This window comes from Prionailurus bengalensis, chromosome X (assembly GCF_016509475.1).
Source record: "Prionailurus bengalensis isolate Pbe53 chromosome X, Fcat_Pben_1.1_paternal_pri, whole genome shotgun sequence".
In the NCBI taxonomy this organism is placed as follows: Eukaryota; Metazoa; Chordata; class Mammalia; order Carnivora; family Felidae; genus Prionailurus; species Prionailurus bengalensis.
Genome location: NC_057361.1, coordinates 20,276,720 through 20,348,808, shown reverse-complemented (window position 1 = coordinate 20,348,808; position 72,089 = coordinate 20,276,720). Strand labels below are relative to the sequence as shown.

The following is a 72,089-nucleotide window of genomic DNA, read 5'->3' as shown; positions in this document are numbered from 1 at the left end:
ATTTAGGGTCTGCCCTTAGCTTTTGTTCAAGGGTAAGTCATAGCCCTCTGGCTCTATTCAGTCTTAGAGATGTTTTGGCCCAGTCCAGCTCCTGAGGGGCAGAGAGTAATTCAGAAGGGAAGACGCTTATTACATTCTGTGAATTTCAACTACCATCAAAGGGTACTCTCTAACAAAGGGAGGGAAGAACACTAAACATGAAGATAACCAACAGTGTATCACATAGAAATGAGCACGTTTTGTTGTGCACTCCACTGATCATTTTCCCTAAGCAGTGATGTTCAGGTGTCCTGTACTGTATATACATGGCATGCTTTTAAAAATTATGTTCCATATCAATGAAATCTCTTAAGAGCTCACATAAGAAACCCTAGCTTTGAAAACCCCAATGAGGTCTACACTTTAGCACTTATTAGGAGATCTGCATCTAAATAAAACCACTATGTGTCAATATTGCAGTGGACGACACACAGACCAAAAAAAAAAAAAAAAAAAAAGCACATTTATAACTAAATTTAAAACTAAAATAAGAAATCATTTCATGTGATCTAGACAGGAAAAATGCACTATCGACTTTTTCAAAATATATACTACTGTAAGGATTCACCTGTCAGCCCCAGATCTTGTTTACTATCGTGTGACAGCTGGTAGGCAGGGATGGCATCCTAGCTGACATGTTACCTCCTGTCAGGTGTCACCCTTAGGTAATGGAAATGGCCCTTAATGGCCTTGGTTCTCATTTCAATATCCCACCCTGGATTCGTTCCACACTGATCTGTCCAAGGCAGCTTTGATGTATTTACCTATCAGCAGAAGGGCTGCATCCATCACTGCTGCACCGTTCAGCATAGTCGCCATCAAAATATCATGGCCGGGGCAATCAACAAAGGACACGTGTCTAATAATTAAGAAGTAACAATAAGTCCTAAGATCAATCCGTATTTCCGCAGACAGAAATTCCCAAATCCAATCAAAAGGAATAGGGTATAGAGTATGGCACAGAGTATATGCTGGAAATGTCATTGATTTGAAAGCTAAAACAGTGTTAACAGAACAGGCACTGCCATCTGAAAGAATAACTTGCCAAAAATTCCTCTAGCACCTTGAAAAGCTGGAACTGCCAATGTGAAGTAGAGACAGCAGTACTATTTTAATAAAACTATACTACTCATTCAGAATCACTATTTCCAAAAAGTGTATGCTCACGATGACATGATCTCAGAGGTTAGCCGACTAAGGCCCTTAGGCCAAACCTGCCCCATACCCACTCAAGCACATATTATTTGTATTTGCTTTCATAACACAAGAGCAGAGATGAGCAGCCTCTTCACAGAGAACCTATGGTCTGCAAAGCTGTAAATATTTACAATTTGGCCATTTATAAAAAAACGTGATCTCTGATCAAGGACCAGAACTAGGGTTAGGCCAAGGGAGGAATCTGCCTCAGGTGCAAAGTTTAAGACGGTGCCAAAAAAACTCACTAATCAAAATAAATAATATTTAAATTTAAGATTGTTAAAACAAAATTAATGCAAAAAAATCCATGATGAGCAAAGTATCAAAATTAACTAATAATGCCACAATGAGCCAAAAACAGTGATAATGAAGAGAAAAAAATCTGTAATTGTCTAATTTAAACAAACAACATTCTATTAAGATTTCTTTGCATTCATTTCAAAAAGCACTGTCCCAAAATACTATTTACCCTGATTACTGAGGTGTTTGGGGGGATATTCCCCTTATATTTGGGGCCCAAAGCAAGAGCCTCACTCTCATCTCTCCTTAGTTCCAGCTTTGCCCCAATCTAAAATTTCCTTGTGGGCCATTCCCAATCCCACATTAACACCACTAGGCAAAAGTCTGTATCCTCTGATAAAAAACTAGGATATGAATCATATTCAGAAAACAGATGGGTAACAAGACCATGTATTTAAGAGAGGTAATTAAATATTGCTTTGTTCATCCACTATCTAAAAAACAGAAACAACATTGTTTAAAAGAAATTTAGGAAGCCTGGCAAAAAGCATCCCCTAAATCCAAACAGCTGTGTTTCCACCTGCTTGCGTGATACCTTTCCTTTGAAGAATTTGCACTCAAGTATCTAAATGGAGGTTGAAATACTTGACTTTTCAAATTACTGTCATTATAGACAACAGAAACAATAAAAAATATAAAAACAAAAACATTCAGCAGTTTCATTATTTAATATCTCAGTTAAATACTTCAAAAAGGATAATCAGAAGACAACAGAATATGACATATAAAGTGTTTTTAGCATGAAAGAGCTCACCTGACTAATTTGAAGTTCCCTTTGGTCCCTGGAATGTCTGTAGGAAACTCATCGGGCGTACTACTGCCACAGGATCTATAACATTCTGGCCGAGGACAACTTGGGTCATCAAGTTTATAAATCTAAAAGTTCCAACAAAAAAAAGATTCAAATTTGTTGCGTACACATTCAACAAAGTTATTTCTAGTTCCACAGTATACATAGCTCACCTTAGCATTAGCATATCCAAGCTTGATCGTAATATTTCTTTCTAGTTCATTTTTGAACCTGACAGTGTGAACTCCAGAAATAGCTTTTACAACTGTGGATTTCCCATGAGCTACATGACCAATTGTACCTACAGACAAAGTACAAGAAATTAATTCATATGCATTCAATTATACCAAATACTTTTTCAAAATAGCATCAGAGGAGAAAACCCAAAGCTGTAACTCCCTATAAATATCAATGTAAAACCAACTGTGACTTCAGTTTTTCCTCCTTCATATTCTTTTCTACCCAAACCTTATGCTGATACAGGTCTGAAATGAACCTTCCATGTAAAGACAATCTTGTTCAAAAACTACAGTCAGTATAGTAAAAGCTATTCATCTTATGTTTCTAATCACATGAAAGACTGCCTTCATCTGAAATAAACACTCTGGGAATGCAAGCTGGTGCAGCCACTGTGGAAAACAGTATGAAAGTTCCTCAAAAAACTAAAAATAGCACTACCCTATGACCCAGCAATTGCACTACTAGGCATTTATCCACGGGATACAGGTGTGCTGTTTCAAAGGGACACTTGCACCCCCGTGTTTATAGCAGCACTATCAATAATAGCCAAAGTACGGAAAGAGCTTTGAGCAAATGTCCATCTATGGATGAATGGATAAAGATGTGCTATATATACACAATGGAGTATTAGTTGGCAATCAAAAAGAATGAAATTTTGCCATTTGCAACTACGTGGATAGAACTGGAGGGTATTACGCTAAGTGAAATTAGTCAGAGAAAGACAAAAATCATATGACTTCACTCATATGAGGACTTTAAGAGACAAAACAGATGAACATAAGGGAAGGGAAACAAAAATAATATAAAAACAGGGAGGGGGACAAAAGAGAAGAGACTCATAAATATGGAGAACAAACTGAGGGTTATGGGAGGGATTGTGGGAGGGGGGATAGGATATGGGTAAGGGGCACTAAGGAATCTACTCCTGAAATCATTGTTTCACTACATGCTAACTAATTTGGATATAAATTTTAAAAATAAATAAATAAAATTAACACTTAAAAAAAATTAGGTTAAATACAAAAATAAACACTCAACAAGAACATAAAATTCTATATACTAAGAAACTTTCCAGTATATCCAGAGTGAAGTAAACAGGTATGAAACAACCTGAAACAACCAAAAAGAATCCATGAAAACAAGCAAACCACCCAGGTTTAATTATGGTAATGCTAGTAAGGGTAACATATATCTTATAACTTTTTAATAACCTGATGGTAGAGCTTTACTTTCAACTAGATTTAATTGTGCTGTTTGTACAGGCTGTCAGATACTCTAACTTGACAGTCAACATACCTTCTCCTCTAAAGTTCTAGATGGCAATGGGCAGGGAGAGAAACTACTTAATAACAGCTTATATACCAAATAAAATTTTTAAAAATTCTGCCCTTGCAATAACCCTGTGTGGCAAATACCACCACATTTTCAATTCCTCTGATACATACGACTACATATTGCCTTATGCTACTAAACTTTTTATATGTATCTTCTCACCTAGTCTGTAAACTAGGCAGGAACAATATGTGCTTCCCACAAAATCTGACAGGTGCTTTGCTCATAAGGGCTCAAAGTCTATTTCTTGAAAGTCTGTATCCTCATATAATTCAGGTAATCACACAAAGGAAGAGGTTAAAAAATTACTTGTCGAGATCAAACAAGTCAGGTCAGAAGAGACTAAGGCTTTGTTTATTTATTCTGAGAAAGAGAGCACGTGCGAGTGGGGGAGGGGCAGAGAGAGCTAGAGCGAGAGAGAATAAGAAGGAGAAGGAGGAGGAGGAGGAGGAGGGGGAGGAGGGGAGAGAATCCCAGGCAGGCTCTGCACTGTCAGCACAGAGCCTGATGCGGGGCTGGAACCCACAAACTGCTAGATCATGACCTGAGCCAAAGTCAAGAGTCGGATGCTTAACCACAGAGCCACCCAAGCACCCCACCAAGTTACTCTTATCTTACCTATATTAATCGTGGCTTGTCTGCTGATAACTTCGTGTGAAAGTGGCGTCAACTTGCTAACATCCTACAACCAAACATTTTTATTTTAAGTCGCTGTACATAAGACCAATCACAACTTTCCTTTGATTTTACATTTGCTCCACAGAGCTTCCAAAGCGCTTTTCCTGAAAAAGCAATCTTCTGTCCTGATGGCTGGGATGCCCTAAGAGTCCTTCATCGTTAGAGAAGACAACTCAACTCTGGGAGATGTGAAGGCCCGAGGCCCCCCCAACTTGACAGTATTAGGGCTAAGGACTATGTAGATACTCCCTCCCCAGACCTTCAGAAACAAAAGCCTTAGTGACATTTAACACCATCACTTTCCAGCCGAATCCTTCGGGGGGCTCGAAATCCCACAATCTTACACCCCCATGCACAGCTCGCAGACTTGCCGGGGTACAGCCGGCGGCGCGAGCTCAGCTCAGGGCGCCGGACTCCAAGGCTCCCTCCTAATGCATGCTCCCGACATCCCGGCACTGCCTGATCTCAACGCCTCCCGGGAGGCTCTGTCACTCACTTCTGAGCTCCCTCCGTATCCCTGCAGCACGAAACCTTACCAAAGTGGCGAGATCCTGGCGAGAAAGATGCGGCTGCCCCAGAGTCACGCCAGCCTCGCCCCCCGCCATCTTGCTCCGAGAGGAAGGAAGTCGCACCAGTGGCTGCCTGACCAAGCGCAGGTCCCCTTGTAAGGGGCGGGGAAGCGGAGGCGGGAAGGCCGACTAGAGCCCACGCCTGGGAAAGGAGGCTGGCCAGTGCCGCCGGGGCCTCGCTGCTTGGACTTCTCTCCGCTTGGGTTTACACAGTGCCTGCCGGCCGACTGACTATAAACCAGGAGGCAAAGTTTCGGAATCTATTCGTCGCAGACCTGATACATATTTGTGCAGGCAACGCTGAGGGCAGCCCCATAATAAGACACCCCCCGCCTCCCTTGCTAGGCGGGTGATGTAACCGCCGCGCGCGCTGGCGAGGGAGAAGCCATTTCCGGTTCCAGGGGGGGAGGGCCGGAAGAGTTTCCCGGAGCCTGGGAATGTTCTTTGGGGTGTGGGGACAGACAGTGGGGCTGTCCTTCTTTACCGATTTCCATAATTTAATAAGGCGAGATCGGCTGGGGGTGCGGCTCTCCTGTGACGGCCACGCTGGCCACATTTACGGCCCCACGCGTCACCTGGTGGGTGGGGGGGAGGGCGCCCTCGCGCGGAGGTTTGGTGAAATGGTCATGGCACAGGGATGGCAAGAGCAAAGTCCCTAACTTGTTCTCACAGGTTTCTAGGGCCTGGGAGGCGGTCCGTGGTGGCTGTAAACTGCACAGCATTGTAAGGGCGCCCAAAGAGGTTATTTTTTTAAGCTCATACAGGAAAACCCACTTGCTTAATGGAAAGATTACCACTAAATCGGTGTTTTGAAATTTAAAGACTTTTGGGAGTTTCCTTTTTTTTTTTATGGTGTATCAAAAAGTCGAGTAATTGTTTACCTCCATTCATGTCTACACTTTACAAGTTTTCCGTCATGAACAGGTGTTCATGTTTAGCCAGCAAAAAATTTAAGGAGAGGTGAATAAGAATCTAGATTACCTGTGTTCATTGAATACTTACGATGAAAAGGAATATATGCATTCTATCACATACGTTTTAGGTACAACAGTTTACCTAAAATGGGAAGTTCTATTTCAATAAATGTATTGATTGGTTAAGTGATGGTAGAGACTACAATGTATTATGTTTGAATGGAGGAATTTGGTTCCTACATTTAGGAACTCACACATTTGTAAGTTTATAAATTTAGAATTTCTCTTACATTCTGAATAGTTACATCAGCCAATTAAGAAAACCCATTGAGGTGATAAAAATGTAGAAATATTGAATCACTATGTTGTACACCTAAACTCATTATTATATGCCAACTATACTTCAATAAAAAACGTTGAACTAGGGGTGATGGTTGCACAATTTTGTGAATATACTAAAAACCAGTGAATTGTATGGCTTAAAAGGGGTGAATCTTATGGTATGTGAATGAAAAATAAAATTCATTGATAATAAATATAATATGCTTCATTGTCAGAAACTTGCACTGGAAGTAGAAATGTCACAAAAAATAATCATAAAAAATTACAGTACAGTTAAATATTGGCAATGACTCAACAAGTATTAACTTTATTTAACCTTCACAACAATCTGACGACGTAGATGGTATTATTCCCACTTTACAAGTGAGCAAACTGAGTCCACAAAAGATTAGATAACGGGCCCACAATCCCACAGTTTATAACTAACAGAGCTGGAATTCATAGGCAATTACGAGTATACTCTTTTTAAAAAATCACCTTTGAGGGGTGCCTGGGTGGCTTAGTCCGTTGAGCATCCAACTTCAGCTCATGTCGTGATCTCATGGTTCGTGGGTTCGAGCCCCACGTTGGACTCTATGCTGACAGCTCGGAGCATGGAGTCTCCTTCAGATTCTGTGTCTCCCGCCCTCTGCCCCACCCCCGTTCGACTCTCTCTGTCTCTTTCTCTCTCTCTCTCAAAAATAAAAGAATCAGCTTTGAGATAAAATTTGCATACTATGAAATTCACTCATCTGAAGTATACAATTCAATGGTTTTTAGTAAATTTACAGAGCTGTGCAACCACAACCCAGATTTTTGAATTTTCCGCCACCCCAAAGAAATCCCTTGTATCTATTTACAGTCAATCCCCATTTCCATCTCTGGCTGCCGGCAGCCACTAATGGGCTTTGTCTCTACAGACAACTTCTGGACATTTCATATAAATGAAATCATACAATATGCAGTCTTTCGCATCTGGCTTGTTCGCTGAGCATAGTGGTTTTGAGGTTCTTCCACGTTGTTCATTCCTTTTTATTCCTGAGTAAATGCCATGGTATGGACATAGCACATTTTGTCAATCCCTTCACCAGGTGATGGATATTTGGGTTGTTTGCATTTGGGGCTATTTTGAATAATACCATGAACATATGTGTACAAGTTTTTGTTGGGAATAATGCTCATATGAACGTTTCTGTACACGTTTTTATGAAAACATGTTTTCATTTCTCTTGGCAAAGATCTAGTTGTGCAATTGCTGAGTCCTACGGTAAATCTATGTTCAACATTTTGTGGAGCAGCCAAACTTTCTTCTAAGATAGCTGCACCATTTTATGTTCTTATCAGCAGTGTGTGAGGGCTCCAGTTTCTCCACATCCTCAACAATACTTGATACTGTCTCTTGTTTTTAGACATTCTAGTAGATGCGGTTTTCATTTGTATTTCTCTAATAACTAATGAGGCTGAGCATCTTTTCATGTACTTATTAGCCATTCATATTTCTTCTTTGGTAAAATAGCTATTCCCGTCCATTCTTAAGTTGGGTTGCTTATTTTATTATTGAATTGCGAGAGTTCTTTATATATTCTGGATACAAGTGTGTCTCAGATACATGATTTGCAAACGTTTTCTTCCAGTCTGTTGCTTGTCTTTTCATTTTCTTAATGGTAACTCTGCAGAGCAAAAGTTTTTAACTTTAAGTCCAATTTGTTTCTTCTTCCATGAATCATTCAGTGGGTATCATTATTTAAGAACACTTTACCTAACTCAAGTTCACAAAGATTTACTCCTAGGTTTTCTTCTTGAAGGTTAACAGTTTTAGCTCTTATATTTAGCTTATGATATATTTTTAATTAACTTTTGTGTATAGTGTGAGGGAAGGCTTTAACTCCATCTTTTTACACGTGGATATGCAATTGTCCCAGCACTATTTCCCTTCCCTATTGAATTGCCTTAGCATCTTTGTAGAAAATCAATTGGCCACCAATTGACCATATTTTTGGACTCTCAACACCTTTCCATTGATCTACATGTCCAAACTTAAGCCAGTACCACACTGTCTTGATTTCTGTAGTTTCATAGTACATTTTGAAATTGGAAAGTATTAAGACTTCGAACTATGTTATTTTTCAAAACTGTTTTGGCCCTTCTAGAGCTTTTGCACTTCCATATAAATTTCAGAAACAGCCTGTCAATTTCTGCCAAGAAGAAGAAGAAGAAGAGAAAAAGAAAAAAGAAAAACAAAGAGCCTGCTGGGTTTTCGATATGGATTGCTTTGAATATGTAGACCAATTTAGGGAGACTCACCATCTTGACGATATTGAGACTTCAATATCACAGGGCTATCCTGCCTCACCTATACTTAGCATTAAATTAATGCCCCTCACCCAAACAGTGCTGCTCTCTTCTCAAGTCCCTGGGAAGCATGAAGCTCAGCCGTGCTTCGGCCTGAGCCCTGTTGCTCACGTAATGCTTTCCCAGCTTCTCCTTCAGCTCCCACCGCCCTGCACTGTGGCGGCCCGAACTGACTTACCTAAAGTCCCTCTCTGCCCTGTATCGACAAAGACAGTTTGTCCGGAGAGAGCTGTGCGATTACTGGTTTTTTTTTTTTCTTTTTTTAAGAACTTCGTTTTAGAACCAATAAATAACCTCAGAGCCTGGCTTCAATCCCGTCTCTATCCTTAACCACACTCAAACCCTAAAGCTGTGCTTCTGGCAACAGTAATTACTGAAGGCGGGTTTTTTTCACTTCTTTCATTGCGCAAACACCATGTAGCAGCTCTTCATGGCTCCCGCTCACCTCAACTCTGGCGCTCACACTTAGGATGTGTGTGTGTGTATGTGTGTGTGCGCACATCTACTGAAATGCTGTGCTTATGAATATGTGGCTTGTACCTTGAGGCTTCTATAGTATTGCTTTTCATTGGCTCATAAAGAACATAAAAATGATTAACTTTGAAGGGAATTTGTTCTTTCTAGCATTTTCATTTACAAGGAGGCATTGTCTACATTGTGTTCCCAAGTAGATAAATTTCATTAAAATGATGACATTCATTTAATCTTTTATAGATAGTGGAATTAAAACAACTTACAATAAATACTTTTCTATCTGGCTTGCCATACCACACTCTTTTACCCTTATCTCGCTCGCTACTCCTCAGGCTCCTTGACAGTTCTCCATCTTTTCCTGGATGACTCCCTACTATTGGTATGCCCCAGGGCCCAGTCCTAGTTCTACTTCTTTCAGCCCCTTGGTAATCCCATAAACACTTCATGAAAATGTGGCTTGCAATGTTGAGGCTTCCGAAGCATAGGGTTATTTTTCATTATTTCAGAAGGAGCACAAAAATGATGAACTTTTTAAACACTTGTTCTTTTTGACATTTTCATTTAAAAATTTTTTAAAGTTTATTTAGAGAGAGAGAGCGAACGAGCAGGGGAGGGGCAGAGAGAGAGAGGGAGAGAGCATCCCAAGCTGGCTCCGCGCTGTCAGTGCAGAACCCGACTCTGGGCTTGACCTCTTGAACCCTGAGGTCCTGACCTGAGCCAAAACCAAGAGTCGGAAGCTTAACGGACTGAACCATCCAGGCACCCCTGACATTTTCATTTTCAAGGGGACATTGTCTACACTGTATTTCAAGGTAAATGTATTCAGTTAAAACAGCAACATTCGGGCCACCTGCGTGGTTCAGTTGGTTAGGCGTCTGACTTCAGCTCAGGTCATGATATCACAGGTCATGAGTTCGAGTCCCACATCACATGGGACTCTCTGCTGTCAGCACAGAGCCCGCTTCAGATCCTCTCTCTCTCTCTCTCTCTCTCTCTCTCTCTCTCTCTGCCCCTCCCACACTCACGGTCTCTCTCAAAAATAAACATTAAAAAAATTAAAAAGAAAACAAAATGGCAATGTTCACTGCACCTTTTATTGATGGTGAACATTGAGCAACTTCTACTAGTCTCTCCAGCTTGTAGCATACCATACTCCGGTCTCCTACACCTGCTCCCTGTTCTCTGGACGGCTCCCAGCCCTTGGTGTGCCCCCTTCTCTTTTCACGCCCACTCATTTCAAACCTGCTCCTCTTGAGGTCTTCCCCATGTCAGGAAATGCCAATTCCATCCTTCCAGTCACTCGGGATGGAAACCTAGGCGACTTCCTCATCTCCTCTCTTTCCTTTATCGCTACATCCAGGAAATCCAGTTGGCTCTACCTTCAGAATATTTGCTGAGTCTTGCCACTTCCCACAGTGTCTCCTTTAGCTTCTATTTCATTGTTAGATGAGTCTCCTTACCCCAGGTCCCTGCTTACATGTTCATCCACTTTAATTGTTTAATAGCCTAACTTTTTATTTATTTGTGCGTGCATATTATATTTCCAGTGGTTTTCTTTTCTTCCAATGTTACTGACACAGCACTGTAGAAGTTTCAGGCATACAGCGTAATGACTTGACTTAAATATATTGTGAAACGATTACAATAAGTTAACATCCATCATCTCATACAGATAGAAGAGGAAAAAAACGTTTTTCCTTGTGATGAGAACTTTTAGGATTTTAATCTCTTAGCAACTTTCAAATATCCCATACAGTAGTGTTAACTATAGTTACCATGTTGTCCGTTACATTTAGGCCTGAATTCTATCATTTACACGAGCAGCCTTAGTGTTAGTGGTAGTGCTCCTCTTCTCAAGAGCTGCCAATGGTTCCCAATTTCTCAAAGGCCAAGGCCTTACAATGGTCTAAAAAGCTTTACACAGTCTGGTCCTTCACCTCCTTCAAGTCAAAGCTCAAAAGCAACCTCCTGCGTTGATTATCCCAGTTAAAACTGGAACACTCTTACTAATCTTTTACCCTGCTCTGTTATTTCCCATAGCGCTCATCACATTCTAATAGGCCACAAAATTTGCTTATTTATTTTGTTTACTATCTGATTTATGTAATCTTTGAGATGGCAAGGCTTTTTATATGTTTTGGTCTCTGACAGATTCCCCAATGCTTAGAACAGAACGTGACACACAGTAGGTGTTCATACATACCGACGGCATGAATAAGTAAATTAGCATAGTAGATTAGGATAAATTAGATTACTATTAGATTACTATAGCAAATAATTTACGGAATTAAGTAGGAGTAAAAATGCAAGATCATTTAATATGTTCATCAGTATGACAGCATGGTACAGTGGAAAAAGCATGGCGTGAGAGGCCACACAGGAGGGGAGAAGCCTTTACTGCCTCGGTCTATACGCAGCAGCCTTGGTGGTTCTTCTTTTCCCTCTCCCCTTCTTGTGTACTATGCTGTCATCCTACAGAATTATCAGCGGTTCTCTAAATAAAGCTGCCTTGCTGTCTCTTCTAGGCCTGGAACGCCCTGCACTGTGGGGGATCCTTTACTCTCTTCCCTTTCCCCTCTATTCTTCCCTTTGCCCTGAATTTAGAAATTACTGCCTCGGGGCACCTGGGTGGCTCAGTCGGTTAAGCGTCTGACTTCAGTTCAGGTCATGATCTCATGGTTCGTGGGTTCGAGCCTCATGTCAGGTTCTGTGCTGACAGCTCGGAGCCTGGAGCCTGCTTCTGATTCTGTGTCTCCCTCTCTCTCTGCCCCTCCCCCAGTCACACTCTGTCTGTCTCTCTCTCTCTAAAAAATAAACATTTAAAAAATTTTTTTAAAGAAAGAAATTACTGCCTCTGAGACTTGTTAGACTTTCTCAAGCCCGAATTACACCCCCCTACCTTTGTGCTGACTCACATAGCACCCCATGTTGTCTAAACCTGTCACCATGTACTGGGGACTCTGAGACCAAACCTGAATGTTTTTAAACACTTGTTAGCTGGCCACAAGCACAAAACAGTTATTCTCACAACTGCCAGCAGAGAATTGCTTGCTAGGGCTTTAAGGATGGAAGTGAAATATGAAGAAGCATTTGGTTCCAGAATCACATTGTTGAGTCCTCTTGGCCATACAGAGATAAGCCAGGTTATCAATTCATTTTCATTGAGGTAACTCCCCCACATTGGTGAAATAACAAAACATAAATACAGTAAAACCTTAGTTTGCAACCATAACCCGTTCCGGAAACATGCTTATAATCCAAAGCACTTGTATATCAAAGCAAATTTCCTCCTAACAAATAATGGAAATTCAGATGATTCATTCCACAACCCAAAAATATTCATTTAAAATGATTACAATCCTGTAATACAATACAAAATAATAAAGAAAATGCAAAATAAAGAATTTTTTAATGTTTACTTATTTTTTAGAGAGAGACACACAGACTGCGAGCAGGGGAGGGGCAGAGAGCAAGGGAGACACAGAATCTGAAGCAGGCTCCAGGCTCTGAGCTATCAGAGCCTGACGCAGGGGTTGAACTCACAAACCGTGAGATCATGACCTGAGTCGAAGTCAGATGCTTAACCAACTGAGTCACCCAGGCGCCCCAAGAAAACACAAAATATAAAGAAAAACAAATTAACCTGCACTTATCTTTGAAAACTTTCGTGGCTGGTGTGAGGGCAACAAGAGAGAGGAGGGTTATTGTGTAGGATGACTTTCACTGTCACTAACAGATGTTGAGTACAGTACAATGTGAATTAACTTGTCATAGACTGTATTTAATGCAACTGGTGATAAGGCAGCAGAGGAAAGGGTCCCTCTCTGCAGGAAGCCTGACCTAGAATGAAGCAAAGCATTCTTAGGCTTACTCTTGTCTGGAAAAGCAAAGGACTGTCCATCAGTGCTTTGAAGTGACAGAAAACACCTAGTGCCAGTTGTGGGCACCTTCCAACGTTCTGAAAAATTACTGATTTCTGCCAGACACCGTGGCCAAACACCAAACACTGCATCCGAGCATGGGAGATGATCATCCACAATCCCGCAGTGAGAAAGAGAGAGAGAGAGAGAGAGAGAGAGAGAGAGAGAGAACATTGGCTCAGTTGTGATCTTGTGACATTTGGCATCATGTACTACTTGTATTGCAAGACATTGCTCGTTTATCAAGTTAAAATTTATTAGAAATGTTTGCTTGTGGGAGCGCCTGGGTGGCTCAGTCGGTTGAGCATCCGACAACTCAGGTCATGATCTCACCGCTCCTGAGTTCGAGCCCCGCGTGGGGCTCTGTGCTGACAGCTCAGAGCCTGGAACCTGTTTCGGATTCTGTGTCTCCATCGCTCTCTGCCCCTCCCCCACTCACGCTCTGTCTTTCTCTCTCTCTCTCAAAAATAAATACATATTAAAAAATTTTTAAATAAATAAAAACTATTAAAAAGAGAAATGTTTGCTCATCCTGTGGAACACTCGCAAAACAAGTTACTTACAAGGAGTGATGTCTTGCAATATGAGTAGTACGTGATGCCAAACGTCACATAATCACAACTGAGCCAATGGTTCTTGAAATTCACTTTGATACACAAGTGCTTTGGATTATAAGCATGTTTCCCAGAAGGATTATGCTCACAAACCAAGGTTTTACTGTATTTTTTTTTCTAAAATTTTTTAATGTTTATTTTTGAGAGAGAGATACAGAGTATGAGCAAAGGAGGGGCAGAGAGAGAGAGGGAGACACAGAATCCGAAGCAGGCTCCAGGATCTGAGCTGTCAGCACAGAGCCCGATGCGGGGCTGGAACTCGGGAACGCAAGATCATGACCTAGGCTGAAGTCAGACGCTTAATCAATTGGACCACCCAGGCACCCCGGTTTTACTATATTTCAGATACACTGTCTCATGGGGGAAGTGCCCTTTTGAGGGGTTTTTTGTGTGTGTGCCCACATTCCTTTTGGATGTTTAGGGACCTGGTACTCTCCTAGCTGAGCCCAAGGCGTGGATTTAAGGACTCATGAGATTGGGGAAGAGAGGAGATGGGACAAGCCCTTTTTTTTTTCTTTTTTTAAAGTCGATTATAATCAATTTACACTTTTTTCAAATGCTTATTTATTTTTGAGAGACAGAGCACGAGCAGGAGAGGGGCAGAGAGAGAGGGAGACACGGAACCCAAAGCAGGCTTCAGGCTCTGAGCTGTCAGCACAAAACCCAATGTGGGGCTCGAACCCACGGACTGTGAGATCATGACCTGAACTGAAGTCAGACACTTAGCCAAATGAGCCATCCAGGGGCTCCTCTTTTTTTTTTTTTTTTTTAATGTTTATTTATTTTTGACAGAGAAACAGAGCATGAGCAGGGGAGGGGCAGAGAGAGAGGGAGACACAGAATACGAAGCAGGCTCCTGGCTCCGAGCTGTCAGCACAGAGCCAGACATGGGGCTCGAAACCACATGCCGTGAGTTCATGACCTTAGCTGAAGTCGGACCAACTGAGCTACCCAGGCGCCCCAGGACAAACCCTTTGATATGCTTAGGAGAGGGTTCTCACCTAATGATTACAATTCTGACTTACAGATGGCGAGAGAAGACATCCCTGTTTAGGGATCTCTAGAAGTCATGTCCTATTTAAAGCGACTGAAGTTTCCTTGTGATGGCTTTAGGTTTTTGCTTTGCTAGAGAATTGGAGGGAGAGTCAAGTTTGTGAGGCAGGAAGTACACAGAAAGAGCTGGAGAAACGTGGAGATGTGATGACAGACCAGAAAGCTAGAGATAGATAATAGGACAGAACCTATGAGGAGCCATTCCAAGCAACAGGTGACCAGCAACAACCAAGGTATGTAGGCATTAGCAAGGAAGCCTCCAACATTCACGAAGACACGGATTTCCTGTCACTCATGCAACATAAAGTCTCAAGTTATTCTACTGGGTTGTAAAAACAAAGTTGAAAGGCTGGAAAATTTGGGGACTCTCAGATTGCATTAAAAAAAAAAAAAAGCTTAGGAGCACCTGGGTGGCTCAGTCAGTTAAGTGTCTGACTCTTGATTTTGGCTCAGGTTGCGATCTCTCAGATGGTGAGATCGAGCCCGGAGTTGGGCTTGGGATTCTCTCTCTCTGCCCCTCCCTGGCTTGCATGTGCACGCTCTCTTTCTCAAAAGAAATAAACTTTAGAGAAATATTATTATTGTAGTAATCTCTATACCCAATATGAGGCTCGAACCCACAACCCCAAGATCAAGAGTAGCATGCTTTTCCGACCGAATCACCCAGGCACTGCTCAGATTGCATTTTGAAGGTTCTGTCTGCAATAGGGACCAGAAAAAAAATATTTAGGACAACAGCTACCAACCTGTTGGAATGTGTCAGTGTACAGGTCTTGGTGTGTACCAGCGGAAGTTGGTACTGATTTGGGAGGATGCTGGTGCATCCTGAGGGACTGAGATGGACTGGACCCCAACAAGATGCCTTAAAAACCATCAACAGCTATAAAGCGCCTGCTCAAACAGTTTTCAAGAGGAAAGGGAATGCATATGTAACTTTATTAGAGTTCACTGAAAATACAATTCTTTGATTCCCAGAGATTAAAGTGGGAGCTAGTTACATGAAAAGTGACTACCTTATCACAGACGCTAGGCTTCTGAAAAGCCAAAAACAAAAACAAAACAAACAAACAAAAAAAAGCGGGCAAGGAAAGGTTATAGAGTATCCTAAATCCTCACAACCCCCTTCCTTGGAACTTCCTTCCAACTCTACCACCATTCTTAGACCGAAGCCTCTAACATGCCTCGGGACATTTCAGACTGGAAGGTAGCAGATTTGAGGAGTATCCTGTAATACTTATGTTAGAGGGCTAGGAAAAGACAGCCTCCCTTTCCCCAGTGGGACTCTACCAGTGTGAAAAGATGCCCTCAAGGTATTTGGGAGCTCCCATTACTTTCCAGTAATTGGTGGGAAAAGTAATTGAATACAGGAATTACCTAGAGGAGTTAGTATAAATGATGTGGTTTTACTTTGCTTGGTGTCAGAGAAGCAGAATGCTCCTTACAGCACTAGACCCATCTATACCCTTTTTTTTCTTAAATGAAAGTGAGGGAGGTATCATAGATCACATATAACTTTTTTTTTTTGAGGAATGGACTCTACATAGTAAATATAAAGATTGGTGAAAAGACACAGCACACAGAAACAGTATTTTTAAAAAAGACGTTTTGGATGTAACGGAATGTCATATATGAGGCCACGTCATGCCATAAGGGGTGTAATGATCACAGTGGTTCATGACATTACTCACTGTAGGTATATATACCAGCTACACACAACACAGACACATTTCAATTCCTGCTTGAATCAAGAACGTAAGTCTCTCTCTGTACAGGTCAGTGCTACACTATGTATACCTCAAAATGTATGTTTGTTGGCTAATACACAAGAATCAAAATTCACCCATTTTAAACGTTCAAGAATAATGTATGAAAACGCAAATGTTCAAAGTTGAATGTATGTCATTTTAAAGTATATTTTATGGCTTACAGTTTTTTAAAGCTTGTTTTATAGTTTAAATCAGAAAAAGTAAGCTTATTTCCCTATTTCCTTAGGATTCAGGTGATTCTCTATTTTTTCCCACGAACTAGTCTACTTCAGCAAAAAAGTACACCGTGTGCTATCTTGGCCTCTTGGGAAACATGACATGTTCAAGTTTGCTAGAAAGAGATAATGATCGCTTTTAGCCACACACCTCACTGTAAATTCATGGGGATATTGGTGTAGAGAGAAAATGGCGGCGGGGGGTGGAGGGGGGTTAGGGTAGGAGATCCTCAGTTTTAGACTAGAAATGGGCACTGGATGACTTAATTTAAGGTTAGTTGTAGAACCACTGGCCTCCAGCTGTGTATTTCTGTCATTTACATTTTTCTCACAAAGAGGTTTCACAATCATAAATTTACAAAACAGGCTTTAGTATGGTTCTACATTCTTAAATCAAGTAAGGCGATATATTTAAAAAACATTAGCTCAAATTCTACAGCTGATTTATTTAAAAAGAACAACCACCCCAAAAATCACTGCTCTCTGAATGTTCGTTCTTGCCATCTTATTTTGACGCAAATAGAACAGCGTTTTTAGATCCGACATTTCTGTGGGGCAGACATGCCGTTTTCTATGAATTTTCCCACCTCTGGGAAATGCATTCCCGAAAGAGTAATTGCTGTGCAATAAGCCAAGTGGAACTATGACGCAATAATCCCCTGCAAGTTGCTTTACAAAAATGATGTCATTTGGCGCAGAAGTAGTCAATTTTATAAAACAGGTAGGTAGGGCAAGGCTTCCTCCACGTCGTCGCAGACGCCCCCACCCCCACCGTGGTATTCAAGATGCAAAAAGACATTTTTCGGGCGCCCCAACCCTCAACTTTGTCGAGGGTGGGCGCACCCGCAGTAGCTTGAGACCACCGCTCATGCAGACTAAGCGAGACCGCTGCGAGGGGATAAGCACCACCCGGCGTTCCCAGCCCCGACGGCGACGCCACGAGGGAAACCGCGTCGAGCCGAGGCCGCAGTGCAGCGCCCGGCCTCCTTATTCTCTCGATGGGGCCCGCCGGCGTGGCCGGCTTGAACGTGGGGCCCCGCGGGCGTGGGACAGCCCTGCCCCCACCCCGCTCCCACACCCGCTCCCGCTCCCCCGGCGCCGGAAGTGACGCGCGCTGGCTGAAAGATGGCGGCATTGGCGCTCGACCAGGGGGAAGGTAAACACCCTCCGGGCCGTGGCCCGCGCGCGGGCCCCCTCGAGGCGCCGATGGGGGACGAGGGCGCCTCCGAGGCCTGCTTTCCAACTGTTGCCTTCCCACCCTTCGACCTCCCTACCCGCGTGGCAGGCTTCCGCGTTGCGACGACGGCGCATGGAGCCCCCTGCCGGCGGGCCCCGCCTCCCTGGGCCGGCCCCGGGCGGCTCCCGCGGCCCGCAGGGGGCGCGCGGCCCGGAGCGGCCCCTGGCTCGTGGCCCCGCACGCTCCGCCCCTTGCCCGCCCCTTTCCCGCCTTCCTCCACCCCCGGCGTGGGTGATCCTGAGGCTCGGCGGGCTTCGGGGCAGAAGCCCGGAGACGCCGTCGTCGACGCCGCTGCCACCCGTGCTTCTGCCGCTGCCACCCGTGCTTCTGCCGCTGCCCGCAGCCCCCCAGCCCCTTTCCCCGCCCGTGGCCCCGAGTCGACCCTCCAGCCGAGCCCCGCCGGGCGCCGCGAGGCCCCTGGCGTTGGCAAGGCCGGGCCCGGCCCCGACGCCGCGCCGCCTTGCGCCTTGTGCCGAGCCCGACTGTCTCGACTCGCGACTCAGCGCTGTCTTCTTTCCCAGGACTGGTTCCGAGGGGGCCGCAGGCGCGCAGACTCGCCCCCCGCCGGAGCGCCCCGGCCCGGCCCGGGAGCGGCCCCTTGTAGAGGTTCGAGGAGCCTGCCGAGTGCCATCCCGGGGCCCGACCGCCCACCGCCTGGCCCTCCGGCCCGCTTCTTCCTGATGCAGACTGCCGTCCACTAGAGGCTGGACAGACCCCCGAGGTGCGTAGCCGCCCCTGGCCCTCCGGCCTGCAGGAGCCCGGGCTTCGTCCGCGTCCCCGCGCTCGGCACCGATTTGGTAGCCTTTTCTGCACAGACCCGAGTCAAACATTTGGTAGACGCCGGGAACTAATTTGTCTTTGAGTTTACTTAAATTGTTTGAAATCTAATTTTTTTCAGGGAGGGGGGGAGAAGGAAGAAGCATAATTCAGCCATTTTTTGCAGCACACAGCTGCAGGTACCATGATTATTTTCTCCCTAACCCGTTCCTTCCCTTTAAAAATTCTGTTTATGCCTGGAATAGAAGTATGCGAAATGCGAGGCATAAAACGTGGAATCAGAAGGTCTGGGTTCGACTGGGTGACGCTGAGAAAATCGCTTACCGATCCTCGGTTTCTTATCTATGAAATCTAGTCGGTAATAGCCACATCACAGGGTAGTGAGGACTATATGAGGTCATATATATGAAAATAACCTATAGCTGTAAAGTGTTGTAAAAATGCAAAGCAATTTTTTAAGTAACCCTTGCCAGAGTGGTTAACGTTGTAGTGGCTAACTGTTGCTGCCTCTTTTTTTTTTTTTTCTGTATTATAAGAGTAAGCAATAAGTACGGAATAGCAAAGCAGTGCTGTGAATCGACCAGATATATAATAGTCACGTTGCTTGGCCTTCTTCCTACGAAATGCTAACTGCTTATTTAAATAACGGTATTCTTTAATTCAAATTTAACGTTACTGTAGTGCTTTGCTTTTCATTTTTCTAGGCCGCTTATGCCCGTTTTCTTACTCGGAATATTTATTTAACACTTTGTGTTTAGTCTTCTGTGTTTTCCGAATTTACATTTATTTTTGTTGATCTGATTAAATTGTAACTTAGAAAATGCTTTTAAGGTATATTCTTTAATTTTAATGCTGTTTTTCATATCTAGGGAACAGGATGCCTGGATATCTCTACTAATTTGAAAATTATTTTTGAAGAGCTCACAAATGCATTCAGATTTCTGTAATTCTTAACAGATCTAGAAATGTGTAGAAATTTTCAACTTTTTGGCAATGTACTAGTATTTGTGTAATTTAATTTTCTTTTTAAGTCATCACAACACTTAGTAGGTGCTTAAAACCAGTTTTTCAGTGGTAAAGGGTGTTAATTTGTGCTCTATTGCTGATTTAACTTGGGAGAAATAATAGAATAGTAAATACTTGTGGTTTGGACTTATTTGTCAGATTTTATAATACATATGTGTAAAAACAGATCAGTATGGAATAATTCTTACTGGGTACATCAAAAATGTACCATGTAGTATGTTTTGGCTTAAAAATGGTCCACAAAAAGTGAAAGAGAAGCATTTTTCTTAGTATATTGTTATTTTTAGCCAACAAATGGTTTTCTGAGACTTTTTATTTTATAATCTAATCCCGGTTGTTTTTTAGAGTATGCTTTTGTGTTTTGTAAAAAGATTGAGTAATATAAGTGGGTAGGATTAAATTAGGTGGTAGAGCCTCTTGTAATGTGCTAGGCTTTTATACATCGGACTTCTCGTTTGTCCTAAAGAAAAAATTTTGGTAAATCATTGCTTTATTGGGAATTTCAAGGTTTGACCTTCTCTCTGCCTTGATTTGGGTTATCTGGGGCAAAAATCTTGGAACCAGGGCTGGCTTGGCCTTCATGGGTGTTCAGAAGGGCCCCGAAGTTGGTGTAATAATCTGCACATAAAACTGGCATTGTACAATATAAAGGTGAATGATGAAACTCATGCTAATTTAAATTTTTAATTTTTCTTTACTTAGAACGCGTTAAACAGCAAATAAAAAAACACCAATAAGTCGAGAGATACCTCAGAAGAAAGGAGAAAACTTTTTATTTTAGTACCTTTAACGACACTTTTTTCCAGCTTTTGGATAAGGGGGCCCGAATTTTCATTTCACTTGCGTCCCAAAAATTAGCTGGTCTGCTGTCAGCTTGCCCTTCACTTTGTAAATATTTTAAGAGTAAATAACGTTAACTGTAAGGAGAATTAATATTTAGTTTGAGAGGTTGGATTAATTTATTAGCGTATATTTTCTCTGAACTGGCATGCAGTAGTTTGTGTGGGGTTTTTTATTGAAAAGAAATTAAGAGTCACTGGTGAAGCCTTGTAGGATACTGATTAAACATAGAGGCTCTGAAGTGGGACGGACCCCAACTCCACCGCTTAAGGATCAGGGCCTCGGGCAGGTTTCTTAACCTCTGTGAGCTTTGATTTTTCTCATTTTTAAATCAGGGGTGGTTACAGAACATGGATTGTTATGTGGTAAATGAACGGATAAATTTATCTGTTCATCCAACAGATATTTATTAAGCACTTATTATGTGCCAAGCGCTGTTATTTCTAGGTTGTGAGGGATACAACAGTCAAAGCAAAACCAGAAAAAAGAAAAACAACCCAAACAGTAAACTAAACAAGGAAGAGAGGCTCTATCGCAATTTTAATATACTATAGAGAAAAATTAAGCAGAAAAGTAAAGTGAGGATTTCTGGCAGTGGGTTTTGTTTTTTTGTTTGTTTGTCTTTAATTTTAAAGATGGGGTTTGGGGAAGGCCTCGTTGAGATGACACTGGAATAAAGGCCTGAAGGGAGCCCTATATATCTGGAGATACAGTGATCCAGGTAGAGGGAACAGCAAGTGTAGAAGTCTTAGGATGGGTGTATGGCTGGTTTTCAGGAAATAGCAAAGGAGGCCAGTGTATCTGGGGCAAGGGGTACAAGGGGGAGAATAATAGGAGATAATACTATTATTGCTATTTTAAGAATCATTGGAGGGGCTCTTGTGGTTCATTTTTGCTGTGGGTATATGTTGTATTGCCGCTGGTAGAAAAGTGGAAGGCCTTTTCAGAATTAGAAATTTTAACTTTGGAAGAAATTAGAAAAGGGGGGGTATTTCCTCAGATACTCTGTTTTTAATATAAGGCCTTTAAAGCTCATCTGGCTGAATCATTGAAGCAAATAAGAACAGATAGAAAATTTATTCTTTGTCTCTGATAAAATCATTGAATTTAGTTAATGATTCTACATCATTTAAAGATTTGCAGGAAATCTGTATCAGGACATCAAGATCCCTTCCAAAAGATTGAGTTTGTTTGTATAATTCTTGTAGAGAACTAAAATGTTAACACTATAATATTGATGTTTTCTTGTTAGGATATAACTTAGAAGATTTGGAGTTTTATTCCCCAGTAGAGGCTTTTCCTAGAATTCTCACTGGATCCAATCTCTAAAGGCTAGGGAAGCTGTTTTCCATGACATCACTCTTGGACTACTACTGCTTGTAGTGAGAAATAGGCAGAGCATTAAATGAAAATCTTCTGATGAAAAAATAGCATTGAAGCAGGAGTGGTTTTTTTTTTTTTTCTTATAAGTTTTCTTGTGGTATAGAATGATTAAATGCTAAACATACCTGAAAAGTGAAGTAATTTGGATAATAGGTGCCAACCTGGCTGGAGGACCCAGAGCCTTCCTAAAAGCTCAGTTAAATGGTCATTTGCAGTTTGGTACTGAGTTGTAAGAACATTTAGATAGATAAGAAAGAATTTCCAGTATTAAGTAAATTAAAGTTATGTTGCCTTGCCTCCCATATTAAACCGAGTTGTCTCTCAATTTGAATAGTGTATCCAAGAATAAAATGACTGCTAATATAGGATGTTTTTACATTTTTCTTGCCTTTTAGATTGAGAAGTTAACCACTTTGAGATTGCTGAACTTAAAATTTCTTTTTTATAAGTTAACAGAAATTGTGAGAAACTCCATGATTCTATTTTTGTCTGTAGTAAGCCTTGCATTTTCTTTTCAGTGTGCGAGTATGGGATTTTCTGCATTAGGCATCAGCTTTGGTAAGCCACCAGTTTGAGGAAGAAGGTAGTATGAAATAATTTAAATTTTTCGTTGAAAACAAGTGTATCAAGCTTTGAGAATCTAGCTTTTGTTCCGAATGACTTAAGATTTTGTATGAATTTTCAAGGAGCTTTGGGAGGAACGTGAAAGCAGTAAATTATTGCTTAAGGCATAAACATGGAGGTTGATTTTGAAATACCTTCTATTTAATTGCCTAAAATTTTGCCTTGAGATTGGAATGGCAGCCTTCTAACTGAGAAGGAAGCATTTAATTTCTTTGCGTTTAATTTCCTGTCCAATTTTACCCCCATCAGACTTCTTTCTTTACTGGTCACTAGAGAGTTTGAACTGTTAAAAATTTCTGTGATATAAATAGCAGTAATAGTCTTCCAGGGCAGAGGTAGGAAGAATATGTTTTGTGCATGTGTGTGTTGTCATCGATCTCTTATACCATCAGGAGCACTCAAACCTTTTGGTCTCAGGACCTCATTATTCTCTTAAATATTTGGAGGACCCTTAAGAGCTTCTGTTAATGTGGGTTGTATCTATTTATATTTACCAAAATAGAAATTAAAACAGGGAAATTTAAAAAAATATTTGTACATACAGTTTATTTAAAAAACCCATTACAGGTTAATCTGAATAACATTTTTTTAATGAAAATTAACTGTCTTCCAAAACCATACTAAACTTGGTGAGAAGAGTGGCATCATTTTGCAGATCTGATTAATGTCTGACTTAATGAAAGACAGTGGGCTTCCTATCGGCTTCTGCATTCAGTCTGTTACCATATCACACGTGTAGCCTCTGGAAAACAGAGAATGAAAGTTCTGGAAAAGACAAACAACTTTTAAAATTATGACTCTGAAAATAGTTTTGACTTGGTGGATTTCTTTTAGGGCACTAGGACCTCATTTATCCCTGGACTGTACTTTGAAAATCACTATACTAATCATTCTTAGGTGTAGAAAATACGAAGGTTTCTCTTTAATCAGTGCCAAGTTTATGAAACAAGACAAACTCTTCAGTATTTTTTTCCTAGTGAAGTAATTATGTCTTGTCATTTAGTTTTAAGTTGGTTCCCCTTTTGAAAAAAAAAAAAACCTGCCATTTGAAATTCTGAAGGCCAAGTGTAGAACATATATATATATATATATATATATATATATATACATATATACACATGTGAGTTTATAAACCATGATTTCCTTTAATCTGATGATCTGTTTTGAAAAGTGAGGATACAGAGTTTCTGTGCATGGAACATCTTGTAAGTCAGTAAATACCTCTTCTCAAAGCCCCTTAATGGATTTTTTTCGCCAGACCTCATTGATTTATAGTCCTTATTTGAGTTTAGTTTTACAGAGATTCATTCTTAAAACTATTTATTCCATGAATTGCTATAATTTTAAAGCACATTCTTATGCATAAGATTTTGTGTGGTTTTTTTTGTATCCTTATAATTTTCTCTTTGTAGGTATTATTTTTTTTATTTGCTTACATGGGTGTTTTGTGTTTTTATCTTAAGCCTCACTTTTTTTTCTTTTCTTTGTAGCTTCCAGGGTATGGATTGTGAACAAGTTGGTTTTGTTTCACATGTTCCTTTGTAAGTTTGGTTGTTTGATGCCTTAAACATGGATGTTGTAGCTCTGTGCTGCCCAATAGAATATAACACAAGACACATGTAATTTAAAATTTTTTACAGCCACAGTTTTTTTTAAAAGTAAAAAACAGGTGAGGTTACTTTTAGTGTATTTTATTTAACCCATTATATCTAAAGTATTATTTCAACGTGATTAGTACAAAAAATTGTGTAAAGAGATAATTTACAGGGTTTTCTTGTACTAAATCTTCAAAAATCTGGCATTCATTTTATACTGAGAGCACATCTCAATTTGGATGAGCCACATTTCAAGTGCTCTATAGCCCCATGGCTAGTGGCTTATATATTGAACAGCACAGATATAGAGAGTAGCTACCCTGGTTAGGACAGAAAAACTTGAAAAGCCCATAAAAGCTAGAAAATTATACTTGTGTGTTGAGAAAAAGTAGAAAATAATGCCATTGTAAAATGAAGTCCAGTGTTTTGACTACCAGTAAGAGATCTCCTGATCTCTTAGGAATTTTCATTTTAATAAACTTTAGGGAGATGTGGGGTCTGTAGAGGTGATTTTGAGAGGTACCAAGTTCCTATGGTTTTTTTGTTTGTTTGTTTGTTTGTTTTTTGGATGGTAAAGGAGCATTAGGCAACAGCTGAACAGTGGAAGCCATCATTGATTGACCTCTGATGGATGCCTTGCTCTGGGCTAGGCATTGAAGTGACTTTATTTAATCACTACCCCAATTCAATAATAAGGTGGTGGTGATGATAATTCCTAATGTATGAATGGAAACTGAGGTCAGGAAGTTAACTACATTTCGCCAGGTCCTGCAGGTGGTGAGTACTAGAAAGCACTCTAATTTCAAAAGTTTTGCTCTAACAAAACACATTTTTTTTGTAAATTAAATTCTAGTTTTAACCCTATTTCTAACTAGTTGTATGACCTTGAAAAATTTCACCCATAGACCTTAGTTTCTTTATCAAGTTAGAGTTGGCCTGGCTCCTAAGAGACTTCACTGATAAGACAGGTTGGGGTTCTAAGGAAGTGCTGTTACTAGGGAGAAGGGTTCTCTAGAGACAGCTGGACTTGTTTGTTTGTTTGTTTGTTTGTGATCTCTAGGTGCTCTGTGGGACTTGAACTCACAACCCAGAGATCCAGTCGCATGCTCTACTGAGTGAGCCACCTAGGCTCCCTGAGGCAACTGGACTTTTAAAGTGGCCGTTTGACTCTCTTGGTTCCACTAGCACCAACTGAAGGGGCCTAATAATGAGCCCTAACATTATGGTGTACTTCAGGGCCATATACTGTCTTTACATGTATTAACTAAGTCTGTACGTGTATTAACTCATGCAGTCCTCACAGCAACCTGTGAGGAAGGTTCTGTTGATACTGGTGCCTGCTTTTTACAAGTGAGGACATTAGAGCACAGAGAGGCTCAATATCTTGCCCCAAGGTCTCAAAGCTAGGAAGAAGTTAGAACCAGGATTCAAAACAGGCATATGACTCCGCACCTGTGCTTTTAACTCAACTATTTCCATTTAGAGATTAAATGTTGGTCAGTTAATCACAGAGTATTTTATTGTTTTCTCCTTATAAAAATACAAAATACTGCTGTTGCTCTAAAGCTATTAGTTATTAGTCTTATTGATAGATGCACCAAACTTTTTCATGTAGAAGTTACTGATAAGTCCCAGCTATCACAAATTAGTTTTAGAAATCAATTTAGATCAAGTAAACTTCACAAATGCATTGCTAAGGCTTGAAAAATAGCTACAGGTTATTTAGCCTGCACACCTACGTAAGTGCATTATACCTCTGTAAAGTCTTATAAAAAGTAGGAGAATAAATGAGAAATTTTCTGATTAAAAATTTTGAGGTCATCATGGTGAATGTTCTCAATTTTACAGATGCAGAGATAAGACCAAGAAGGTTTGAGTAACTTAAAGTATAGCAGTTTCTGTTCTAAAACCATATTAGTTAGGGACCATGGTTATGTGAAGGGAAAACACACCTATAGTAGTAAAATAGGAATTTGTTCCAAGCATGGAAGGATTTCTCTTAGAACCCAAGGGCAGGAATAGAGCTGAGCCTAGAAACTGGAAAAATGAAGGTGTTAGGGAGCACTCCCTGTCCTCTTGTCTTGGCTTTATCCTTCTTTCTCAGTTCACTGGCTTTCTCTGATATTCGGCCCACATGGCAGGCAGAAGTTGGTGCCTACAGCTGCTCTTTGACATGTTCCAGTTCCAGTCATACACAGTCAGTGCACGTCTCTCTCTTTTTCCTTTTTCTAAATTCTTGACAACAGAGTGTTCCTCTTGATTCATATTTCCCACCCCAGTCTGACCGTATGTGACTGGACAGGATCACAGAGTGAAGCCTGCCTGCTTGGAGTCCCCCTTGGTGTGCTGGATCCCAGAGGAGTATGGGTGCTGTCCTTACATTTTTTAGGGTCTTTTGACTCACAGTTTACCAATCATTCTCCTTTTTTTTTTTTTCTTCTTTGCCCTATGATGTTTCTACCATAGTAAGTATCTGGAACCTAGATTGCTTTTTTTTTTTTTTTTTTGAGAAATCATAGTTTCTCCTTTTATTTTTATTTTAAAAAACTGTACTTTTTAAGGGCGCCTGGGTGGCTCAGTCGGTTAAGCATCCAACTTCAGCTCAGGTCATGATCCCGGGGTTTGTGAGTTCGAGCCCTGCGTCGGGCTCTGTGCTGATAGCTTGGAGCCTGGAACCTGCTTCAGATTCTGTGTCTCCTTCTGCCCCCCCCCGCCCCCCGCTCACGCTCTGTCTCTGTCTCTCAATAATAAATGTTAAAAAACTTTTTCAATTGTACTTAAAAAAAATTTTTTTTTTTAACGTTTATTTATTTTTGGGACAGAGAGAGACAGAGCACGAACAGGGGAGGGGCAGAGAGAGAGGGAGACACAGAATCGGAAACAGGCTCCAGGCTCTGAGCCACCAGCCCAGAGCCTGACGCGGGGCTCGAACTCCCGGACCGCGAGATCGTGACCTGGCTGAAGTCGGACGCTCAACCGACTGCGCCACCCAGGCGCCCCTCAATTGTACTTTTTAAAATTCAAGTATAATTAACAGTCTTATGTTTCATGTGTACAGTATAATGATTCAACAATTTTATGCATTTCTCAGTGCTCATCAGGAGAAGTGTACTCTTAATTCTCTTTATTTTCACCCATTCCCCCTGCCACCTTCCCTTCTGGCAATCACCAGTTTGTTCTCTGTATTAAGAGTCTGTTTTTTGTCTTTTTTTTCCTTGTTCATTTGTTTTTTAAGTTCTACATATGCGTGAAATCATATGGTATTTGTCTTTGACTTATTTCACTTAGCAGTATACCCTCTAGGCCCGTCCCATGTTGTTGCAGATGGCAAGATCTCATTCTTTTTTTAATGGCTGAGTAATGTTCTATAGTATGTGTATGTATGTACATACACATACACGTGTTCTTTATCCGCTTATCGATCAGTGGACACTTGGGTTGCTTCCATATCTTGGTTACTACAGATTAGTACAGTCATTGTGGAAAGCAGTATGGAGGTTCCTCAAATAATTAAAAATAGAATTACCATATGACCCAGTTATTCCACTTCTTGGTATTTACTCAAAGACGAAAACATGAATTCAAAAAGATATATGCCCCTCTATGTTTATTGCAGCATAGTATCTCCTTTTAAAAATTTCCTTCAGATGAAACCTTTTCCAGAAAGGTGAATAATAGTTGTTGGAGACCTTATCAGATAGTGATAACTGTTGAATAGAGAGTGTTACTTTGACAGGAAGTGAAATATATGGTATTCTAGGCATTGTCAAAATAATAGATGAATAAAACACAAAGCAGTCTACTCTCACGTATACAAACCCTGAGGTCGAGTCTTCTATTACTAAATCTCCATTAAATGTGACCAGTATCTTGACAAGTCACAGTGATAATTGGTGTCCATAATGATCCTGAGAAAGATAATGAAATATCAGACATTTCATCTCATCTAATTTATTGTATTTTTAAGTTCCACTTATTTTGAAAACTGGTCATTAGTGTGATGTGGGTAGTCCGCTATTAAGCATGTTTGATTATTCAGATACCACGCCGTGTGATGTTCCTTTTGTTCCCAGTGCGCATTTGTGTATGTATGCCTCATATCACTTGGAAGATTCTAAGCTCATTAATTTTACCTTTAAAAATAATTCAGGAAAAAACCCCTCATATCTTACTTTAATCTTGAATGTGTTAGTAAAGTTGTTTTGCGAAGAATTACTTGTAGCATCTAAATTATTTTATATCTGTTTTCCACATGATAGACAAACCTCTTGTGTTCTGCCTTCAAAGTGAAAATATAGCTTTTGGAACAATGGAATACTAATAAAAAACTTGATAGTAATTTCACTGTGTGCATACTTTGCTGTCTTAGGTAAGTGATTGTATATATATAATTTAATCAGTAAGACTTGCAGGTAAGTTAGGGACAAATTGAGTGAGAGAGTCACCTAGACTGCCTCTTGGTAAGATGAGGAATATGGAAGAAAGAACTGGTTGGGAGAAGGTCATATTATGATTACTTTTAGACATGATGTTTTTGAGATCCCAGTGGGACACAAGAAGAAATGTTTAGCATCCATTCACTATTTGGACAGAGATAGTCAAGGTTTTGGTAAAGGTAGGTGTTAGAAGAAACCATGGGTTTAGATGAGATCTTTGAAGGAGATACGGTGTTAAGATGAAAAGAGAAAAGGTCCGAGAACAGAATTCTGGGGAACACCAGTGTTTAAGGAACAGCTCAAGAAAAATGAGGCCAGGGAGGAGATTGAGAAATAAACAGCCCAGGAATAGGAAGAGAATCAGGGAAGTAATTTCATGAAACTGAGCCAAGGGAGTAAGTCATGTTGCGGAAGGATTCTGCAAAATAGGGACTAGTCTATAACCATTGGACTTGGCAATTAGTTTTTCTTAATATTTTTAAAAATGAATTTTCAAAACAATCATATACTTTTGCTGCAGATAGATTAGAAAACACAGGTCAGCAAAAGGGAAAAAATTAGAACTTCTTGATACTCTGCCATCCCGAGATAACATTTTGGCATATTATTCTTTCAGACTTTTGTCTTGCTGATTAACAAAGGTGTTTTTTTTTTTTTTAAGATGACTTCAGACGGAGGTAACTACTGAATCAATGGGTTAATACATCAAGAAGTTAAATATGGGGTGTCACAGATAACATTGATGAAACAAAAATACGGTGATAGTCTGCTCACAAGATTGGATAGGTAGAGCTGTTAGCATGTCCACAGAAGATGCCTTTCACTCTCAGTATCAGAGGCTTCTTCCGAATCCAGGGTGCAGAGGGGATTCCTGAAAGGCACATTCCCCCATGCCTAACATAATGCCTGGCACACAGAAGTACTCTTTTAGCAAGTAAAGGAGGAGGTTTTGGTAATAGAGTGGGGAGATTGGAAAGGAAAGAACTTGGGAGATTGTGTCCAACACCAGAAGATCTAAGCTGGAGAAGGATACAGGTAAAGTTTGGAAACGATAGACCAAGTGAAAAGGGAGGCGAAGATTAAGCAGAGTGAAGAGTTGACAGTTAAGATTTTAGATGGGGACCAGCTATGGATTGTGTTGACATCTAGCAGGTACAGGAATAAGATTTTAAAATGGAGTAAAGAGGGAGGCCGAAGCAGTTGAGGTGGTCAGGGAAATTTGACTCTTCAGGTTTTGGATGAGTGGTCTTGTAAAATTTTTTTTTTCAACGTTTATTTATTTTTGGGACAGAGAGAGACAGAGCATGAACGGGGGAGGGGCAGAGAGAGAAGGAGACACAGAATCGGAAACAGGCTCCAGGCTCTGAGCCATCAGCCCAGAGCCTGACGCGGGGCTCGAACTCACAGAGTGCGAGATCGTGACCTGGCTGAAGTCGGACGCTTAACCGACTGCGCCACCCAGGCGCCCCTGGATGAGTGGTCTTATGTGAACATCGAAGAGGTGGAGAACATGAGTCTTAGCCAGGTGCCAAAGTTGTTGGCAAACGTGCATGAGAGAGTGATCGATCTGGATGTGTGTATGTGACAAGTGACAAGAAGCAATAGAAGATGAATTTTTATCTGAGCAAAAGGCCGTGTTTTAGAAAAAGGACAGTAGAAAGCTAAAAAGGAGCCTTAGAAAGTAGGTTTATAAGCTATAGAGGAGTATGTTTTCATATTTAAATCAGACTGCGGGGGGGGGGGGGGGGGGGGGGGGGGGGGGGGGGGGGGGGGGGGGGGGGGGGGGGGGGGGGGGGGGGGGGGGGGGGGGGGGGGGGGGGGGGGGGGGGGGGGGGGGGGCGGAAACTTTGTGACCAGCAGGAGGCTGTAGGGGAGTTTGTTTTCACTGAAGCAAGATTCCACAGGGCACAGTGGAAAGGGTAGGGAGGGAATTCGGGAACGGAGGAGGCCCCAAGCTGTGTGAGGTGGAGAGGAGAGGATAGATGGCTGGCGGGCAGGGTATGAGGGAGGGTGCTTGTGTGAAAAGGAGAAAATTGCTTTGCTTCATAAACAGTCTAATAGACTGAATTAGTTGATTCTGCTTTGGAGATCTAATTATCAGTCCACTGTCTCGGCTTCATTTCTCGGATATGCAAAAATGTGGTTTAATTCCCTTTAAAAATTATATATTTATATTTAAATATATAAGCAATGTGTGATCATTGTTTTTTTAGGATAAGGTTAATGAGGTAAGTAAAAAAGAAAAGGTAAACTTCAACATTTCTTGAAATCCCATTACCCAGGGACATCGTTTTGGTATATATTCCTCCAGATTTTTTCTCATCTAAACATACATGTGTGTATTTAATTTTGAAAAATGCACCAAGTAAACTGTAGTTGTGCGCTTTTTTGTTTTTTCACATAACAGTACCTAATAAATATCCTTTGTCAGAGTAGGTATATTGCTGCCATCATTTTTAGTTGTTAAAGCTATCCATTATAGAACTGCATGCACCATATTTATTTAATAATCTCTTGTTGGGCTTTTGAATACTTTCCAGTTTTTTTTTTTTTAATTTTTTTTTTCAACGTTTATTTATTTTGGGGACAGAGAGAGACAGAGCATGAACGGGGGAGGGGCAGAGAGAGAGGGAGACACAGAATCGGAAACAGGCTCCAGGCTCTGAGCCATCAGCCCAGAGCCTGACGCGGGGCTCGAACTCACGGACCGCGAGATCGTGACCTGGCTGAAGTCGGACGCTTAACCGACTGCGCCACCCAGGCACCCCCTTTCCAGTTTTTTTTTATTGTAAGTAAGGCTAGAAAGAAAATCTTGTGTGTGTACAGTTTGGCGTATTTCTCTCATTATTTCATTTGGGTAAGTTTCTAAGAGTGTTCAAGGTCAACTGTGGTACTTTTTGGTTTGGTTTCTTTCTTGTTTTTTCTCATAATTTAGCGTTTGGCTGAGAAATTCTTTTTTGTGTTGAAAATCTGGGAACATATTGAAATATATTTGGTGAACGGTGTAAAATCAGTGGGATAGGCATATATTGTTTGTAAGTTAACAATTTACCATTGTTTGATAGATATGTGATCATTTAGATATATTTTTCCCCAGGTAGGGAAGCCAAAACATTATCCTGCAAACCTTTAGGTTGTCTTCTCCCAAAGGGCTTGTACATTTATGATTTAGGCAGTGGAATTGAGATGATTATGAAAAATTGTTTAAGCTCTTAAGTTAATAATGTCTTCAGAATGCATGGAAATGATTAACACAGTTTTCTTTGATTACCTTTCTTCCAGGTGATTCATGGCAGGGGACGTGGAAGGATTCTGTTCCTCCATCCATGACACCAGTGTCTCTGCTGGGTTCAGAGCACTGTATGAGGAGGGATTGCTTCTTGATGTCACTCTGGTTATTGAAGATCATCAGTTCCAGGCCCATAAAGCACTCTTGGCCACCCAGAGTGATTACTTCAGAATTATGTTTACTGCAGACATGAGGGAGCGAGATCAGGACAAAATTCATTTAAAAGGTTTAACTGCTACTGGTTTCAGCCACGTGCTTCAATTTATGTACTATGGAACTATAGAACTGAGTATGAATACTGTTCATGAGATCCTTCAGGCTGCCATGTATGTTCAACTTATAGAAGTGGTGAAGTTCTGCTGCTCTTTTCTGTTAGCCAAAATCTGCTTAGAAAATTGTGCAGAAATTATGAGACTCTTAGATGATTTTGGTGTTAACATCGAGGGAGTCAGGGAGAAGTTGGACGCCTTTCTGCTAGACAACTTTGTGCCACTCATGTCCAGGCCTGACTTCCTGTCTTATCTTAGCTTTGAGAAGCTCATGTCTTATTTGGATAATGATCATCTGAGCAGGTTCCCAGAGATAGAGCTGTACGAGGCTGTGCAGTCTTGGCTGCGGCATGATAGAAGACGCTGGAGACATACCGATACCATCATACAGAACATCAGGTTTTGTTTGATGACCCCATCCAGTGTTTTTGAGAAGGTTAGTGCATTTGAAAGCAATAGATAGGACTCATATAGGTGACATTCCCAGGCTTGGTCAGGAGCTAAAAAGAGAATGAATAGTTTATAAGAATAGTTTATGTGTAAGAAGTCTGATTTGTTGTAGCTTGTGCATTTAGGTTTTTAAAAACACATATTGTGGGTGAAAGATGAACCAGGTAGGTAGTAGAGTAGTTTGTTTTAAGTTGAAGCATAATTACGTAATGCAAAATATTTCAGGTTTGCTTTAGCTCTTCTTTCTTTTCACAAAGTAATTACATCTGAACTGCATCAGGCTAGCTCTGTTTTTAAAAATTAATTTAAGTGATACATGCTGAAATTAGAGTTGAGAGGAGTTTTGTAGTTCTGAATGACGCGCATTAGTGCACTTTGGTATTCCTCTAAAACGTAGTGGGTAAACATAAAATAGCTCTTGAAAACCAGTAGGCCCTAGTGGTGATTCTTCCCTACCCATACCTAGTTGATTTTCTTCCCTGCTCTTCAGTAGTTCTGTTTTTCCCATTTCACTGTGAATACTAACTAAATTTAACCATGAAAACATGTTTATGTCTAAAACCATTGTTTTGGCATTTCTAACTAAATAGGCCATCAGTCATCTATCTACATTGATCAAACATCCCTGTGCACATTTTACCATGTAACAGTTCTCTCTTAAAAATAGTCTTTCTTCAAAACAGCCTTGCCCTTTTTGCATGTAAGCATATTTCATTTTTATGTCAGAGTCTCACTTGTGATCCTTTCTTGCGGAAAGGAGAGAAAGCGGTTTCAGTAATTGCTGAACTTAATTGGTTTCTAATCACATGGTTACCTCTGGGGGTCTGTTTACCCTCTTGCATCTTCTTTCTAGAAAGCGCACTTAAAGCTTTGGTCGACACCCTTCATGTTAAATAGTTACTCAGATTTAGTTACCAGGCCTGACAATAAAAACATAATATTTGCAAAGGAGGGTTGTTTGCACCATTTGAAAAATAAACAAATTTGCGCCTTCAAATAACACTCAGCAGCCTGGCATGTTTCCCCCCCCCACCCCGAAATGTTGTGAAATGTCATTAACTTACACTTTTAATAGAGAATTCAATTTTGTGGGATTTTATCTTTATTCTCAAAATGTACTGATCTAACAGAAATAATTGAAGCTAAGAATACATTTCTTAATCACTTTTTGTTGGGTAATAACCAGTCCCAACATCAACTATATAAATCATTTGTGTCTGATTCGATTTTTTTTTCCTTACTGTTGTTTTTATTGCTCTCTTTCCCTGGGGGAATCCTGTTTTGTCTTTATACATTAAATGCAAATGCTTTCCCACTACTAAAAGAAACAAAAACCCTCCCAACTTCAGTCCAGATGGAAGTACTGGTGAACAAGAAAATAAAATTTTCCTCTCGTGGTGCAATATGATGGATAATTTTTAGCAGTAAGTGATTTTTAAGTGCTAGAGCAGAGCCTTTTTATATTCTAATCACCAGCTCAAGATGGTCAATAGTGATTGGCTGAAATGAAAGTTAATACCGTCAGGTAGTTTTGTAAACTATATGAAACATTACTTGTACCTTCTGATGGATGTTGTTTGCTTATGTAGTATAAGAGGTGGTTATTAACCATTGGCCAGGTATGGAGCATCTCATCAGAATAAAAATGTTAGGGCTTCCTACTTGAGTTAATTTCTTAGGAAAACTTCATAAAGCCCTGGCCACAAAGAAATCTTACAGTTCTTTGTTATATAGTGTAAGTCTTTCACTTTTATTTTAACAATATTGGTGAGATAATTAGAAGGTAGGTGTCCGTGATTCTTACCTTTGCGATATGAGAGTTAATGTTTATCAAAGGAATCTGTGGCTTTCTATTTTATTTTAATTCCAGTAGAGTTAACATACAGTGTTATATTTGTTTCAGTAGGCCTGTATGGCTATCTAGATTTTGAGAACCACTAAGTTAGGCAATTTTTTTTTTAAGTTAGGCAAATTTTTGAGAGCTTATCTCTAGAAATAAAACTTTATAAACCAAACTAAAATGGAAAATTGGGTTGGGAAATAAGAATTTGAACTATTTTATACCATACTATTTTGAGCTCCCTTGAAAATAGGGCCCATCTATTTTTCCATAGTATGCTGCAGGTCTCACACAAAGCCATTTTAATATCCATTATATATGCATGGTGCCAGAAAGGGCACAGAAATAAAGACATGTTACATCTGCGCTGGTCCTTTTTTAGTATGAGAATCTACATGGGGAAAAGCGTAGGCAGTTTTGATTTGTGGTTTTATCCTATTTGCCGAAATTTAGAAAAGTGGAATATTGATACGCACTTCTTATTTTTAGCTTTAAATTTTTAAACACTTATTATGAGACTTTCTAAACATAAAAAAAAAGTCTGAGGGGCACCTGGGTGACTTTGTCATTTGAGCATCTGATTCTTGATTTTGGCTCAAGTCATGATCCCAGGGTTATGGGATCCAGCCCTGAACTGAGTGTGGAGCCTGCTTAAAATCCCCCCACCCCTCCCTTTGTCTCCCTCTGTCTCTGCCTGTCTGTCTGTGTCTCTCCCTCTGCCTCTCTCCTCCACTAGCTCCCTCTCTCTCTTTCTCTAAAAAATAAAAAGGGCCGAAAGAATAGTGAAATGATCACCCATAAACATCCTGTAGGTCAATATTTTTATCATCTTGCCACATTGGCTTTAGGTATGTGAAACCATTTCAAAGAAAGTTGTAGATACTATGACACTTCATCCCTAACTACTGGAGCAAGCAGCTGATCTCCCAAGAGTAAGGAAATTCTCCTACATAATCATAATACATACCATTATTGAAGTTAACAATCATTCCTTAATGTCATGTAATATCCACTTCGTTTTCTGGTTTTCTCACTTCTCCCCCAAATGTCTTTTTTAGCTACTTTTTAAGGATTTAATCAAGGTTCATACAGCATATTTGATTATGTCTCTGTTTTCATCTAGAATTTCTCCTTATGATGAGGATGTTCAAACACAGAAAAAGTTGGAAGAATAGTATAATGGATGTCTAGCTGTCATCTAGATTCAAGAACTGTTAACATTTTACCATATTTGTCTAGGTTTTTTCTTTGCTGAACCTTCAAAAATAAGTTGCAAACATCATAATGCCTTATCCCTAAAAACTTACATGCCTCTTGTACGAATAAGGACTTTATCCTACCCAAGTTCATTGCCATTCCATCTAGGTAAATTAACAATAAGACCTTAATATCATCTAATAGCTAGTCCATATTCAAATCTTCCCTTTTCTCAAAATGCCCTAGAATCCAGTCATTATTTATGCATTGCTTTTGGTTTTCATGTATGTCTAATCTTAACCTAAAACAGTCCCCCACTTTTTTTTTTTTACATTTATTTATTTTTGAGAGAGAGAGAGAGAGAGAGAGAGACAGAGCACAAGTGGGGGAAGGGCAGAGAGAGGAGAGACAGAATCCGAAGCAGGCTCCAGACTCTGAGCTGTCAGCACAGAGCCTGATGCGGGGCTTGAACTCACAAACTGAGATCATGACCCGAGCCGAAGTTGGATGCTTCACTGACTGAGCCACCCAGGCGCCCCAGTCCCCTACTTTTTAAAAAGAAAGATCAGGGGCGCCCGGGTGGCGCAGTCGGTTAAGCGTCCGACTTCAGCCAGGTCACGATCTCGCGGTCTGTGAGTTCCAGCCCCGCGTCGGGCTCTGGGCTGATGGCTCGGAGCCTGGAGCCTGTTTCCGATTCTGTGTCTCCCTCTCTCTCTGCCCCTCCCCCGTTCATGCTCTGTCTCTCTCTGTCCCAAAAATAAATAAACGTTGAAAAAAAAAATTAAAAAAAAAAAAAAAAAAGAAAGATCAGATCACTGATTGCCTTAGTGTATCCCACATTGTGGATTTATCATCTTATTTCTTTGTGTTAGTGTTAACTTATATTTCCTCTTTTCTTTATGTGTCCCTGTTAACACATCTCCTTTTCAGTGTTGTGATTTTTCAGTAACGGTTGCAGGAAAATCTTGTTGTAATGCTGAAGAAGTCTTGGAAAAACTACTTAGTAACTCTGATCAAACTTAGAATTTACCTTTCTTTTTTTTTATATATATATATTAGGAGGTCAGGTAGCCCAATCCTCTGACTAAAATAGTCACAAATTTTATTCACACTATTCCATTAGATTTCTTTTAGATTGATGAAATTTCCTTCCTTTTAAAAAAATTTAAATCTAAGTTAACATAGTGTAATAACGATTTCGGGAATAGAATTTAGTGATTGATCACTTACACATAACACCCAGTGCTGATTCCATCATGTGTCCTCCTTAATGCCCATCACCCATTTAGCCCATTCCCCCTACCCAACACCCTGCCAGCAAAATTGTTCTTTGTATTTAAGAGTCTCTTATGGTTTTTCTCCCTCTCTGTTTTGATCTTATTTTTGCTTCCCTTACGTTCATCTGTTTTGTACCTTAAATTCCACATGAGTGAAATCATCTGTCTCTGACTTAATTCACTTAGCATAATACACTCTAGTTCCATCCATATCGTTGCAAATGGCAAGATTTCATTCTTTTTGATCACTGAGTTATATTCCATTGTATATGTATACCACATCTTTATCCATTCATTCGTCGATGGACATTTGGACTCTTTCCATACTTTGGCTTTTGTCAGTAGTGCTGCTATAAAATCTCCCTTTAAAAAAAATTTAAAACCTTTCCATTCAATTTACTGGGATTAAAACTAGCTGAAGTGTCAAAAGATTACTCTTACTGATAAAAATTTTAGTGTATACCTATGACTCTAGAACTGCGCTGTTCAATATGGCCACTGCTTGCGGCTATTGAATACTTGAAATGTGGCAAATCTGAATGGAGATTTCAAAAATTAAGATGACATAGGATGTAAATGACCCGTTACTAATTTTTATATTGATTACAATTTGAAATGATATTTTGGATATATTGGGCTAAATAAAATACATTATTAAATGTTTTTTACTTTTTTGTTTGTTTGTTTATTTTTGAGAGAGAGAGCAGGGAAGGGGCAGAGAGAGACGGAGACACAGAATCTGAAGCAGGTTCCAGGCTCTGAGCTGTCAGTACACAGCCTGATGCGGGGCTTGAACCCACAAGCTGTGAGATCCTGACCTGAACCGAAGTCAGATGCTTAACTGACTGAGCCACCCAGGTGCCCCAATGTTTTTTACTTTTTTAAATGTACAGAAAATGTAAAATTAATCATTGGCTCACATTTGTGGCTCTTTCTGTTGCACAGCGCTGCTCTAGAAGTCCAGGGAGTGAGTTGTTCATTAGAAACCCTGAATCTGCATCCAATAAGCAGCTTTTCTCACATATTAAACCCTTCTCCTGGTTTCTCAGCCATTAGAAATGTTCTGTACAGTTTAGTATTAAATGAACTTACCTACCGAACTATTCTGTAGAGTGGCTGATGAAGACAACTTGAGTATAGCATCTTTTTGTCAGGATCCTTACCCTGGCCTCACGAAAATTAAAAGCTAGTGAGCAAAGCTTGGTGAAAGGAACCTGTGGAGATTTTAAGTCTTCCTTTGGAAGTAACAAACAGATCTGAGCAGAGGCTTCCTAGTGTGGAAAGGGGATGTTCTGCCTCTCCCCAAGGAATAGCCCTCCTTCATTCCAGGGACCTGAATCATGCTCCGTAGCTATGCTGAAATCTTTAGGTTTATTCTTCTACAATATCTTTCCCCTTAGTCCTCTACTGGATTTTCTCCCCAGCTGAAAACTTTTGTACTGTGTACTCTGTGGGAGCATCACCAAAGAGATCAAGACTTCCAAATTTCGTCCTGGAATTCCTTAGAAGCAGTGATTCTCCTTATTTGAACACCTTATGTGTGTCAGGTCGCGCGTGCGCTAAGCGCTCTCCGCGTGGGTAGAATCTATAGGTTATCTCCATTTTATAGATAAGAAAACAGGCTCAGAAAGGTTAGGAATCTTATCCCATGATGAATGACTGAGTGAAACCCAGGTCTGCTTGCTTCCCACTCCAAGGGCTTCCTATTACAGCTGCTGGAGCAGGGAGGGAGAGGCCCCTGAGGTGCAGAAGCATGCACTTGTCTCTGTGGCCCAGCTGGGGTCATTTAGAAGTTGCTGTCTAGAGTCATGAAAATTCCAACGTGTTTGCATCAACAAAATAACAGCCTGAGAAGTGTAATGGCACTGAAAAAAGTACAGGGTGTGGGAAAACCTTCAGATGTGAAAGCACAATTCTGGGGATGGCAGTGTATAAGAAAGCTGAAAATAAATATCAGAATCTTGTCCTTTTAACATAGTTGTTGAAGAGTTCTTATGATCCCTTTTATCTGTAGTGGATTCTCAATTTTAAAACTAGACTTCAGTTTCAGTTTTTACTCCTACAAATGTCTGCGGCATGTTCTTTTTACTAGCTCTGAGGGTCTTTGCATCTTTAACAGAGATAAGACTTAGCATTTGTCATTTGGAATTTCAGTGATGTAAAGATTTAAATAGTTTACACTTTGCTTTCTTTGGTCCTTTGGTTTTTAAAAAACAATTACTGCCTTACTGAAAACATTGTATGAGGCAAATCTATATTTAGCAAAGTGCATATTATACTTGACTTTTTTGTATGGGAAAGATCTTTTCAGCAAAATTGTTAAATTATTCATTAAAACACCCATATGTTGGTTGATTCTTCAGTACAGTGATATTTTAACATTTTGAACCCAGGGTCAGTATGATAAATATGTATATGGTAAGAGCTTACCAATGATCCCCTTAGAAATTGTATCAATCATAAAATCTTCCAATTTTTCACAAGGAAAGAAAATATTTTAAATCTTATAAAGATTTACAAAGCAAATTTGTTTGGCTTATAATTAGGCTTTTACAGTTGATTTTTCATTGGCTGTTTACTACGGAAGCAGACTATATACATATATTCTGCTTTATTCCAAATGTTTTTATAAACTAGCTCATGATATTCAGACTCCCTACTGTGCTTTTTTCCTGATCTATTAAATGTAATTCATCATCTTCCCCCCAAATTTGGATGTATGTAACTTTTAAAGAGCAAAGTTTATGTTTTAATGAGAAAAAAGCTCTTTTACTGAGAATATATTTCGATTTAACAAATCATATCTGCATTTTATGAAAGCTTGTTATAAGAATAAAACTTTGAGGTAATTTTGATAGTCTGCTGAAAAAAGACAACTTCATTACTAGTGAAAAGTAATCCTAGGATCAGAATAAAAAATGCTTCAGAAGAGCTTTCCAATACTTTTTTTAAAAAATATCTTTTACTTAAAGTACAGAATTTGTGGCTTTAAAAGCTACATCTTAAAATGGGGATAAGTGATCTTGTACTCACCTTGAAACGGATAGAATTCAAGGATCACAAATTAAGCGTCCAAGTATACCTTGGACACTTAAGAATACTAGTAGCTCTCAGAATTGGTCTTCACAAAGTGTTCCAAATATTTGCGCTATTAGCATAGTTGATTTAGATAGCATTAACAGTGGACTATATGACACATGAGGAAATCACTTGCTCTTAATGTCCTGTTTGGATGGTGTGATATTTTGGTTAATTGAGGTACAGACCACTTGTAATGACGTTGTATGGATAAGGACGCATCTGTTTAAAGTGCAGGTGCTGTATACCCTTTAGAATTCCTTTACTTAGGAGCTGTGACACGTTTTGACTGATCTAGCACTTGAGCAATCCAAAATTTCTGTCTAGCAACAAGACCATTAACTGTAGTGTTAATTACAGTTTAGCGGAAAACTCAAAAAAAGTTTAATTATTTCTAATGACTTCAGCTATAGCCAGACAAATCTAGAGGAAAGAACAGAAGTTTCCTTCTGACCCTCACGGAAGTACATGAGAAACACAAGCAGTGCTGTATTTGACAGTACAAATATTTTTTACAAAGACAGTAACCTAGATTTCAAATGTGAAATTTGGTTACAGTTTTTAATGGGTTTGAGTTGTTTTTGAAAAAGTTTAAAACCCCCTTGATACATTAAATAGTCCTTATACAGCTATAAACTTGAAATTGCTTAACAATCAACTCACTTGCCCCTTGGAGTGAAAGCACGGAGATGACCAGGTTTTCTGTTGGAAATTAGGTCAATAGGTTAAGCGGACTTTAACCGTTCACTTAATGTCTTTTTTACATCCATCTCTTTTACCAGCCCCTCCTCCCCCAGCCCTGTGGACTTGGATGATTGTAATTAACACATGCACAGTTCTTTCAAAATCACCCAAGGTGTTTTTCTTCTCTCAACTCTTCTGCCTTTTATATATAGAAGTAGAGTGCTCTTGTTTTCTATCTTTGACTTGGATTCATCCCAGGTTTACAGGTTCGTGGAGGGTACAGTAATCCAGGGTGTTGACTGCTGTTAGATCCCCTGGGAGAGAGACTGTCCGTAGAGGGTGTATTAAGCAGGCCAGAACCTACTGAAAATGGTAGTTCACAAATTTAGTCTTACTTGCTGATTTTCCTTTTAAGTAAAATAAATGGGAGATGAAAACAAAAGTCTAGAATTGGAAATTAACTGTGGAGTGAAAGGGAAGGAGGACATGGAGTGGAGACAGCTGTTTTCTTATAAAAGGAGAAAAATGTTTTAATGAACGAGGGAACAAGGAGGGAGAGAAACCAAATGAGAAGCCGAAATCAAAAAACATCAGAGAAGTCAGAAAATGGAGACAAGGTTAGAAGCAGGAAAGGAACAAGAGCAAATACTAAGATTGTGGGCTTTAAAGTTTTAATTCTCTAATATTTACTCAAAATGTTACATGAGTCATAGGTAAGCCTTGCTCATTTAGAAGTTAATTGTAGGATTAAACCTTTTATTTGGCTTTCCTTCTCTTTTAGCATATTTTTCAATAAAATTAAAACATTTACACAGTTGAGAATATTTCATAAGTAGGAAAAAGTCCTCCTAAGTTGTGAATTGTAGAATACAGTTGTACTATCTAAATATTAGTATAACCAGATAATAAGATGGTCCTAAGGCTTTCTAGAAATTACATAAATTTTTACCTTTTAGGCTTGTGCACGCTTATTTAATTTCTAGTGATGTTCAATGACTACTGCACTGGAATTGGAAGCAAATTAGACTTTCTGAGCATATTTATTTTTTGAGTTACATATTTTTCATCCTAGGAAAGTTGAAGGGATAGAGGACTAACCAAATTGTGCTGAATCTCTTATTAGATTATTGTCTTGAGGAGGGTCTTCTCCCTCACCCCCATTTATGCTGGTCACTTGGCTTTTGAAGTTCTATTCGATAATTTAGATTGTTGCCTGCTTGAAGAAGAGAGGATAGGTAAATCCTTACTAAAATTTGTCTTTACTGTTTGGTGTTTGACTGCAATTACAGTATTACTGAGAGGATTTGTACTTAGCAGGAACTGGTTTTTGTTTCTTCTAGCTTTATCCTTGGTCATTAACTCAGTTTTTCAGGACAAAGGGATTAATTAAAGGTATCTTGCACCTAGCTTTTTGTAATTTTAACATAAATAAGTATGAGCTTCAGTTCTGAGCATGAATTTATAAATAGACTTCTCATACCAAGGTGGATGCTTTTGTAATATGGCACATAAAGACTGCTCCACATTTTGCTGAATATCAAAAATAATACTAGATGTAGCTGTGGTTCCCAAAGGTATAATTCGTTTTAGTAACTGCTTTATTTCTGGATATTTCTTTTGAGCAGATTGGATCATAGAGAAGGGATGATAAAACTGATAGCTAGGACTCTGTCTTCCTTCCACATGATCCCTTATACTCATCATTCTGAAAATTAGGGTATCATTTTTGGATGTAGGAAGGGCCAGAGGTGTCTTCATGCAACTGACTCCTATCGTAAGGAGAAAATGTCTAAACTAGAGGCTTGTCCATAGTCACACAGTGACTTAGGGACGGCATCAAGCCCAAGACCTAGGATCTTTAGTTCAGGGATTATTTCAGTCCCCAGTGGCACCTCCAGCCCCCACTGATGGATAAGCTAATAAAAGACGGGGTTTTTTTGTTTTTTGTGGGGGTTTTTGTGTGTGTGTGGTTTTTTTTGTTTGGTTTTGGTTTAGTAGAAGTATATTGGGCATTTAAAAACATTTTGAAAGATTAAATAGCTGTTAATATCTTAAATTGGCTAAAGTCCTAAAATAATTTTAGATTGTAGCCAGTTTTTTTTAAAGTGACCTCTACACCCAGTGTAGTGCTCAGACTTAAAACCCCAAGATCAAGAGTCACATGCTCTACCAGCTGAGCCAGTCAGGCACCCCAGACTAGCCAGTTTTAGTAGATTTTTTTAAATTGCAGATTTTTAATCACGTGAAGTTATGTAGTAATAAGCTCTGTAGAAATGCTTGTTTTAGTTATATTGCCAGTTTCACTTTAATTCCTTAAAAAAATTTTTTTTAGTGTTTATTTATTTTTGAGAGAGACAGAGTGCAAGCTGGGGAGGGGTAGAGAGAGGGAGACACAGAATCTGAAGCAGGCTCCAGGCTCTGAGCTGTCAGGACAGAGCCCAACGTGGGGCTCGAACTCCCAAACCATGAGATCGTGACCTGAGCTGAAGTCGGACGTTTAACCAACTGAGCCACCCAGGTGCCCCAGTTTCACTTTAATTCTTAAAATTAAGAATGATCTATACGAATTACCTTCAAAATTAAAAAATTGAATGAATGGATTATGTAACGTTTTGACAGCAACGGGAGAAACCTGGAATATTTGCCCAGTGGTAATGGCTAGCTCCTGTGTGTTCCACTTAACACACATTTCCAGGAGCCTCATTCAGAATTAATAGTACCTCACATTTTCTCCTGTACATGCATGTGTGTACACAGTTACATGAAACTAAAGATCAGAGGAAATGGCCAATTTAAATTTTCAGATCACTGTTTTTAGGAGGTATCATACTTTTATTTTTTATGCAGCATAAGACAAAATGTTTTTCATAATAAAATTTTTAAGTATCAAGAAAAGCGATAATGAATATATTCTTTCTAAGTGTTAAAACAAGACCGCTTTTTTAATCCTGTGAAAGGGTAAGGAAAGTAGTTCTTCAGAACATGAAAGAAATGTCATTTTTTTCCCATATCTTTCTTTTGGAAGTAACTGATCTAGAGATAAACTGTTATGTGAGCGAATGATGGGAGAAATGCTTTCTCTATGAAAAGATGAGCCACATGTTTCTTTTTTGATAGCTTTCTTCATTAATGTATTTAAATGATTCCATTCACATAGAAGGTTTTAGCCCTATGCTTTTTGTTTTAAAGCAGAGTATATCTGTAATTACTTTGTCCAGGATTATCAGAGAGGCATTAATTCCCCATTTCTATAATGAAAGAAGAAACTAATTATGCTTATTGATATTGTGTAGTTGTAGAGGAAAATTGTAGTTCTGGGAAAAGAGCAAGGTAGATCTAGAACTTCTAGCTGTGGCAGAGAGTAGGAGCTAAATTTCTTAGGTTAGAAGACATTTTATGGTATAACCAACTATCTCAGAGGCACAACTTCCATTGTTGGGGGCTTACGGTTAGAACAAGCTGGATAAAGGTATGTGGCTATGATAAGGACTTTTAACATAGAGTTGAAGTAACTGTTTAAACTCTTTGGAACCCTGGTTTCAAAGGAACACAATAGAATGAATGGAGAAGGGGACAAAGGGACCGAAACACTGGGTAGGAAACAGACAGGAAAATGACTTTAAGAAGCACTTAAGCTGGTTCAGGTTGATGGGATTTGCAAGAGACTGGGGTTGGAAGGTGGAGGGCTGTCACAGGCCATTGTGCCTAGTCCTCATGTGACACCAGAACCCTCTCCAGCACTCCTGACAGGCAGTCACACATGGACTACCTGAAGTGACAGGATTGCTCACTGACTCCGGAGGTAAACAGTCCTGACTTGGGGCAAATATGTACCCATACCCTTTTTACTGTAGTCCTTGTGAAAAAGCCAAATGCAGACCTGTATAGATCCTGAAAAGGGGCAAGTCCCCCAAAAGTTCACTGGTAACCATATGTTGTATGTGTATACATGTTTTCCTCTGAATACGCTACCAGCTGTTCAAAGCAGGCCACTTTTATTTTTTGAGAATATTGTATATATTCTTCAGTTATCATTTGACACTTTGAACATCTGTGTTAGTGCATGTGGATTAACTTCATTCTCTTCATGACTGCATATGGTAAAGTCTGCATACCACAGTTTATCCAACTGATGTCATTGATATTTGAGTTCCTGGTTTCTGTGCTCTTTTACTAATGTGATGGACATCCATTATCTTGGTAGGTCTAATTACAAAGCTTTTCTCTTTGTTGGCCTAAAATCTTCCTCCAAACTTCCACTTACTGGTCCTGAAAATGGTTGCCATCTTTCTCCTGAGTCTTCTCTTGAACGTAAACATTGCTGATCACTTTTACCATTCTTCCTATGGTTTAGATCCCTTCGCTGTCTTCAGACTGTGGTCCACTTTGTATTGTCTAAATTGTAGCGATGGAACTAAACGCTCTGAGCTGTGGTTTCATCTGATGGAGAGGGTGGGATTGTCTAATTTAATTAGGTCCATGATATGACTCTGCTCTATCACATTGTACTGAGGATAGTCAGTTACAGCTTTACATTTAGAGTTCCTGGATCGTTGGAGCATTTGATAAAAGCTGTGGACTTCCCACCATCTAGCCTTACCCCCGGAATGCATTAACACAATTATTGCTACAATTGCAAGTGATTCATGGATCCCTGGTACTTCTCTTTATGATTAGACTTACTGATTACTTTGCCAAAGCCATAGGTTCTCTCATTGTCTACCGGTTCTGTTACATCCTCGGACATTAAACTGGAAATGTCAAGTTTTGGCATTATTTGGTGAGTCTGCTGCCTCCCAGTGTGTAGCACTTTCTTATTTGCAAGTGGTACTTTTTAACAATTCAGGATCAGCCTCTGGCTAACTAGTCTAGTTTGGAAGTCTGGCTTCTAGTCGTTTTCCATTCTTCATGATTCCGCACAGATTATGGAAAGCAGTTAAGCAACCTTATATGTGAAGCCTCTCAGGATCCCAGAATGTGATCTTGAGATGAAATGACTTGAACTTAGTGACAATATCTTATCTAGTTTTTCTTTTTTTTTTTTTTTTTTAGCCATCTTGGATTTAAGTTTCTTCGTCATTGTGTTTGATCTTCAGATTGGACAGAATAAAACATTGTTAGCCGAGAATGGAAATAAAATAGAAGACTATTTGTCTTTGCTAATATTACATTAACCACCCCATCCGGGAGGGGCTTCACTTTTGCGTCTACTTCTTTTTACTTTAACCTCCAAGATGCCACTTAATTCAATACCTGGCACTTTGCTAAGTCACAGTTCATCCTGAGGCGTTAGCCTTGTTCACAGTATTCTTACAGCTCCATCTCACCCTTTGTAATACTTGTTTTATGTGCCTGTTTTTTTTTTTTTTTGGGGTTTTTTTTTTTGGCCATCTGTTGTAAGTGGTTTTTTAACATCTGAATTCCAGAAAGCTCTCTGTGCAGCACATCAGATTTTTTAGATACTTTCCCCTTTTCTTCCCCTCATCAGTGTGTTTTGCAATTATGCAGTCAGCATTATGCTTTTGAGAGCCTCCAAGCCTTCTTGAGCTTCTTTACACAGTTTCCGATCTTGGAATTGGTCCTAATTTTCCTTTAAAACACTTGAAATCTGCCTGTCCAATATGTGCAGTGTTCCCCTTCCTTTTTCCATCTCCAAGTGACATGGCTGCTCTTGGGAAAGCTTCCTTCTCTTTGCATCTTACCAGTCAGGTTTTACTGGGGAGGATTAGGACCAGATAAGTTTGACTCATTACTCCTCTCGTTTCTAAAAGACTGAATTTTTACACAGACCAAAAACACACCATCAGATGCATTGACTTAAGCTGACGGACACTTCCACAGATGTCCACTGGTGAGTAATAATAGCTAATAACTGCTATTATTTGTTGTACACTGCCACATGACAGGCACCGTAGTAAGTCTTTTTCACTTGGATTATCATGCTTATCTCCTACCTTAGGGTTATGAGGCATAGATGCTATTGTTATCTCAATGATACAGATGAGGAAACGGCTGTAAGGATGTTGAGTTACTTGCCCAAGATCCCACAGCTTGTTGAATGTGAGTCGGATATTTTCTAAATTGGATTCTTAGTTGTCATACCAGGCTGCTTGACGTGGTGCTTAATTACAGTGCTAGACCGGATTCTGTTACTTCAAAACCTGTGTAGCTCTCAGGCCACTGGCTGTGCACAGTAGGCACTTAAATACTTAATTTGAGGTTTATGTTTCTTGTTGATTTCCAGGGTATTGCCTTTTAGTCTTGCACATATGAAAAAGATGAGAAAAATGGGCAAGGTACACTATTAGGCAATTCATAGTAGAAATGAATGGAAAATGAAAAGATACGTATTTTTACTAAGCAAATATATTTTTGATGGTTTTAGGAGACCCATTTTTTTAATGGCAAGATTCTTCTTGTTTATAAATATGATACATTAAAAATAAAGAATGCAAAGATGTTTGTGAAGTTTTAGAGACAATCACTATTAACACAGCAAACGTACACAAAATCTTCTTTAATTGGGATACCAGTTTACTATTGCTTTTTAAAAACTGAATATATTGTGAACATCATTGCACATTGATAAATACTCCGTGAAAATGGCTTTACAGGTTTCCATTGTTTCTCATAAGAGATTGAGGCTCGTTTCATTTTTTTTATTCTTCTATATGTGAAGTGAAAGTAGTAGAGAATGCGAGTTCATCTCATACTTTTATCATATTACTCTCTTTATTGAAATTACTTGTTTACCATTATTCATTATTTGCTGTGATTTCTTCCACACTTAATATTTTGCTAGGAAGAATTGGGTTGGATGCCCAGTCATTTGTGATCCATATGATTGATTCTTTAAGAACCATTATATTATCTTTTCTTTGAGAAGGGTCATTAGGCTAATTCATTAAATATGTTAAGTGTTCTAAGAATTGAGTTTGTCATTTAAAGAGTTTTCTAAAGACTAAAGGAAGCTGTGCTGTAACCTATTGGAAATTGATCTTCGGAGCAAGACTGTCCTGGTTCAAGGTTCAGATCCCAGCTCTCCTGGTTTTAGTCATGTAAACAATTTGGGCAAGTCACTTAAGATTCTAAGCCTCAGTTTTTTCATCAGGAAAACAGGGATGATTATTAGTCTCTCGCAGGAGGAATAATTTAGCTTGAGATGTTGCACATAAGGCCCCCAGTGAAGTAATGACGTCCGTTTGTTCTCTTTTATGTAGTAAGACCAGGAATTCTCTGCTGGCCTGGTTAAATCCACCGAAGGACCCCTTCTCAGAATAATGATTTTAAATCCATAAAATTAACTGCTTGGGATCACAAAGGAAGCCAATCCTATTGAAATGCAGTTAACAAAATACTTAAAAACACATTTGCGGTGCTTTCTGTTTTAAACTTTTTGGACCAAGGTGGGGCGTGAATGAGAAAACTAGGGAGGAGGAAGGAAAAAGGAGAAGAAGGAAAGAAAGCTCCTAAACATTTATGTGTAGTTCTGGCTCCCTCCCACACAGCCACGCTGGGTTCCCTGTACACTCCTAGACATCTCCGCCTCAGCATCCTCCCACCAGTGTAGATTGATCACCAGTGAAGTGGAATGCCTCTCCAGAGTCCCTTAGTGATCCTGCTCTCACGAGCGCCTCAAGTCTAAATCCTCAGATCAGTTCGATTCATCGCCTTTGCTCCCTGTCTCTACTTTACATCAGTCATGCTCTTCTGCCCATCTTCTGTCTACAATAGCTGATTTTCCCCTTGAAGTTGAAGATTCTTGTCTCATTCTTGTCACTAGGATACAAGCTTTTTCTTCACGGATTCCAGCTTCCTACCTCTTCCGTGAGGTAACCCGTGAGTGTTTTGGGCCAGTTTGGTGTATGTTCCATGTCCTAAGTTCCGCAGAACTCCCATATTACACCCTCATTCCCAACTGTCAACTGCCTTGTTTATTTACTTATTGGCAACTGTTATCTATTTTCATTTCCCCAGACACAGATTCTAAGTTCTTTGAGGAAAGAGACCCCATCTTAACATTTTTATGTCCCTATAGAACTTAGCACAGTACTTAAAAGTGCTTCATAAGATCTTGATAATCATCACAATGAGGTAGTTCCAGCTCCAATAAAAAGAAAAAAACAGTTGGGGCACCAGGTGACTCAGTTGGTTGAGCATCTCACTTTGGCTCAGGTCATGATCTCATGTTTGTGAGCTCAAGCCCTGCATTGGGCTCTCTGCTGTCAGTGCAGAGCCCTCTTTGGATCCTCTGTCTGTCTGTCTCTCTGCCCCTTGCCCTCTCTTTCTCAGAAATAAATAAATGTTTTTTTTTAAAAAAAAGGAAAAAAACTTGACCTTTCCTTGTCAACTGGGTTATGATTGTAGGAGTTGATGATATCAAACCAATTCTTTATATCAAAAACTTGAGAATTTTGTATATATTTAAATTTTTACTAACTCACTAACTTGATTGCCCAAGTTTTTCAGTCATGGCTGTTCAGTCACAGTGTTCCTTGTGGTTAAGAAAACCATGGCCATGATTTCCTCTACTGTGAAACCTCTGTTTGTCCTCATAGCCACCACTTGTATCCCAGGGCCTGACATACAGTAGATGAATGATTAGTACATTTTGTTAGAGGAATGTAGCCTTGTGCCTGGAAAATAAATATTTACATTAAAAGGCTTGGGGATGTGTGCATAGATTATTATGAAAACAAATATGATAAAACTTTGCTTAAAAAATAGTATGTGATCTTAACAGGAGAAACAGTTTTAGCAAAGTAAGCCTCAAATCATACACTAATCATCTTAGTTGGCTTTGATATCTTGTTTGCCATTGATGTTCTTTCTTTTGGTTAAATTCTTTTACTTGTATTCTTAGGTTAAGACATCCGAATTTTATAGATACTCCCGACAGCTGCGCTATGAAGTTGACCAAGCACTGAATTACTTTCAGAACGTTCACCAGCAGCCTTTGTTGGACATGAAGTCAAGCCGCATCCGTTCTGCCAAACCCCAAACTACAGTATTCCGAGGCATGATTGGACATAGCATGGTTAACAGTAAAATTCTTCTCTTAAAGAAACCAAGAGTCTGGTGGGAACTGGAGGGCCCACAAGTTCCTCTGCGCCCGGATTGCCTTGCTATCGTCAATAACTTTGTGTTCTTGTTGGGCGGGGAAGAACTGGGCCCGGATGGCGAATTCCATGCTTCTTCCAAAGTGTTCAGGTATGACCCCAGGCAAAACTCTTGGCTCCGGATGGCAGACATGTCTGTGCCACGTTCAGAGTTTGCAGTTGGTGTCATTGGAAAGTTTATTTACGCTGTGGCAGGCAGAACCAGAGATGAGACTTTCTATTCAACTGAGAGGTATGACATCACCAATGATAAATGGGAATTTGTGGATCCTTATCCAGTTAACAAATACGGACATGAAGGGACAGTGCTCAATAACAAGTTGTTCATCACCGGTGGAATCACCTCGTCTTCCACCTCCAAACAGGTGTGTGTGTTTGACCCCAGTAAAGAAGGGACCATTGAACAGCGGACCAGGAGAACTCAAGTGGTTACCAACTGTTGGGAGAATAAGAGCAAAATGAATTACGCAAGATGCTTTCACAAGATGATTTCTTACAACGGCAAGCTTTATGTCTTCGGTGGCGTCTGTGTGATCTTGAGAGCCTCTTTTGAGTCTCAGGGATGCCCTTCCACAGAAGTGTACAACCCAGAGACTGATCAGTGGACCATTTTGGCATCCATGCCAATTGGCAGAAGTGGTCATGGTGTGACTGTGCTGGACAAACAGATAATGGTTCTCGGAGGCCTTTGCTACAATGGTCATTACAGCGATTCCATTCTCACTTTTGATCCAGAAGAAAACAAGTGGAAGGAAGACGAGTACCCGCGGATGCCCTGCAAGCTAGATGGTTTACAAGTATGCAACCTGCATTTTCCGGAATATATACTGGACGAGGTCAGACGTTGCAACTAATGACATCTTTCTCCCTTTAAATAAGCCAAACAAAAAATTTGTTTGTGACAGAGTAGTTAATTAAAAAACATAAAGAAAAACCTCACCAGTTTTACTATCAAAGCCATTGGTCTAATATCGTAAAAAATTATTCATTCTGTGCTAGCATCCTTTTTTTTTTCTTTTTAGTGGCCTCAAACTCATGCAATAAGTTAATTCGAAGCGCTAGCTCTTGAAACTACTTCCAGAAGCAGTTTAATAGAGTGATCCACTTATCTGGGAAGTTGATTTTATGCTTTAAACATTTCTTTCAGATGTCAGCGTAGGAGTCATGCCTCTTCTAAGAGAAGACCTGATAAGTGTCACTGGATGTAATTTCGGTTCCTATCTCAATCTGAAATCTTTTGGAACATTTATTTCAGTGTATTTCAGTCTGTTCGACCTTTTGGTTTTATTATTTACGTTAAAACTCTTGACCTTTTTGCATGGCTTTTTGCTGAAAATGCAAAAATATAAATTTTCTACAAAGTTAACTTTTTTATATTCAAAACACTATTTCTAAGCTGCCTTCTCTTCTCTGCATTGTGTTAGCGAAAGCATACCCATACTTGCGTACATCTTAGGAACGTACAAGGCACATCTCCTTTTATGCGTGGTTAGGATTCTATATTTTTAAGCTAGTGCACTTGCACACACGGTTTGCCATACTTGTTGAATTTTAGATGTAACGTCTTTTCATGTACTAACATTTTTAGAAAGTTAAAATAACTGGAGTCCTCATTTGGTATCAAAGTAGCCTATCTTCAGTCCATACTGATTCAGTAATATTTGAGCTCCTTGTATTCCTGAAACATGTATGGATTTCTGAAAACTAACATTTTGTATTTTATTTTCAAAAGTAAACGTTTAGTGTTCCTTATCAACGTATGTCTTCTTTTTGAAAATGTTTTTCTTTGCAGTCTGTTTAACGTTACCCTGTTTTTAGTGAGAATCGGAGTGGTATATGCAGTCCTGGCCCTGCAGCGTGCAAGCACTTTTAAAGAGAATTTAGGTAATACCAGACTCCTAAATAAAGGCCCCCTAAAAGTAAGTGCAACTCCCGTTCTTTACATTCAAGAAGGCTGCTGCATCTGTTGTTGAATGGAAAGTAGCATCTCGTGGAAAATTTGAGTTCATTTTTGACTTAGAGGTAAGAAATAGAATTACAGTCTTACTGGTTATATCTACTTGTTTATTTAGTACAAAATATTTAGTGGCACTGGGGATGTAAGCCCTCAGCCTTTGTTTTATTTACTGAAAGCTACTAGCATGAAGGATAGTAACCTCAAAATTCAGAATGCATCAAAGTTAACTGTTTAAAAGCATTTATAAAAGTGTTGTAGGATTAGCTGTGCACCTTTCAAGTCTTTCAACTCGAAGGAAAAACATGTAGTTGACAAAATTAAGCAAGAATAACCAGGGAGTGGATCATTCAAATTGATGCCATTTTCTCTTGAGTAGAGTCTATATCTGATACAGACTAGATCTACACTGGCAAAACTTGCCAGAGCTTAGGATATTGGTGCAATATTGCAATGCCTTCTTCTATGGCTGTTGTATAAATTTTCTAGTTTCACTTTTTTGGTTTTGTTTTTTGTTTTTTATTTTTTGTTTTTGTTTTTGTTTTTTTTGTTTTGTTTTGTTTTGTTTTGTTTTGTTTTTGCTGCTGCCACCACTGAACACAAAATGGAAGAGTGAAGTCATGATTTTGTTTCCCATGGTAATATGGGTAAAAGTCTTTTTCTACCTTTTAAAAATCATTTTTTAATCATTTTATTTTTGAAAACTAGGAATTAGAGTAGCCATTTAATTCTTTTTCTAATATATTAGTTGGTTTAGTGCTTTGTGTGCTTTCTTGCTTTAAAGAAAATAATGATAATGTCTTCATTATTTTCCTCATTGTTGTCTTTTGCTGGAAAAGACCGAGACAGGGTACCCCTATCAGGCTTTTACACTTTTACACACCAGTGGTGGTTCTTGTTAATTGCTTAGGTATAACTTCATAGTCCTAGTTAGTGTAAGATCTGGGCAAACTGTTGACTATTCTTGGTCTATCATTCTAAAGACACAAGACCAAGATCACAGTTCATGTTTTGGAAAATTTGTGAAATCTTAACTTGAACTAACTGTGGGTTCAGCTTCACACGTGAGACATGTCTGACCTGATGTTAGCTGTAGTCAGTTTTGAGCTTTAAGAATAGTTGGTATTGCTTGGGTTCTGAATGTATGAGAAAATTCATCCGTTTATATGTAGTGCTAATATAGGTTATTTTAAATCCACGATTAACCTACATTCCCTTTTAAAATTACGGTTTCATTGCTGAAAGAGATTTATTTTTCTTATACTAAACTATGGAAAATTTTTCCATAGAATTTTTTTCACGTTTATTTTTTGTGTGCTTCATTTGGAACCATTTTTTGTTTAGATACATTGTATGTGCTCAAGGTAGTGGTTTTTAAAAATTCAGTAAGAAATTGGAAACTACAGTGTAACTGTTGTGATCTTTGTGTGTTAATTTTCACTTTACATTTTAAACGCCAGACTTGACAAAAATAGCTGATCTTCAGTAATTGCATCTTAATTAGAAATGTTTGTTCTGTTCCCTATCTTTGACCTTGAATTTCAGTTTTGACTTTAATCTGCTTAAAGAAAATCCTTGCACTACAGCCATTTCACAAAATTCAAGATTCTCACATTGAAGGTTTTGTATTGGAAGAAGTACTACTGGTTTTTATAAAAGCAAAGCGTAATTAATAGAATTACTAGCTTTTCTTGAGACAACATTCTCTGTGTCCTCATTGCTCTGCTCTGTGTGTGCGTGTTACTCTAATTTGTGAAATATTGACTGAGCCCTTCACTTATCTTTTCTAAAGCAGCACCTTTGGACACCTCATTCTGGGAAGCCTGCTCGAGTCATAGTAAAGGACACACACATTTGTGTGGGGAGAAGTGGTAAAAATGGAGAGTTTTGTCTTAATTACATGAAACTAAGCTTTAAAATATTTTATAACAAATTATTTGAGCTGCATAACCTAAACATGTCAAACGTTCAGTGGGACTATTTTTATATATGTATATGTGGTTGTAGGTCATAACATTTCAGTTTATAATATAAATTGATATTTCAGTTTATAAGCTATCTCTCAGAAAAGACTAGCTCTTTTGAGAATACATAATTTAAAGTTTTAGACTGAAGTAAAACACAACATAGATAATAGTGTAAATTAGCTGTAACTGAGGGCTATATGGCAGTAAAACTGCCAGTGCCATTTTTCTTGTTTGCCTACTATATGTTTTTGATTTTTTTTTTTGTACTCAACATTTTTAGGGATCATACGTTTATTCAATCAGATTAGAGTTGGTTTGGGAATAAATATCTTCTAAAAGAGATTTATCTTCAAAATGAAAGTCCTGAGAAATTAGTTTATCAAGAGTTTATAAAGTCAAATATTCAATAGACACAGACCAGAATAGGTAAGCTCATGCAGTCCTACCCTTGCAGTACATACACCCGTGTGACTTCACTGGTACACGGGCGACGCTGAGAGAATGCCCTCAGCGTGGTTTGTTCCCCCTTCATAATCTGGGATTTTCTTTTTTTACATCTTTGGGAACAGCTACATTAAAAACCTTATTAATCAGTATATCAGTAAGGGTTAGGTGTTTGCTTTCTGAAGGAATGTTCCAGTGAGATAGTCGGAGAGGTTATTTTCTACCTAACTTGTATATGCCCTGTACCTCTTGGGCATACTTTGTCTATAGAAAAATATTTTGACCTTTAGGTACATTTTGGGCCAGTAGTCAAATAATCCTAAGGCCGATTTAAAAATCTTAGAATAATTTAAGGTTTGCCTTTTATACCTGTTTTGAAAGCCTTTACATTTTTGTCAGGTAATTTTTCCCAAGCCGTGAATATAATCTATTCAAACATGTTTATGCTATCCATTCTGTTTTTAAATTGAAAAAAAATGTTAAAAGTGTTTATGAAGAAAAGTTTAAATAAAATATTTTTAATCTTTAAAATCTGTTTATTTCTTATTATTTGCTATCTTTATGCAACCCATCACTTTCCAAGTCACTCACGACCTGATTAACAGCATACATTTTGTTTCCCTTCGGCATGCCAAGGAAGTACCATAAAAACGTGATTTCTCCCACTGCTTTCAGTCACAGATTCAAATGAGTGCATTAGAGTGAAATTATTTACACTTACATGCAATGGAAATTTTATAACGAAGCCAAGTAATTAAAGTTCCACTAACACAGAGTTTTGCAGAATGGAAATACGGAATTGAGAAAGAGCATTTACAAGCCATAAGCCTTAGTGTGGTGATTTTTAGGTTTCCTTTAGCATTTATTTCTGAACTTAGTGGCGAGGCAGAAATGAAGCTGCTGCGTCACAAGCGCTTGGATATCCATAGGCTCCTCCTCTGTGCCTTCTTTAAAATGGACGCCTGAGAAAGGATTCCCTGGGCCCTGGCCTCAAGCCACCTTCCCAGCCTCTTTCTGTTGCTTCGCCCACTTCATTCTGTTGTGATCTTTGTTAGTTTCCAGCTTCTGATTACCTGCCTCCTTTCCCCTTCCCTGCTTGCAAAATCCACTTTCCACCCCAACTCCAATGCTCTCCTCCCTTCCTGAAACCTGTGTTCTCTCTTCCATTGAATTAATTGCCTCTTCAACACTCAGCATATTTGTAGCTCTTGATTTCATTTTGTATAATAGGTGGGTATAATTCTTTCTCCACGACTACATCATAGTTCCCTTGGATGAAAGGACCTTCTTGTATTCCTCTTTGTACCCTCATATCAAGCGTGGTACTTTTTGTGCACAAGTAGGCACTGAGCTAGATGTTGCAGCACGTAACACATTCCGTAAGTTACAGGCAGATGCTATAGGCGTTCAGAAGAGGAAGATAGAGTTCCCCACGGTTTTGTCTGCTTCTCAGTCTACACATTCCCTGCCCGATTGCACCACACCTGTGGCTCCCACAGCTTTTATTCTGAGTTCTGACGCCTGTCAAATCTGTGTACGTCTCAACCCAGAGTTCCAACCGTCTCCTTAACGTCTCACACGTGTTTTATCGGAATTTCAAACCGAACAAGTGCAAGCCTGAATATATTCTCTCCTTCCCAAATACCTGCCCCTCATCCTGAGTTCCCTCTGTTATGTGGCTGGACCATTGTTGAAGTTGGAAACCTGGGAGTGGTCTACCACTGCCTCTCTCCCCTGCCCCCCCCACCCCCAGCATCTTGGTTCATCTAGCCCTCACAATTTTCACCTCTCAGCTGCCCCTCTCCGTCTGTACTGCCCTTGTTCAGATCCTCATTATTCTTGCTGGCCTCCTGGAGCTTGCTTTCTGATCTACCTCCGCAGTCCGTTTTCTACACTGCTGCCAGAGGGATCTTTCAGAAGGTAAATCATCCTGAGGTTCAACAGCCTTTCATAATCTCCCTTCACTCTGAGAGTAAGAGCCAAACTCCCTAGCTAGCCTGCCACACAGAGCCCTTCATCTTTTGCTACCTTTGTACCTGTTCCGTCTTTTATACCCCATACTCTAGCTAGGCAAACTACTTGGAGCTCCCTGAATATACCATGTTTTCTCCAGCCTCTTGGCCTTTGCACATGCTCCTCCCCTCTTCCTTGCCCGGCTGAGCCTTCCTTGGCCTTCAAGAACCAGCCTGGACATCATGGCCTTTGTCAAGTCTTCTTTGACACCTTGGGCCGGGTTAACTGTGCCGTTGGTCTTACCACAGCACCTTGCGGATGCCTGCATGCCGCCACCTCTGACGCTCGGTTATAACTCTTCTCCGACGTGCCCTTAACTGTACTCCTTGAGGGCAAATACTGTGTCTTTATTTACCAAGAGCCTTACTTAAGCCAGGCACATGGGAAGTCCTCCTTAAAGAAACACAGAACCCAGAAACTTGGAAGATTACCATGAAATGCTCCCGGTGAGGACGGGCAGCTGTATTAGCTTGATTGTCCACAGAAATTGACCTCACTGAGGGATTTCCCTCCATTCATTTCCACTACCACCATTCCCATGTCTAGAAGGTTGATGCATCCAGCTGTCATAGTTGTGAACATACTTCTTCCCCTAACATCTCCGTATTTCTTATCCAGGCAGAAAATTTCAAGTAAAACACACCGAAGGGTATTTTGAAGATTGGCAATCCCTTGAAGTGTGGGGGGAAAAAGTTCATTGGTCACAGTGTTGAGAAAACACTACCTATTTTCTTTCCTAGAGAATCTCAACAAACAGCATATTAAAAGGCTCTGGAGAAGTCCTGATGTTGACTCCTTTTGATTTTGTTTAGCTTAATGTAAATCAAATGTTGACCATAGAGCTTTTTTTTTTTTTCTTGGAATGTAGATGATCCTTGAATGCTAAGGAATAAGTGGAAGAAAACAAGTACGGAGGACCACTAATCCAGGTGCTCTGGTCTGCACAGTTGGACTTTCTCCTGCAGATCCCGTTAGTTTCCATGCTGAAGACACTTTGCCAAGGTGACATTACCCTGGGGATTTCATGTCCCAAGGAGGGTCCCACTTTCTCCCTCAAGGAGAAGGATGAATTTGTATAATTTGTACAACTTGTGTGGTTTACAGAGCAGGACTTCCAGAGTGGCCAGTTAAGGAGCTCAGCCGATCCTCTCCCTTAAAAGCAATGGTAAAGTTAAGCAAACTTGTCCAAAAAATGTAGACTCTGGAAATTGACCAAAGGCATACAACAAATCAGAGAAGCATTTATTCAAGATGTGCTGAACCTCTAAGAACAGTGGGAGTCTGGGATGTTTCAGCCAGGGGCTGTTCCCATCTCAGCTCCCCTTCCCCCAGCCATGTGGCACAGAGGTTCTACCAAGCCCTCAGAGGGGCCTCCCTTTATTTGGTATGGACAATCCCATGTCATTGTTGCCAACTCTGCAGCTAGCCTGGGGTCTCAGTAGGGATTGGTTTTGAAGAGTGGCAGAGAGACCAGCCAGAAATTTAACAGACCTTGGGAATGAGACAGCCTACTTTATCCCTGGTGGTCCAGAGAAGGCTGTGTTCACGGACAAGGCTGTGTGCACCTAACGGGAGACTGAAGAGGGCCCTAGCGAGCTACTGGTCCCCGAATGGATGTGAAACCTAGCAAACCCCAAACAAAAGCTGGAATAGGGTTGGAAACTACTCAGAGTTTGAGTGCATTCCCCAGGCCACACACAAATTCATTAGCAAAAGATGGGAGCCTTACTGGCTCAAGGTGTTGAAGTGTGTAGCTTCTGCTTAACCGCTGACTGACCACTAAACTATGCAAACTCGGGCGGTGCCTGGGAATCCAGGCTTAAAAATAAAAAATTTAAAAACCCAAACTGAGCACACATCAATCAATGGCCATACACCGTAGGGGAGGGGAAAGGGTGGGGAAAAGACCACAGAATTCGTCGAGGCAAATCACAAAACACACTACAAACCAAAAAATAGCAAAAACACCACACACAATCCAGAGTTGCTACGATACATTATCTAAAATGTCAAGTTTCCAACAAAAAATTATGGGACATGCAAAGAAACAGGAAAGTGTGACCCAGGAAGATAAGGAGCCGATAGAAAACTATCCCCAAGGGATCAGAGTGTTAATGGAAATCAGTATAATTACAGTTTTGTATCCCGTATTTCACGTAAAATTGTATTACAAATAATTTTACCAGTCATTGAAATTTCTTTGAAATTAATATTTTTAGTGATTGTTTAGTGTTCCATAATATAGTTATACCATAATTGAACTAAACATGCCTCTGTTGTGAGACGTAACTACATTTTTAAACTTCTTTACACACACACACACACGCACACACTGTCCAAATTTAGGATTATTTCCTTAATATAATTTCCTAAAGATGAAGTTTTAAAATGAACCATTTAAAGTCCCTGGCAAGGGGTGCCTGGGTGGCGCAGTCGGTTGAGCGTCCGACTTCAGCCAGGTCACGATCTCGCGGTCCGGGAGTTCGAGCCCTGCGTCAGGCTCTGGGCTGATGGCTCAGAGCCTGGAGCCTGTTTCCGATTCTGTGTCTCCCTCTCTCTCTGCCCCTCCCCCGTTCATGCTCTGTCTCTCTCTGTCCCAAAAATAAATAAACGTTGAAAAAAAATTTTTTTAAATAAATAAAAAAATAAAGTACCTGGCAAATATTACTAGAATAAGCTCCAGGAAAGTTGTACAATATTATACCCACATCAGCAGTGAATATGAGTTTCTTTATTACACCTTGACACCTTGTACTTTAATAAAGAGGAATAAGCAATGTAATAGGTGAACACTGTAGTTTAATTTCAGCTTCTTTGATTATTGTGATTGTTGAGTAATTTTTCACATCTATTTGCTATGTATGTCCTATGACCTTTTTCAATGTCATTTTTTTCACTGGCATTTTGAGATTTTATTACGGATTTGGAAGAATTCCTCATCAACTATGCCTTGCCACACTTGAGCATATTATTCCAAATGATGACTAGGTATCTTTAATTACTGGGGCAATTTAAAAAACTGTACAATCAAATTTCATTAAATGTGAAAAGCAAAACAGAATTTAGAGAAAAGAGATGGGAATTGTACTGATGGAGCAAAATGATTAAGAATCGAATGTATCTGAGAGATAGCAGCTGATAAAGTTAGTGAGAGGCATGGTGTACATTACAGATTTTTAAAAACCCATTCAAAAGTTAACAAATAGCATTCTTAGATCTGGAGTATGAGAGGTTTCTCTGTCATGGAAACATACATTCAGACTTTTACTGAATACCTGCAGTGTGTGCTGGTAGGAGTGGAGTTAGGTGGGAGTGAAAACAAGATCCGCTCTGCTCTCAGTCTGATGGGGAAATAATTAAAAATCACTTAAGGCAAGAAAAGGTGCTAAATAGAGGGAAAAGCAGGCTGCTATCGGAGCTCAAAATTACAATTACTATTGATGAGAATCAGGAAAAGGTTTATGGAGGAACTGGCATTTCTACTTCATTATGGAGATTAAGATTTCTCTAGGTGGGAATATAAAAAAAGGTTCTCAAGAAAGGATGTGCAAAAAAAAGTACAGGAGGTCACATGAGGCAGGAGGTTCTGACCCAGGCATGCACCCAAATCAAATCTATCAGTCTTCAAGTGGATTCTCGTACTGGTAGGAATAAACATAAAACAGCGCCTACAATAGTTGCTGTGAATGAACAAAAAAATGGCTGAAGACTCATTTTAACTCAGTAACAAAATGTTTGACTCTGAGAATTTAAAAAACCCGGACTGGGTGCCTGGCTGGCTCAGTGGGTTAAGCGTGTGACTTCACCTTAGGTCATGCTCTCACAGTTAGTGGGTTCGAGCCCTGCGCCAACAGCTCAGAGCCTGGAGCCTAGAGCCTGCTTCCGATGCCAATGCCGTGTCTCCCTCTCTCTCTGTGCCTCTCTCGGCCCCTCCCCCGCTCGCACTCTGTCTCTTGAAAATAAATACATGTTAAAAACGTTTTTTTTTACAACACCGACCATGGAAGATTTAGACCCCATAAAAATAACACAATAAAACTGTCAATAGCAAAACTTTATACAATTACATTTGTAGCCTTAAGTTGGGGTCCCTGGAAGCTGACTTCTAGAGGAGAATCAGAGTATAAGTAATTAAGAGGTCATTTCAGAAAGCATCAGTAGGGTGGGGGAATTAAGACAGATGAGGATGAGCCAGTAAAGGGCACATCATCAAGCAGCTTTCGACCAGAGGTAACTGGCTTCTATACCGCCCCCCCGCCCCCCCCAACACCCCAGGGAACTAGGAAAAACCATGTAGAACATAGCTAAGAGTCATCCCCCCAGAGGACATGGAAGCTGGGGTGTTTACCCTCCAACTTACCTCTGTCATTGGCTGAGGATTGTCCCCGGGGCACATCAGCTCCCCAGCACTTCTGGCCTGGCTGGGGTGTCGGGCTCCAAGAACGCCCGCTGGTGGGGGGTCGCAGGTGTTCGCACTCAGAAGCCAACCACTGTTCCTGTGTACTGAAGGGTGGGTGCCAAGGGGGCCTGGGGGGGGGGGTCACTACTAACTGCTACATTTGTGAGCGATTCAAAACACTTGGAAGAACCACATTTTCTTGGGGCGCCCGGGTGGCTCAGTGGGTGAAGCATCCCGACTCTTGACTTTGGCTCAGGTCATGATCTCCGGTAGGAGAGTTGGGAGCCCCTCTTAGGTCTCCACACTCACAGCCTGCTTGGGATTCTCTCTCTCCCTTTCTGTCCTTCCCCAGCTTGCACCCGTTCTCCCTCTCTCTCTCTCTCTCTCAAAATAAATACAGAAACTTAAAAAACTCACATTTTCTTAAAAAAAATTTTTTAATGTTTATTTTTGAGAGGGATAGAGAGAGAGAGAGAGAGAGAGAGTGGAGGAGGGGCAGAGAGAGAGGGAGACACAGACTCCGAAGCAGGCTCCAGGTTCCGAGCTGTCAGCACAGAGCCCGACGTGAGCCTCGAACCCACAAACCGTGAGATCATGACCTGAGCCGAAGTGGGACGCTCAACCGATTGAGCCACCCAGGCGCCCCAAAACTCACATTTTCTTGACAAAATTTAGGCCCACAAAATTCACAACATGGGAAACTGGCAGACCTAATTGCCACAGAAGTAAACTCACTTGAAAGAGGTTAAAATGTAAAAATTTTGATTTAGACTAGTTTTCAAACAAATCACAGTGACATTTTTATGAATAAGAATTTTCCAGATGAAAATAATTTCATTAACATAAAAGCAAATAAAAAACACTAGAAATGTTTTATCTGCATTAGGTAGAAAATTGATATTAAGGAATTAAAGTGATTTGAGATTGCTTGGGAAAAGATGTTCTTCATAAAATTTCTTCAATGTTGGCGCGATTCTGATTAGAATGTTTGTACTAACAAACATGGAGTCACGGTGTCCTCGGGCTCAAAACAAGCGGAGGATCGAAACATCCTGTTCTTGAGTTGCTAGAGGCCAAAAACTGAAGAGGATTTGTGCCAGGGGAAATTGCACGGGTAAATGCAGAGTGGAAAAGCATATGGAATGCTTTGGGAATGATGAATTCCTTACTGACAGAGCTATGGGAGCAGATGTGAAGCAAAAAAAAAAAATTATATTCATGAATATTCTGTAGATCTGCAGATTTCTTTGTTGAAGGAGGAGAAGAGAAAAATTGGATCTACAGTCCACCAGTAAACTCCTCACAGCTTTCCATTAAAACATCCCATGTCCTCATAGAAAAATAATAAAAATCCATTAAAATAATGAGAGTTTGACAGACAACATAATATAAAATTGTGAACGGCCTTGAAAATAATTGTAAGGCAAACAGAGTTTGAGAAAAAGGGACACATACTTCACTGAATGGAGCACTCGGGATTCCTTTCATGAAAGAGAGCAACTGGGGATAGATGAAAACAAACAAAAAGGTACATTGTCCTTGCTACACCTATTGTGTCCTGACGCAGAAATTGGGGCCTTTACTCGCCAGAAGACTGCGCATTCATAGCTCTTGATCCCAAGGAACTATACTGTCAGGCAGGAATTCTTGTTCCTGAGTTTTGCCCCTTGTCTGGAAACCCCTCTGTGTCCTCTGCCCACCTCGAGTCCCCATCCTCTCTGTCCCCTCTTGTCCCCCAGTCCCCCACAACCTCCAGTCTACCCACTGCATTTTTACATTTTTACATTGAAACAGAACAACCTTGGGGAATTTTTTTGTTATTTATTTTTTTAACGTTCATCTGTTTTTGAAAGAGTCAGAGTGTGAGCGGGGGAGGGGAAGACACACACACACACACACACAGAATCTGAAGCAGGTTCTGGGCTCCGAGCTGTCAGCACAGAGCTCAACGCGGGGCTTGAACTCAGGAACCTCAAGATCATGACCTGAGCCAAAGTTGGACGCCCCACCGACTGAGCCAGGCACCCCGAAACAGAACAACCTGGTTAATCAACTAGGTAGGAAGTAAGGGCAGACTGGCCGTGGCATAAAACGTATCCTCCCCCATTACTCACTCACTGTAGGTGACCACAGACATAGGAAGAACCGTTTCGCTTATTGTCATTGGGTTCCAGTACCACAGACGGAGACAATAAGAGGAAGGTGATAACCACAGGAGAACAAGGAGGTACAAAAAGGGAAGGCCTGTTAGAAGCTGGAACGTGGACAGGAGGCCATGCCCATCAACTAACCCACTTTGCAGCTGCAGATATCAAGGGGTTGGAAACTCTACCCAAACGCATACAAGCGGGGACTAAAGGCAACCCGCACATTCTATTGACACACTAAGTCTGGAAGGGTCTTAGATCTACAACCAAAGACAATGGGATAAAAGAAACAGTTGGAAGACTCAAAGAAAGGAAATACTTGTGGAAAATTATTGGCTTTCAGAGACAGAAGAAAAAAATCAAACTATTTGGCCTCTTCAAAAGATCGCAAATAACCATAACTTCTGTGCGTGAGAAGCAAAAGGTCATAGGTAGACGAAGAGCAAAAGTTGACAAAGTAGTTGACTCAAAGAAGACTGTAAGAAAATTCGTAAGGCATCAACAAAATTAAAAGCCATATACAGTCAGTAAGGAATAGAAAGGCTGACGTGAAAAACATCCTTGAGATACTTTCCCAGAATGCAGGTGAAAATGACAGAGACGTTCCGTTCTTCACCACACGCTTCGTGAGCACCTACTAGGTGCCAGTTACATCCAGGTACTGGACCCAAAGACCCTCACGTTCTTTGTCATCAGAGTGGGAGAGGCAGCATTTGAACACAAATTAACATATAACTGCAAATTATGGTGGTTGCCACAACTAAAAACTGGCACTATGAAGATTGCCTGGGAGAAGCTAGTTCTGATTGGGGGGTTAGGGAGTGTCTCTCTAAAGAAGGAGTAGATTAAAAAAAAAGAAGGAGTAGATAGCTGGAGATACAAAGGATGAGTAAGAGAGGACGAAACAATAGAAAATGGGCAGGGGTCTGTAGCCTTGCAGCAGAAAAGCATGTGGGGCAGCAGAGAGACTGAAAGGGGACCGGGGCACCTGGCTGAGGAGAGGAAGGCGGGGAATGTGGTGCAAGGTGTGGCGGACAAATACGAGGGCCACATCACACAAGGCCACCGAGGCTGGGTGAGAAGTCTGTATTTTACTCCAAGGGAAAAGGGAAATCATCGAAGGGCTCTAAGTAGGTGGCGGATGTGATTTATGTTTTCAGAGGTCCTCTGGTCCCTAGAAAGGGGGCAGCATAAAATCGGAAAGCTCACCGAAGCAGGCAGGGCCGTGTAAAGGGTGATGGCAACTTGGACGACGGTGGTGGCTGACACCGCAGGCAGAGAAGAGAATGGCATTCGGACAGGCTCTGGAGATTACAGCTGGCAGAACCTGGCAGTGAATTGGTCATACGAGGTAACGGAGAAGAGATGGCGCCCAAACGACTCCTGGGTCCCTCTTGAACACAGGGCGTGTGATGATGCTCTTAGCTCTGGTGGGAAAGACAGGAGAGCGGTTGGGGAAGGGGTAGCAGGAGCGCAGGTCCCGGCCCATCAGGGCTCAGAAGTCTGTGAGGTGTTCAAGAGTGAAGAAGTCAAAAATGTCACCAGATATGCCAATCTAGATGAAACAGAGAAGGAAGTTTCAGGACTCTCCAGGACTGGAGAGATATATCGGCCAACCATCTGCCATGACAGATAGTACTTAATCGTTTTGACTCCGTGTCCCTTTTCCTTATGGAAATATTCAAAGAGGTAGGCAAAATAGTACGCTGAATCTTTACCCTTCATAGTACAAATAATATTTTGCCATGAGAATGCTAAGTGTCCTCAAGAGAATGAGAAAGATTCCAATTCCCACCGACTGCTCCAGCCTGAGCTTCCTCCTCTGAAAAATGAGAATATTTCAGCCCACCTCAGGGAGTTCTGGTGACAATAAAAGAGATGAATGATGTCAACGGTGTGTGGTAACCAATGTTAAACATTAATATTGTAAAAAAAAAACCCCATTAATATTGTTATTGTTGAGTGGGCAATATTGATCCAAAGTGCATCAAAGTTCGTGAGTGGAAGCTCAGGGGAGAGTATTGAGATCAGGGAGCTCTTATGGAGAGAAGAACGAACAAAACAGAAGCTGCGGACACAACTCTGGCAAGTTTGGGGTTCTCTGAGAGGTGAAGGGAGCCGAGGACACGGCAGGAATGTGACGGAGTAAAATTAAGGTTCCAATGAAGTGTGAATTGTGCACGTAAGACTCAGGCGATGGGCAACGGTGTCCCCAGTTTATGGTCATGAAACTTCACATGAAAATGCAGTAAGAAGTAGTCAGAGCCTGACATGATCTGGTCCGGTGAGGAGTTGGGAAGGTTTTCCCCGTAAAGAAAGACCCCGTGAGTAGCCAGAAAACAAACGGATTATGAATAAAAGGGTTACCGAGTCCCGTGCTCTGGAGCACAGCCTCTGCAACTTTAAGGCGCACACAACCCCCACCCCGCACCCCCCCCCAGCCCCCACCGCCGGGGGCGTCGTGAACGTGCTGTTCCGTCGCAGCGGGGCCAGGACCTCCCGGAGGCTCTGCATTTCCAGCAAGCCCCTAGGCCGGGCCTCTGGGCTGAGCAGCGGGGGTTCCTGGGATCGCCCGCGCGGTCGGTGGCTCCTCGCGCTGACCGCTCAAGTGTGTCGGTGAGAAGTCGTGTGCCGCTGCCAGAAGGACAGTGGGCCGGGTGAGGGGCAGAAACTCATTCCCTAAGCGGCCGGGCCGGGGGCGGCCGGTCCCTTGTAGGCCCTTCCAGGGCCTCAGGGCCCAGGAGGCTGGGAGGAAGCCCTCCGGAGATCAACACCGGCACCCACGTCCCCGCCCCCGGGAACTCAACGTTCGGAGGTGGGGAGAGATGGTAGAGACGGGGAACACAGACCATCGCCCACAGACAGGTGCTCGCCGCTCCTAGCCAAGAGACGCAGTAACGAAAGCTCGCAGTAACGAAAGCTCGTCGGGGAACCCAGGTTTTCCTAAGCTTGGGGAAGATCTCTCTCTCTCTCTCTCTCTCTCTCTCTGTGCAGACTGAAAGAGCTCCCCGCACTTCGGGGAAAATCACCTACCCACGCACAGACACAGTTGGCAACAATCTGTAACCACAACTTGCAACTACAAAAAGCCCCACAACCACTGAGGCGGGAGGAAACCGTCGTTCGCTGAGGGCTCAGCCCGTGTTCTGCACGCTACTCGCGGCTCTACTGAATTCTCTCCCCTAAACCTCACGGCTTCCAACCAAGCCGCGCGCGGTGCCCGCCTTGACGTCGACTGACCTCGGGAACCCTGAGCGAGTCTGGCGGGAGCCCTGTGCGCTCCAGCCGCCTCCGCTGTCCTCCAGCCCTTGCCGGAGCAGACGGGCGCCTCTGGGCTCCCCGCGGCCCAGTCACCCTGGACGAGAGTGTGTCTTCCGGTCTCGCCGCGGAACCGCTCGGTCGGTTGTCTCTCTGCCGCGTGCGTGCCCTCGGGTCGGTGGCGGAGGCCGAGAGGCCGGAGTGAGATGACTGGCCAGAGGCTGAGGCCGCTACGGTTAGAAGCCCTGGCAGAACGAAAAGGTCGGAGTGAGGGAAAACGAGCCGATGGAAGGGAGGAAGGATGGCTTGGCCAGCAAGTGCAAAGGGCCCAAGGCGGGGAGGCCTAGGACTTGCCCCGCTTTACACACGATGGGGGCAAGGACTGCAGAGGTCAAGTAACTTGCCCAGAGTCACACATCCAGAGCTCTCCACCGCTAGGCTAGAAGGCAACAAAGTCAGTTTGATGTCAGGCTTCTCTGCAACATCAGTCTGCGGAAGAAAATGGACCAACAGCTAGGGTTTTTAGAGAACAGGGTTATACCGGAGGATTCCTACGGGTGGCCAAATGGTCTTGCGCAGTAATGGCTGGCAAATACTAAGCACACACTGGCAGGCACTCTTCTAAGTGCTTTGTATATATTGACTCAATTCACTCCACCAACCCCTGTCATTTTACAGAGGAGAGAGCTGAGAGTTTAGGTAACTTATCTAAGAGCCAGGATGGGGCCCAGGCAGTCGGGGCGTCTGCGCCCCTGCTATGAACTGCTCTTCCCTACTGCCAGGGTTCAAATGTGTATCATCAACACCCACTTCCTGAAAAAATTTAATACACACCATAATAACAAGAGATTAAAAAATAGTTCAAAACTGAGAAAATTGTGTGAAAATGACAGTTTTTAAAAGTCTAAATGATTACTCTGTATCAAAATCTAACATTTTAGTAACAAAGACAAGAGGGAGGAGGGGCGCCTGGGTGGCACAGTCGGTTAAGCGTCCGACTTCAGCCAGGTCACGATCTCGCGGTCCGTGAGTTCGAGCCCCGCGTCAGGCTCTGGGCTGATGGCTCGGAGCCTGGAGCTGTTTCCAATTCTGTGTCTCCCTCTCTCTCTGCCCCTCCCCCGTTCGTGCTCTGTCTCTCTCTGTCCCAAAAATAAAATTAAAAAAAGTTGAAAAATAAATTAAAAAAAAAAAAAAAGAGGGAGGAGAGTAAGAGTGAGCTCAACTTGGCCAAATCAGGAGGAATGAAAAGATGACCATTTTGGGGCACCTGGGGGGCTCAGTCAGTTAAACGTCCAAGTCGTCATTTCGGTTCAGGTCGTGATGTCACGGGGGTGAGGTGGACCTCTGTGCTGGGTGCGGAGCCTGCTTAAGATTCTCTTTCCCTCTCCCTCCCCCTCTACTCATCCCCCGAGCACACACTGCCATTTCGCTTAAAAAATACGGATAATTTAAGAAATACAGGCCACAGAATGCTTTTTCAAACTGTTGTCCCATGTCAATATTTTATTTAGCAGTTTTCCAAATACAGCTGGTGCCATAAACTCCTCTAAAGGAAAACAATAAAGTTTTTGTCTTTTTTTAAGGGTAGATGGTAAGGGTTTTTTTTTTTTGTTTTTTGTTTTTTGGTAATATGGACTCATAGATTTACCCTTATGTCATGTGTTTCAAACCACTGCAATTATGTTTACTGATGCTCTAATTATCCCAACTGGGCAGGGGGTACTTTGAGTCCTTTTGCCATGTCTTCGTGTCTCTGATAGATTTATTGCCATCAAAACATCTTGTATGTGTTCTTCCCCAGACCCACAGAATGCTTAAAGCCCATACCTACCAGTCCTAATAGGAGTGTATGTGCCTTCCAAAGCAATGAAGTAGATAAAAACAAAGAAAATACTCATGAGAGAGAAACAAATCATAAAACAAAGGAAATGGCAAAGAAGCATTTAAAAACAGCATAGAAGAAGATGAAACGTAATATACTAAATATATTCATTATAATGATAAATATCAATGGAACCTACTTTTATATTTAAAAATAAAATTTCCCACACTGGATTTTTAAAAATCAGTTCTATGTTAATTTAAAAAATCACACAACTGCACAAAAAAGATCAGTGTAAGAGAATGGGAAAAATACAAGAAGCAGACACAAATAAAGGAAAACAAAGGATCAAAATACTTAAATTAGTAGAATTTGAGACAAAAAACTAAGCAAAATGGCATGAAATGTATACAATCAAAATATGAAGGACAGAGATTCACTCACTTACTGATAAAAATCAATGTCTTATTTAAAAGCTTCCTGGAAAAAAGACATGTATATGTACTAGACAATATGACTTTTTTCCTAGTGCCCATGGGACACTTACAAAACTTGAATATATATGTGCACTAACAGTGGCACTTAACCGGGGTTCAACTGCTGAAGAATACGCGCAGGTCCCAAAATGACAAAGCCTACAAAGGTACAGTTTATTACAGGGAAAAGACATGCTATGGCAAAAGCCTGAACGTCAGAATATACATCACAGCCTATGGCTCACAGTAGGGGTCTGCCGCAGCCAGGTGCAGGTTCCTAACGTCCCCTTTCTGTAAGGGCCAGGCCAGATGTCTCCTGGATTGGGAACCACTGACGTGTGCACAGAACCCTTCAGACCCAGGCAGACTAAAATGAAGTATCTGCTGACGTTGTGTATTCTATGCTGGTCACCAAGGCACATTCTGGCTGCAGAACGAGCAGAGCCCTGGGGTGGGGGCTGGGGAGGATCACTCCAAGACCAGGTGCAAGTCTTCAATCTCATTGTTATTAATAAACAATGACGACGAGCTGTGTCAGGCTGCTCTGAAACTCTTTGGACTCATGGTTACAGAGACAGTCTACATCATTGTTTCGTGCTTTGACCAGGAGTCGTGTCAAGCAGGAGCTTTAATTTAAGCAAACAGCTCAGGTTAATTACAGAACTGCTGTGATTAACCTTTACAGCACAGTAGCAAAACACTAAATGTATCTCAATAATTTGCAACATGCTGAAACCATACAAACCCTATTTTGGGGCCATAATTCAAAAAATGAATAAATGTGATGAATACAAAGTAATCAAAATGCTGATTAAAACCAGGTACTTTTCAAAGAATGCAAGTCTGATGGAAATTCATAAGAATGTTGATATCAAGGGTCAGCAAGGATCTAGGGGAACTAGGCCTCTTCAATCACTGCTCCTGGAAACATACATTAGTAGAACTTTCCCTGGTATGTCATGGAAATCTGTATCTTAAAAAGGTACATTCTCTTGACCCAGAAGTCACATATTTGGCATTTCATCCTGAGCAAATAATTGAGGATATGGGCACACTTGGATGTTTATCACAGCGCAGTGGATAATAGCAGAATATTGGCAACGATCAAAACCTCCAGAAAAATGGGCCTGCTTAAGTTATATCCATATATCATTCAAAATAATTTTGTAGAGGTCTATTTGTGGCAGGCTATGTTAGATGCATGTGTAAATTCCTTTGTATCTTTTCTATACTAACAGAACCCAGATACTATTCACGGGAACAATGTTCACTGCTCCAGGCACAAAATCATGAAAATTCAGTCCCCACCTTCCCAGCTTCCCTCTTACCTGGCAGTGACCATGTGATACGTTTCTGGTCAATGAAATGTAAGGAGAAGTCTACTACGGGCTTTGAGAAAGTTTTTTTTGCTTTCCTAATGAAAGAGAAAGATGATGTTGATGCCAAAAATCATCTACTGCAGACTTTATATTAAGTGAGATTAAGTAGCTATTTGTTAAGCAAGAGTTGGTTGGATTTTCTGTTATTTGGAGCCCCAAGTGTCCCTCGCTGGGGTGGACATTATGATGCTCTTCCCCAGATCCCCCTTGGGGACTTCCAGATTCTGAGAGTGCTGCAGGCTGACAATCGTCATCTGTCTGGTGTCTCTAGGAATTGCATGCAGTAGAAGTTGGCTGCCTTGCCTTCCCAGGGACAGCCCACATCAAACTCCACAGGAGTAAGAAGGCCCAGCCTTCTTTCTTCAGTTTGGGATAAGGCTGCAGGGCCCCTTCCAGATTCAGAGCTGAAGCCTTGGGACTGATAACTGCATCATTGCCTAACGTCCCCCCGAACCGACTTAACTCCTTCCCTGGTGGTGTTGATCTTAAAAATACTCCTTAATAAACTTCCTGCACTCAAGTCTCTGTCTCAGAGTCTGTTTCCTGCACCCAGAGCATCAGTGACACATTTATTTACATAAACAGTTGTTCAAAATATGTTGCTAAATGACAACAGGTTAGAAAGCACTATGCATGGTGTTTTCTTATTATACAAATCATACATCTGCATAGGAAAATTTTCTTTTTTTTTTTTTTTTTTTTTTTTTTTTTTAATCTAAAATTCTTTAATTTTTGTATACCAGGTTCATAAAGAATATCTCATAAGAAAGAACAACCATAGCGAAGGTTTATTTTTAAATAAATTATTATGGGATTTGTTCATGGATACATAGTATGTGTGTACATGAATATTCTGATTATTTTTCAATTTAAGCATCTTGTGATATATAAATCTATGTGGTACAACAGTTTAATCAGCACATCCTGGTTGCTTTATTTAGTTTTTCACGTTAAAGACAAGACCGAAATCAAAACCTTTGAACTTATACTTTTCAACCTCAAAGAATAGCTATAATTCTAAAATAGCATCAATACAGCCAATATTATTCTTCTGAATATTAATGAGCTATACTGAAACAAGGTAAAATATAAATACCTTGCTTTGTACTTAATTTGAAGTGTTGCCACTAAAATCAATTACAGATGTTTATTCTGAAAGACATTACTATGAAGGTTGCAGACTCCAATGCTGATAATGGTTTCAGAACTAAATTTACAGAATACCCAAACAACAGGTTGCACTGTAGACCTGTAGACAGTTTTAAAATACTCATCAGCAACAATTTTTTAAAGATATAGAAGGCTACTGTTTTCATATAAATTGGGAGTTTTAAAAGCATCTCCCTTTAGTGCTTTCAACTGTCACGTGGCAATAAACCAAAGACCCAAATAACTTCAAATGATCACAGATACTATTCAGGCAAGAATTCTCAGATGTCAGTACTTTTAATGTTGTGTACATCAAATTATAGTAAAAAGAGGACTATAAACAAGATGCAGCCCCTCTATTTTCATGAACAGCACAGAGATTACAGTAAACCCAGTTTATATTCCACCATCAAGTGTGGCTCTCCCATTAGTTCACTTTGTGACGGGTCATTAAGAATATCTTCAAATCCAATAGTCTCATCATTACCCCTCAAAATATCCAGTGAAAGGTTTGAGCTTGGAAGAAATGGAAGACGCTGAGCCTGCTGCACTGCCTTGAATTCCATTTGTAATTTGAGTGGAGCAAACAGACCCTGGATGTTTCTCAGTGTGGAAAAATTCATTTTATCTTGGTTGAGCTGGAAATTTTTTTCTGATAATTCAAGAGGATGACTAGGCAAAAGTTCATTTTTCACACAAGGAAGGCCTTTTCGAAGAAGATCATGACTCTCAAAAGGTCCACTTGCTGAAAGTTCAGTAACTGGAAAACTGTCCTTCAGCTGAGATCCAAGTCCTCTGGCATTCATCTTCAACTTGCTCAGTGAACAGCCTCTCAGCCCCGTTACCGTCAGCCGGCCCCCAGGAAAATTTTCTGCAAAGGAAAACACTAATATTTTAACAGTAGGACTTGTGTTTGCAACAATATGCTGGCTAGATGTTTGGAGAAACTTCCTTCTAGTTCAGAAAACAGTAAATGCCAAAGAAAGGAGTTTTAATATTTCAGTCTGTAGAGTAGTGGTGGGAAAGTAAAGGAATTCCTGGGAGGGGGGTGGGGCAGAAATGATAGGAAAGCACAAGTCCACAAGACCTACAGATCATATTTTCTCTGGAAGCATCTGCTGATTCATGGTAGTCTAGAGCCAGGTTCTGACAAGCTATCACTGTGGGAGATAGTCGACAAATCACA

At 40.7% G+C, this 72,089-nt stretch overlaps 3 protein-coding genes across 3 annotated transcripts in view; 1 reads left to right on the top strand and 2 right to left on the bottom strand.

Annotated features, from left to right (window-relative positions):
- The window catches only part of EIF2S3 (eukaryotic translation initiation factor 2 subunit gamma), an 18,092-nt gene extending 12,609 nt beyond the window's left edge, over window positions 1–5,483 (bottom strand). Inside the window, exons 1-5 of the mRNA XM_043570525.1 lie at window positions 5,113–5,483; window positions 4,517–4,580; window positions 2,500–2,627; window positions 2,291–2,412; window positions 804–898 (exon numbers count right to left, since the gene is read on the bottom strand). Coding sequence (XP_043426460.1) covers window positions 804–898; window positions 2,291–2,412; window positions 2,500–2,627; window positions 4,517–4,580; window positions 5,113–5,181 — 478 coding nt within the window. The 5' untranslated portion in view covers window positions 5,182–5,483. The remainder of the gene's footprint in view (window positions 1–803; window positions 899–2,290; window positions 2,413–2,499; window positions 2,628–4,516; window positions 4,581–5,112) is intronic.
- A 12,760-nt stretch (window positions 5,484–18,243) lies between these two features.
- On the top strand, window positions 18,244–54,794 carry KLHL15 (kelch like family member 15). Its single transcript, XM_043570524.1, has 3 exons — window positions 18,244–18,732; window positions 31,975–32,686; window positions 49,640–54,794. The coding sequence occupies exons 2-3, from the start codon at window positions 31,982–31,984 to the stop codon at window positions 50,747–50,749; spliced, it is 1,815 nt and encodes a 604-aa protein (XP_043426459.1). The 5' UTR covers window positions 18,244–18,732; window positions 31,975–31,981; the 3' UTR covers window positions 50,750–54,794.
- A 15,733-nt stretch (window positions 54,795–70,527) lies between these two features.
- On the bottom strand, window positions 70,528–71,757 carry LOC122477223 (proteasome maturation protein). The gene has a single exon (XM_043570094.1). The coding sequence runs from the start codon at window positions 71,707–71,709 to the stop codon at window positions 71,284–71,286; it is 426 nt and encodes a 141-aa protein (XP_043426029.1). The 5' UTR covers window positions 71,710–71,757; the 3' UTR covers window positions 70,528–71,283.
- Window positions 71,758–72,089: the final 332 nt, after the last annotated feature.

Bases quoted from the DNA above. Each gene is read 5' to 3' on its own strand.
- KLHL15 (XM_043570524.1), top strand. From the start codon at position 31,982: ATGGCAGGGGACGTGGAAGGATTCTGTTCCTCCATCCATGACACCAGT. The intron at 32,687-49,639 runs GTTAGTGCATTT...TTGTATTCTTAG, and splicing joins CATCCAGTGTTTTTGAGAAG to GTTAAGACATCCGAATTTTA.
- LOC122477223 (XM_043570094.1), bottom strand. From the start codon at position 71,709: ATGAATGCCAGAGGACTTGGATCTCAGCTGAAGGACAGTTTTCCAGTT.